At 41.3% G+C, this 72089-nt stretch overlaps 1 protein-coding gene across 1 annotated transcript; it reads left to right on the forward strand.

Moving 5' to 3' along the window:
• The first annotated feature begins 4803 nt into the window (after positions 1-4803).
• r3hdm4 (R3H domain containing 4) lies at positions 4804-37128 on the forward strand. Its single transcript, XM_080722369.1, has 8 exons — positions 4804-4980; positions 25019-25176; positions 25913-26040; positions 32096-32207; positions 33105-33190; positions 33296-33381; positions 33915-33970; positions 34589-37128. Exons 1-8 carry the CDS (start codon positions 4934-4936, stop codon positions 34690-34692), a joined length of 777 nt encoding a protein of 258 aa, XP_080578495.1. The 5' UTR covers positions 4804-4933; the 3' UTR covers positions 34693-37128.
• The last annotated feature ends 34961 nt before the right edge of the window (positions 37129-72089 follow it).

The following is a 72089-nucleotide window of genomic DNA, read 5'->3' on the forward strand; positions in this document are numbered from 1 at the left end:
TTGGGACATCACGATAGTCTACCATGCGAGGATTCTGTAATCAATGAGGGGCCCAATAAGTGCACCTCCTAAGCAGGGCAACCCTCTGCAAGAAACAAATGTGTTGGTTGACTTTTGTGTCTCTGATGTGGGATACCCGGGTTCTAACCTCGCCCACCAGTTAACAACGGGTGGTTTGATCCGGTCTAGGCGGAAACCACAAGCCGAAGAAGCGGCGTTGCTTTGTTTTGGCTCCCTCCGTTTGTTTCCCCAATCCCTATTACAATGCTTGAGTTGTCTAGTGTAGTCTTGCCGGTCGCTACGAGTTGGAATAAAAGATGCATATCCCAAACACATTTTTCAAAAGCAAAACTACGCCGCACCAAGGAGTTTATTAGGTAGGCCCTAAAAGTATGTCCTCGAGCGCAGGGGAATTATTTTGGGTTAAAACTGAATCCGGTTTGATAGTTCTGGCAAATTGTAGTCCTTTGAGTACTACAACATGACGTAAAGTGGTTTCCTCTCCCGTCCGGATCAAACCTCGAAAGGTGAAGTGATCCCAGACTACCCGGGTTCTAATCTCGGGTAGGATATACAATAAATTGTAGTTATTTTTCAGTTTTTTAATGTTCTTTGCTCCAGAAATGAATGAAGAAAATCTGTGTAAAAGGTATAGTGGTGATTTCAATCCTCATACCACTGTTGTATATTTGATGTTTGTACAAAAGAAGCTGCTACTCTTATTATTGTACCACTTCATTGCCTTAAATGCTTCACTTGAAAATCAAATAAACAAAGTAAAAAAAAAAAAAAAAAGTATAGTGGTGGCTGGGATTGGATCTAAGCTTTAGGTACATGTGGTTCTGGAAGCTGAAGTCTTAACTACTGCACCATGGATGTTCAGATAGATGATGAGTTGAGTCCAGGAGGTTCCTCTTGGTCAGAGAGAGGATGACTGGTGGTTTGGAACCTTTACAGACCCGAGGAAGAGCTCTCACTCTGGCGCCTCCTACTGGAATAGCTGGTACACTGCGTCCATTGTCTGGCACAGGCATCCCATCCTCTCTGTTACATTTGACAGGACAATTAATTATTTTATTAAGTTCAATGGCATTAATATGTCTTGTTAAAACATTTGTTTAAAGTTATGATGGAAAAGAATTATGTTCCATGCGTATGAAGGATTGACAAAGTTTTATTTAAAAGGCAAAAAGGCAAAATTTACATTTGAACCGGAAAGTACCCCATATATCCTGATCCTGACTAGCTCTTGGAATTGGCGTCCAGGCTGGACAGAGAGATGTCAGGCAGACGGAACTCAGGAGACCTCTAGTGAGACAGACACCATGAGAGCGTTTGGACAACAGTCCAAGTGGCATTTCACCAGAAAACATTTGTTATGCAGAATCTCAAACGATTCTTTCAAAACAAGCCAGACAATCCATCTATCAGGAGACCACAAGGGGTGGTAAACACATTTTTCCCATAAAAAAGATGTGACATTCACTGCCGACTTGTTTCCCTTTCTCTCCTTTGTAGGTCTACAAATAGTGTTTTATATGTGTTAATGTAGTCCGGCTGCCAACTTGTTTTTTATGGCATAGGTATGATATTTGGTATATAGTTTTTTTTTATTGGCCTAAAATGTTGTCTGTATACATACAGTCATGAATCCACCTGCTGACCGCCTGTCAGCATTGAGCAATTTCTTTTATGGGGGTAAAGGTGTGGGGCCCATTTACATACTATACACTATTCTATAAAGGAAAGAAATACCCCCAAAAATCTAACTAGGGGTTTAGTGATGAGTCATCACAGCCCAAGGAATGTTTTTCATGCAAAACACATGCTTGCAATGGATTCAGAATAATTAAAAACCCCTAGTTTGACCCCTCACATGCTCCTTAAAGCAGATATTTTGGGGGTATTTTTTTCCTTTAGTGTATAGTAAGTGAATGGGCCCAAACTTTTACCCCCTATAAATAAAATTGCTCAATGCTGACAGGTGGTCAGCAGGTGGTTTCACAAATGTATATAGACAACATTTTAGGCCAATAAAAAAAACGATATACCGAATATCATACCTATGCCATAAAAAACAAGTTGGCAGCCACTTAGGCATTGCCACATAGGCATGGATGCCTGGCGGCGGTGCCGGTTCGATTCCCGATCTGGAGGACCTTTGCTGTGTCACTTCCCATCTCTCCCCCCATTTCCTGTCAGTCTACTGTCCTATCAATAAAAGCCCCAAAACAAATCTTTAAAAGAAATAATAAAATAAAGCCTTACACATTTGGAGTAGAATGATCTGTCGGGGGGAGTCATCTCGTGCACCACTAGGCCACTGGTGAATGGTGATCTCTCCGCACAGTGCTTGGATGTCATTCTGGAAGGATCAACATTCACAGCATCTGGGTCGGACCCAACCACGGGTAATGGTATGGGAGGCAGAAGTGTGGATTTGGATGCTGAGGCTCCTACAACAAACTGCATAGGGGCTTGTTTAGTTTGACAAACAGGTGGCAGATTCAGAAGCTTAATAGCTCCTGCAGAATCTTCTGACACATCCAGGCCTGTGTGAGCCTCTTCCCCTTCAGTGTCCGTGGACTGAGCTTGTTCAGAGACCCTGCTGCTACTCCGTTCATCCAAGCTGCTCATGGTCTCTGGTGGGGTTTCCTCCTCGTCTGGACCATCATCAACATCCTCTTCCTCTACTACCTCCTCTTCCTCTCCCAGAGGCTCTACGGCCGAGGCCAGGACAGGCATTAGATTGACACAGATCCTCATCACCTTCCCTGATCTCTCGCATGTGTTGTTTACCGTGCATGTTTTTGCTGTTGTTGTATTTCTTCTGTCTGATGTGGTAATGTTACACTTCTCCTTTGGCCTAATGGATTTTATCCAGTGAAAATACTTCACACCCTTGTCGTCTGAGGATGGGAGTGCGGTGCTGCCGCACCCTGTCTTTTCCCAGTGTTTCGCCCAGGTCAACATGGTTTTGAGGTTAGGGTTAGGCATAGTTTCTGTGAAATTAGATTTAGGGCTAAGGTTCGGTTTAGACATAGTTTTTGCGAGGATAAGGTTAGGTTTTGGCATAGCATTTGTGAGGTTCGGGTTAAGGTTAGGTTTAATTAAGGTTTTTGTGAGGTTAAGGATAGGTTTAGGTATAGTGTTTGTGAGGTTAGGGTTAGGGTTGAGGTTAGTTTTAGGCATAGTGTTTGTTAGGTTAGGGTTAAGGTTAGGTTTAGGTTTAGGTATAGTTTTTGTGAAGTTAAAGTTTAGGGTTTAGGCGCCCTCTGGGCGACACACCAAAGGAAGAGGGAGTCCTCTGGTGCTGCAGGTTGTGGTTCTTCCTGTCTTCCCGTAGGTTTGTCCAGCCTCCCATGCAGTGGCTGCAGCAGAGTCGATAGTCTCTGAAGTTGTCCAAACATCTCTCAAAGACGTACATGCCGCAGGTCTATTTAAAAAATAGAATTAACATAAAAAGATCAACACATTTCTTGCTCAATAGTGTAGGGCTGCATCATGTTCTTTCGGCTTGTTCCCTGGGACTACTGAGAACAATTAGACAAGTATTTGTCTGCTTGCCTGTTGGAGGGGGGTAAGGCCTATTAAACAGTCTGTTGTAGCAACAGACTGACTGCTACAACAGTTTTATGATGCTGAAGATATACAGTGCTGGACAAAGTACTCAAACGTATTGGCATCAAAATATACTTTAATTACCAAAAGTAGCCTAAAATAACTCATTGTGCAGAATGTCCCATTTCACAAGTTATGTCTAAAATGTATGAGATCTTTTTGCATTGCGACACTTTGTGTGCTTATAGATAGGCTATTAAGTAGCCAAAGTTTAAATATGGCTGGAGTGGTTCATGTAGGCTGTCTATCTTGTAATAATAATCAAAATCTACAAAGTAAATAGTGACTAAAGTTTTCAAATAATTGTAGTGGAGTAAAAGTACAATATTTACTCTGAGATGTAGTGGAATAGAAGTAAAAGTAGTAATTTGGAAATAGTCAAGTAAAATAAAAGTACCTCAAAATTGTAGGCCTACCTACAGTACTTTATACAGTTACTTTCCACCACTGTAGGCCTATGTATGTAGGCCTATGCCTTCTGCTGTTGCACATTGATACGACTGCTAAATATACCTGTCAGAAAATTCATTTTCAGGTCAGGATACCAATTTCATCCAATCATATGGACACATTTGGATTTGGAACTATAGTAGGCTATATAACTACAGTATATGACCCCTGTTACAGAGCAAATTCAATGGCGACAATTAGCATACTATATGAGTTTAGAAAAGGGTTATATTTACAGCACTGTTAACTTTATTTCTATCCCACATACTTCATTACTTTATATTCTTCATCATCATCATCATCATCATCATCTTCATCTTGTTGTTTAATTATAACACTAAATTGTATAATTGTGTTGGCATAGTCTCTACACATAATAGGCCTTTTGATTCTTGATCTTGACACAATTAAACCACAACAACCAAACTCACTGTGTCGTGCGTTCCTTTGGTGACATTTTGGCCTTCTGCTCGTGCCCGCCAGCCCGGGGGCCGTGGCCGTGGCCGTGACCTACAGGGCGGAGACTTTCTTATATTTTTAACGTTGAAAGTCTTGATCCCATACTCGGGTGCGGGAGGGACATTTAAGGCAGGCTGTCATTGGCTATTTGGTTGTCAGGGAGATGGTCGTCCAAATGTGCTGCACACACCTACGGCTATGGTTGCCCTGACAACACTCGTCCTCCCAGACTATGGGATCTACTTATTGTTTGCTTTTAGGGAGCAGGGCTAAACCATAGGGCTAAACCCAGTGCTGGGCTGGAAAAAAAACAACATCACTTCTCCTTCATATTACAATAGTTTGTACATTATCATTTTCATGTTTTGAATAGACCAAATATTGCGGCGATTCGGCTCGTAAGATGGTTGTTCTGACTAATGACGGCAATGAAGAACAGGATATTAATATGTGAGTGGAAAATTAACAAGTCTGTGGCCAGCTAGCCGTTAGCTTTTAGCATGTACCTTTAAACTTCCTGCTAGTGTTGTGCTGGGGTTTGTTGTGCAGTGTTAAACTAGTCATTGAAGATCACTTGATAAAGTGCATATTATTGTTGTAGCTTGGGGTTTCCCTTGACAGTCGGACTGGGGTTAGCTGCAAGTGAGCTAATTTAAAGGGGCTTAATGGTTGGAGTGGTTTACACCTAACCTGATAGCAACTGTTTTGGCATGATCACCAAATTAGACTGCAGCTGGTTATGCATAATGTTATCATAATGTGTGGTCCTTTTAGCTTAAATATCTATGCATATTAAGACTGGAGTGAAGCCATCCGACTTTGCAAAACGGGAGGTGAAGTGAGCCGACGATCAAAGTTCGCTGCGCATCATGTAGTGTAATTACCGTAGGAGCTCGCTGGGGTTGTGACGAAAGCAGGCAATGGTCCTGAAAGATACATAACGTATCTTTTGAGTGTTTTATCAACACAAAGCAGCTCTACTGTTTACCCTATAACTCTATGGGTTTACCCAGAGGAAAGTAACTAATTATTTACTCAAGTACTTTTAATTTACCAGAGTATTTTTTTTCTCAGCTTGTAGATCTGCTATTTTCAAACATTAGTAGGCCTATTTTTACTTTTTCTACTTTTACTTTTATTCCAATACTTTTGTACTTTTACTCAAGTACATTTTGATTTTTTACTTGTAACAGAGTATTTCTATATTGCAGTATTTATACTTTTACTCAAGTAATGAATGTGAGTACCACTGGTTTTACCTCATACTATAATCCAACAATAATAGTAGGCCTAATAATAATAATAATAATAATAATTAATTGGCTAATCATTGACAGCAACTTAAAAAAAAAAATCAGTGACCTCATTTTGATTAAATAGTCATGATATTTGAATATTCATGATATTTGACATCTATCTATCTATCTATCTATCTATCTATCTATCTATCTATCTATCTATCTAACCATTACGGCCAAGACCCTTGCAAATTAATGCTGTCCTTTGCCGCAGCGTGATTCACACTTGCAAGGGAATTCCGTCCTTGTCCCTTTTATGCACATATATGAAGTACCCTGGTGTCATAAATATTAAGCCCAAATCTGGGAATGCCCATATATGGACTTATTGTGTCAATCTCATGTGGTCTATGACATCAGACATCTATGATGTGAGACATCAGTCATCTCCATATTTAGGAAAATATGGCCAGATTTTGGCCAACTTAAACAACCAACCAGGCATTGGCTGTCTGTCTGTCTGTCTGTCTGTCTGTCTGTCTGTCTGTCTGTCTGTCTGTCTGTCTGTCTGTCATATATTACTTAGACAATTTCTCTGAAAATAAAATAAAAAAAGACTCCACAATAGGTTTGTTCACAATTCCAATTGGAATCAACTCACATTATCCAACTGTACATGTGATAACAATTTTTTTAAGGTTTTATTGTAGAAAGTGCCTACAGGTAATATAGTAATAATATAGTAATATAGACTTTCTATGGAAAACTTCCTTCATAGGTTTGTTCACCATTCCAATGGGAATCAACTAACAATGTCCCAATATACCTCTGATAATAGTTTTGTAAGGTTTTACAGTGGAAATGTGGAGTAATATAGCTCCAAAGTGGCCTACAAGTACATATTTTAGACGATTTCTCTAGAATTTGAGCATTAACCAAAAAACTTCCTTCATAGGTTTGTTCACCATTCCAATTGGATTCAACTAACAATGTCCCACTGTACCTCTGACAATAGTTTTGTACGGTTTTACAGTAGAAAAGTGGAGAAATATAGCTTCAAAGTGGCCTACAACGCATATATTACTTTGGCTATTTCTCTGGACTTTAACCAAAGCTTTAACCAAAAAACGTCCTTCATAGGTTTGTTCACCATTCCAAATTGTATCAACTAACAATGTCCCACTCTACCTCTGATAATAGTTGTGTAAGGTTTTACAGTAGAAATGTGGAGTAATATAGCTCCAAAGTTGCCTACAACGCACATATTTTAGACACTTTCTCTGGACTTTGTGCATTAACCAAAACACCTCCTTCATAGGTTTGTTCACCATTCCAATTGGAATCAACTAACAATGTCCCACTGTACCTCTGATAATAGTTTTGAATGGTTTTACAGTGGAAATGTGGAGTAATATAGCTCCAAAGTTGCCTACAACGCACATATTTTAGACACTTTCTCTGGACTTTGTGCATTAACCAAAAAACTTCCTTCATAGGTTTGTTCACCATTCCAATTGGAATCAACTAACAATGTCCCACTCTACCTCTGATAATAGTTTTGTAAGGTTTTACAGTAGAAATGTGGAGTAATATAGCTCCAAAGTTGCCTACAACGCACATATTTTAGACACTTTCTCTGGACTTTGTGCATTAACCAAAAAACCTCCTTCATAGGTTTGTTCACCAATCCAATGGGACTCAACTAACAATGTCCCAATGTACCACTGATAATAGTTTTGTAAGGTGTTACAGTAGAAAAGTGGAGAAATATAGCTTCAAAGTTGCCTACAACGCACATATTTTAGACACTTTCTCTGGACTTTGTGCATTAACCTAAAAACTTCCTTCATAGGTTTGTTCACCAATCCAATGGGACTCAACTAACAATGTCCCAATGTACCACTGATAATAGTTTTGTAAGGTTTTACAGTAGAAAAGTGGAGAAATATAGCTTCAAAGTTGCCTACAACGCACATATTTTAGACACTTTCTCTGGACTTTGTGCATTAACCAAAAAACTTCCTTCATAGGTTTGTTCACCATTCCAATTGGTATCAACTAACAATGTCCCACTCTACCTCTGACAATAGTTTTGTAAGGTTTTACAGTAGAAATGTGGATTAATATAGCTCCAAAGTGTTCTACAACGCACATATTTTAGACACTTTCTCTGGACTTTGTGCATTAACCTAAAAACTTCCTTCATAGGTTTGTTCACCATTCCAATTGGAATCAACTAACAATGTCCCACTCTACCTCTGATAATAGTTTTGTAAGGTTTTACAGTAGAAATGTGGATTAATATAGCTCCAAAGTGTTCTACAACGCACATATTTTAGACACTTTCTCTGGACTTTGTGCATTAACCTAAAAACTTCCTTCATAGGTTTGTTCACCATTCCAATTGGAATCAACTAACAATGTCCCACTGTACCTCTGATAATAGTTTTGAATGGTTTTACAGTGGAAATGTGGAGTAATATAGCTCCAAAGTTGCCTACAACGCACATATTTTAGACACTTTCTCTGGACTTTGTGCATTAACCAAAAAACTTCCTTCATAGGTTTGTTCACCATTCCAATTGGAATCAACTAACAATGTCCCACTCTACCTCTGATAATAGTTTTGTAAGGTTTTACAGTAGAAATGTGGAGTAATATAGCTCCAAAGTTGCCTACAACGCACATATTTTAGACACTTTCTCTGGACTTTGTGCATTAACCAAAAAACCTCCTTCATAGGTTTGTTCACCAATCCAATGGGACTCAACTAACAATGTCCCAATGTACCACTGATAATAGTTTTGTAAGGTGTTACAGTAGAAAAGTGGAGAAATATAGCTTCAAAGTTGCCTACAACGCACATATTTTAGACACTTTCTCTGGACTTTGTGCATTAACCTAAAAACTTCCTTCATAGGTTTGTTCACCAATCCAATGGGACTCAACTAACAATGTCCCAATGTACCACTGATAATAGTTTTGTAAGGTTTTACAGTAGAAAAGTGGAGAAATATAGCTTCAAAGTTGCCTACAACGCACATATTTTAGACACTTTCTCTGGACTTTGTGCATTAACCAAAAAACTTCCTTCATAGGTTTGTTCACCATTCCAATTGGTATCAACTAACAATGTCCCACTCTACCTCTGACAATAGTTTTGTAAGGTTTTACAGTAGAAAAGTGGAGAAATATAGCTTCAAAGTGGCCTACGACGCACATATTTTAGACACTTTCTCTGGACTTTGTGCATTAACCTAAAAACTTCCTTCATAGGTTTGTTCACCATTCCAATTGGAATCAACTAACAATGTCCCACTCTACCTCTGATAATAGTTTTGTAAGGTTTTACAGTAGAAATGTGGATTAATATAGCTCCAAAGTGTTCTACAACGCACATATTTTAGACACTTTCTCTGGACTTTGTGCATTAACCTAAAAACTTCCTTCATAGGTTTGTTCACCATTCCAATTGGAATCAACTAACAATGTCCCACTCTACCTCTGATAATAGTTTTGTAAGGTTTTACAGTAGAAATGTGGATTAATATAGCTCCAAAGTGTTCTACAACGCACATATTTTAGACACTTTCTCTGGACTTTGTGCATTAACCTAAAAACTTCCTTCATAGGTTTGTTCACCATTCCAATTGGAATCAACTAACAATGTCCCATTCTACCTCTGATAATAGTTTTGTAAGGTTTTACAGTAGAAATGTGGAGTAATATAGCTCCAAAGTGTTCTACAACGCACATATTTTAGACACTTTCTCTGGACTTTGTGCATTAACCAAAACACTTCCTTCATAGGTTTGTTCACCATTCCAATTGGAATCAACTAACAATGTCCCACCCTACCTCTGATAATAGTTTTGTAAGGTTTTACAGTAGAAATGTGGAGTAATATAGCTCCAAAGTTGCCTACAACGCACATATTTTAGACACTTTCTCTGGACTTTGTGCATTAACCAAAAAACTTCCTTCATAGGTTTGTTCACCATTCCAATTTGTATCAACTAACAATGTCCCACTTTACCTCTGTTAATAGTTTTGTAAGGTTTTACAGTAGAAATGTGGAGAAATATAGCTTCAACGTGTCCTAAGACGCACATATTTTAGACACTTTCTCTGGACTTTGTGCATTAACCTAAAAACTTCCTTCATAGGTTTGTTCACCAATCCAATGGGACTCAACTAACAATGTCCCAATGTACCACTGATAATAGTTTTGTAAGGTTTTACAGTAGAAAAGTGGAGAAATATAGCTTCAAAGTGGCCTACGACGCACATATTTTAGACACTTTCTCTGGACTTTGTGCATTAACCTAAAAACTTCCTTCATAGGTTTGTTCACCAATCCAATGGGACTCAACTAACAATGTCCCAATGTACCACTGATAATAGTTTTGTAAGGTTTTACAGTAGAAAAGTGGAGAAATATAGCTTCAAAGTTGCCTACAACGCACATATTTTAGACACTTTCTCTGGACTTTGTGCATTAACCAAAAAACTTCCTTCATAGGTTTGTTCACCATTCCAATTGGTATCAACTAACAATGTCCCACTCTACCTCTGACAATAGTTTTGTAAGGTTTTACAGTAGAAAAGTGGAGAAATATAGCTTCAAAGTGGCCTACGACGCACATATTTTAGACACTTTCTCTGGACTTTGTGCATTAACCTAAAAACTTCCTTCATAGGTTTGTTCACCATTCCAATTGGAATCAACTAACAATGTCCCACTCTACCTCTGATAATAGTTTTGTAAGGTTTTACAGTAGAAATGTGGATTAATATAGCTCCAAAGTGTTCTACAACGCACATATTTTAGACACTTTCTCTGGACTTTGTGCATTAACCTAAAAACTTCCTTCATAGGTTTGTTCACCATTCCAATTGGAATCAACTAACAATGTCCCACTCTACCTCTGATAATAGTTTTGTAAGGTGTTACAGTAGAAAAGTGGAGAAATATAGCTTCAAAGTTGCCTACAACGCACATATTTTAGACACTTTCTCTGGACTTTGTGCATTAACCTAAAAACTTCCTTCATAGGTTTGTTCACCAATCCAATGGGACTCAACTAACAATGTCCCAATGTACCACTGATAATAGTTTTGTAAGGTTTTACAGTAGAAAAGTGGAGAAATATAGCTTCAAAGTTGCCTACAACGCACATATTTTAGACACTTTCTCTGGACTTTGTGCATTAACCAAAAAACTTCCTTCATAGGTTTGTTCACCATTCCAATTGGTATCAACTAACAATGTCCCACTCTACCTCTGACAATAGTTTTGTAAGGTTTTACAGTAGAAATGTGGATTAATATAGCTCCAAAGTGTTCTACAACGCACATATTTTAGACACTTTCTCTGGACTTTGTGCATTAACCTAAAAACTTCCTTCATAGGTTTGTTCACCATTCCAATTGGAATCAACTAACAATGTCCCACTCTACCTCTGATAATAGTTTTGTAAGGTTTTACAGTAGAAATGTGGATTAATATAGCTCCAAAGTGTTCTACAACGCACATATTTTAGACACTTTCTCTGGACTTTGTGCATTAACCTAAAAACTTCCTTCATAGGTTTGTTCACCATTCCAATTGGAATCAACTAACAATGTCCCACTGTACCTCTGATAATAGTTTTGAATGGTTTTACAGTGGAAATGTGGAGTAATATAGCTCCAAAGTTGCCTACAACGCACATATTTTAGACACTTTCTCTGGACTTTGTGCATTAACCAAAAAACTTCCTTCATAGGTTTGTTCACCATTCCAATTGGAATCAACTAACAATGTCCCACTCTACCTCTGATAATAGTTTTGTAAGGTTTTACAGTAGAAATGTGGAGTAATATAGCTCCAAAGTTGCCTACAACGCACATATTTTAGACACTTTCTCTGGACTTTGTGCATTAACCAAAAAACCTCCTTCATAGGTTTGTTCACCAATCCAATGGGACTCAACTAACAATGTCCCAATGTACCACTGATAATAGTTTTGTAAGGTGTTACAGTAGAAAAGTGGAGAAATATAGCTTCAAAGTTGCCTACAACGCACATATTTTAGACACTTTCTCTGGACTTTGTGCATTAACCTAAAAACTTCCTTCATAGGTTTGTTCACCAATCCAATGGGACTCAACTAACAATGTCCCAATGTACCACTGATAATAGTTTTGTAAGGTTTTACAGTAGAAAAGTGGAGGAATATAGCTTCAAAGTTGCCTACAACGCACATATTTTAGACACTTTCTCTGGACTTTGTGCATTAACCAAAAAACTTCCTTCATAGGTTTGTTCACCATTCCAATTGGTATCAACTAACAATGTCCCACTCTACCTCTGACAATAGTTTTGTAAGGTTTTACAGTAGAAAAGTGGAGAAATATAGCTTCAAAGTGGCCTACGACGCACATATTTTAGACACTTTCTCTGGACTTTGTGCATTAACCTAAAAACTTCCTTCATAGGTTTGTTCACCATTCCAATTGGAATCAACTAACAATGTCCCACTCTACCTCTGATAATAGTTTTGTAAGGTTTTACAGTAGAAATGTGGATTAATATAGCTCCAAAGTGTTCTACAACGCACATATTTTAGACACTTTCTCTGGACTTTGTGCATTAACCTAAAAACTTCCTTCATAGGTTTGTTCACCATTCCAATTGGAATCAACTAACAATGTCCCACTCTACCTCTGATAATAGTTTTGTAAGGTTTTACAGTAGAAATGTGGATTAATATAGCTCCAAAGTGTTCTACAACGCACATATTTTAGACACTTTCTCTGGACTTTGTGCATTAACCTAAAAACTTCCTTCATAGGTTTGTTCACCATTCCAATTGGAATCAACTAACAATGTCCCATTCTACCTCTGATAATAGTTTTGTAAGGTTTTACAGTAGAAATGTGGAGTAATATAGCTCCAAAGTGTTCTACAACGCACATATTTTAGACACTTTCTCTGGACTTTGTGCATTAACCAAAACACTTCCTTCATAGGTTTGTTCACCATTCCAATTGGAATCAACTAACAATGTCCCACCCTACCTCTGATAATAGTTTTGTAAGGTTTTACAGTAGAAATGTGGAGTAATATAGCTCCAAAGTTGCCTACAACGCACATATTTTAGACACTTTCTCTGGACTTTGTGCATTAACCAAAAAACTTCCTTCATAGGTTTGTTCACCATTCCAATTTGTATCAACTAACAATGTCCCACTTTACCTCTGTTAATAGTTTTGTAAGGTTTTACAGTAGAAATGTGGAGAAATATAGCTTCAACGTGTCCTAAGACGCACATATTTTAGACACTTTCTCTGGACTTTGTGCATTAACCTAAAAACTTCCTTCATAGGTTTGTTCACCAATCCAATGGGACTCAACTAACAATGTCCCAATGTACCACTGATAATAGTTTTGTAAGGTTTTACAGTAGAAAAGTGGAGAAATATAGCTTCAAAGTGGCCTACGACGCACATATTTTAGACACTTTCTCTGGACTTTGTGCATTAACCTAAAAACTTCCTTCATAGGTTTGTTCACCAATCCAATGGGACTCAACTAACAATGTCCCAATGTACCACTGATAATAGTTTTGTAAGGTTTTACAGTAGAAAAGTGGAGAAATATAGCTTCAAAGTTGCCTACAACGCACATATTTTAGACACTTTCTCTGGACTTTGTGCATTAACCAAAAAACTTCCTTCATAGGTTTGTTCACCATTCCAATTGGTATCAACTAACAATGTCCCACTCTACCTCTGACAATAGTTTTGTAAGGTTTTACAGTAGAAAAGTGGAGAAATATAGCTTCAAAGTGGCCTACGACGCACATATTTTAGACACTTTCTCTGGACTTTGTGCATTAACCTAAAAACTTCCTTCATAGGTTTGTTCACCATTCCAATTGGAATCAACTAACAATGTCCCACTCTACCTCTGATAATAGTTTTGTAAGGTTTTACAGTAGAAATGTGGATTAATATAGCTCCAAAGTGTTCTACAACGCACATATTTTAGACACTTTCTCTGGACTTTGTGCATTAACCTAAAAACTTCCTTCATAGGTTTGTTCACCATTCCAATTGGAATCAACTAACAATGTCCCACTCTACCTCTGATAATAGTTTTGTAAGGTTTTACAGTAGAAATGTGGATTAATATAGCTCCAAAGTGTTCTACAACGCACATATGTTAGACACTTTCTCTGGACTTTGTGCATTAACCTAAAAACTTCCTTCATAGGTTTGTTCACCATTCCAATTGGAATCAACTAACAATGTCCCAATGTACCACTGATAATAGTTTTGTAAGGTTTTACAGTAGAAAAGTGGAGAAATATAGCTTCAAAGTGGCCTACGACGCACATATTTTAGACACTTTCTCTGGACTTTGTGCATTAACCTAAAAACTTCCTTCATAGGTTTGTTCACCAATCCAATGGGACTCAACTAACAATGTCCCAATGTACCACTGATAATAGTTTTGTAAGGTTTTACAGTAGAAAAGTGGAGAAATATAGCTTCAAAGTTGCCTACAACGCACATATTTTAGACACTTTCTCTGGACTTTGTGCATTAACCAAAAAACTTCCTTCATAGGTTTGTTCACCATTCCAATTGGTATCAACTAACAATGTCCCACTCTACCTCTGACAATAGTTTTGTAAGGTTTTACAGTAGAAAAGTGGAGAAATATAGCTTCAAAGTGGCCTACGACGCACATATTTTAGACACTTTCTCTGGACTTTGTGCATTAACCTAAAAACTTCCTTCATAGGTTTGTTCACCATTCCAATTGGAATCAACTAACAATGTCCCACTCTACCTCTGATAATAGTTTTGTAAGGTTTTACAGTAGAAATGTGGATTAATATAGCTCCAAAGTGTTCTACAACGCACATATTTTAGACACTTTCTCTGGACTTTGTGCATTAACCTAAAAACTTCCTTCATAGGTTTGTTCACCATTCCAATTGGAATCAACTAACAATGTCCCACTCTACCTCTGATAATAGTTTTGTAAGGTTTTACAGTAGAAATGTGGATTAATATAGCTCCAAAGTGTTCTACAACGCACATATGTTAGACACTTTCTCTGGACTTTGTGCATTAACCTAAAAACTTCCTTCATAGGTTTGTTCACCATTCCAATTGGAATCAACTAACAATGTCCCACTCTACCTCTGATAATAGTTTTGTAAGGTTTTACAGTAGAAATGTGGAGTAATATAGCTCCAAAGTGTTCTACAACGCACATATTTTAGACACTTTCTCTGGACTTTGTGCATTAACCAAAACACTTCCTTCATAGGTTTGTTCACCATTCCAATTGGAATCAACTAACAATGTCCCACTCTACCTCTGATAATAGTTTTGTAAGGTTTTACAGTAGAAATGTGGAGTAATATAGCTCCAAAGTTGCCTACAACGCACATATTTTAGACACTTTCTCTGGACTTTGTGCATTAACCAAAAAACTTCCTTCATAGGTTTGTTCACCATTCCAATTTGTATCAACTAACAATGTCCCACTTTACCTCTGTTAATAGTTTTGTAAGGTTTTACAGTAGAAATGTGGAGAAATATAGCTTCAAAGTGGCCTACGACGCACATATTTTAGACACTTTCTCTGGACTTTGTGCATTAACCTAAAAACTTCCTTCATAGGTTTGTTCACCATTCCAATTGGAATCAACTAACAATGTCCCACTCTACCTCTGATAATAGTTTTGTAAGGTTTTACAGTAGAAATGTGGATTAATATAGCTCCAAAGTGTTCTACAACGCACATATTTTAGACACTTTCTCTGGACTTTGTGCATTAACCTAAAAACTTCCTTCATAGGTTTGTTCACCATTCCAATTGGAATCAACTAACAATGTCCCACTCTACCTCTGATAATAGTTTTGTAAGGTTTTACAGTAGAAAAGTGGAGAAATATAGCTTCAAAGTGGCCTACGACGCACATATTTTAGACACTTTCTCTGGACTTTGTGCATTAACCTAAAAACTTCCTTCATAGGTTTGTTCACCAATCCAATGGGACTCAACTAACAATGTCCCAATGTACCACTGATAATAGTTTTGTAAGGTTTTACAGTAGAAATGTGGATTAATATAGCTCCAAAGTGGCCTACAACGCACATATTTTAGACACTTTCTCTGGACTTTGTGCATTAACCAAAAAACTTCCTTCATAGGTTTGTTCACCATTCCAATTGGAATCAACTGACAATGTCCCACTCTACCTCTGATAATAGTTTTGAATGGTTTTACAGTGGAAATGTGGAGTAATATAGCTCCAAAGTTGCCTACAACGCACATATTTTAGACACTTTTCTTTGGACCAAAACACTTCCTTCATAGGTTTGTTCACCATTCCAATTGGAATGGTGAACAAACCTATGAAGGAAGTTTTTTGGTTAATGCACAAAGTCCAGAGAAAGTGTCTAAAATATGTGCGTTGTAGGCCACTTTGAAGCTATATTACTCCACATTTCCACTGTAAAACCTTACACAACTATTATCAGAGGTACAGTGGGACATTGTTAGTTGATTCCAATTGGAATGGTGAACAAACCTATGAAGGAGGTTTTTTGGTTAATGCGCAAAGTCCAGATAAAGTGTCTAAAATATGTGCGTTGTAGGCAACTTTGGAGCTATATTACTCCACATGTCCACTGTAAAACCATTCAAAACTATTATCAGAGGTACAGTGGGACCTTGTTAGTTGATTCCGATTGGAATGGTGAACAAACCTATGAAGGAAGTGTTTTGGTTAAAGCTCAAAGTCCATAGAAAGTCTATATTACTGTATTATTACTATAGTAGTTGTAGGCCACTTTGAAGCTATATTACTCCACATTTCCACTGTAAAACCTTACAAAACTATTGTCAGAGGTACAGTGGGACATTGTTAGTTGATTCCAATTGGAATGGTGAACAAACCTATGAAGGAAGTTTTTTGGTTAATGCACAAAGTCCAGAGAAAGTGTCTAAAATATGTGCGTTGTAGGCCACTTTGGAGCTATATTTCTCCACTTTTCTACTGTAAAACCTTACGAAACCATTATCAGGGGTACATTGGGACATTGTTAGTTGATTCCAATTGGAATGGTGAACAAACCTATGAAGGAAGTGTTTTGGTTAAAGCTCAAAGTCCATAGAAAGTCTATATTACTGTATTATTACTATAGTAGTTGTAGGCCACTTTGAAGCTATATTACTCCACATTTCCACTGTAAAACCTTACAAAACTATTGTCAGAGGTACATTGGGACATTGTTAGTTGATTCCAATTGGAATGGTGAACAAACCTATGAAGGAAGTTTTTTGGTTAATGCACAAATTCCAGAGAAAGTGTCTAAAATATGTGCGTTGTAGGCAACTTTGGAGCTATATTACTCCACATTTCCACTGTAAAACCATTCAAACCTATTATCAGAGGTACAGTGGGACCTTGTTAGTTGATTCCAATTGGAATGGTGAACAAACCTATGAAGGAAGTGTTTTGGTTAAAGCTCAAAGTCCATAGAAAGTCTATATTACTGTATTATTACTATAGTAGTTGTAGGCCACTTTGAAGCTATATTTCTCCACTTTTCTACTGTAAAACCTTACAAAACTATTATCAGAGGTAGAGTGGGACATCGTTAGTTGATACCAATTGGAATGGTGAACAAACCTATGAAGGAAGTTTTTAGGTTAATGCACAAAGTCCAGAGAAAGTGTCTAAAATATGTGCGTTGTAGGCCACTTTGAAGCTATATTACTCCACTTTTCTACTGGAAAACCTTACAAAACTATTATCAGAGGTACAGTGGGACATTGTTAGTTGATTCCAATTGGAATGGTGAACAAACCTATGAAGGAGGTTTTTTGGTTAATGCACAAAGTCCAGAGAAAGTGTCTAAAATATGTGCGTTGTAGGCAACTTTGAAGCTATATTTCTCCACTTTTTTACTGTAAAACCTTACGAAACTATTATCAGTGGTACATTGGGACATTGTTAGTTGATTCCAATTGGAATGGTGAACAAACCTATGAAGGAAGTGTTTTGGTTAAAGCTCAAAGTCCATAGAAAGTCTATATTACTGTATTATTACTATAGTAGTTGTAGCCCACTTTGAAGCTATATTACTCCACATTTCCACTGTAAAACCTTACAAAACTATTGTCAGAGGTACATTGGGACATTGTTAGTTGATTCCAATTGGAATGGTGAACAAACCTATGAAGGAAGTTTTTTGTTTAATGCACAAATTCCAGAGAAAGTGTCTAAAATATGTGCGTTGTAGGCAACTTTGGAGCTATATTACTCCACATTTCCACTGTAAAACCATTCAAAACTATTATCAGAGGTAGAGTGGGACATCGTTAGTTGATACCAATTGGAATGGTGAACAAACCTATGAAGGAAGTTTTTTGGTTAATGCACAAAGTCCAGAGAAAGTGTCTAAAATATGTGCGTTGTAGGCCACTTTGGAGCTATATTTCTCCACTTTTCTAGTGTAAAACCTTACGAAACTATTATCAGTGGTACATTGGGACATTGTTAGTTGATTCCAATTGGAATGGTGAACAAACCTATGAAGGAAGTGTTTTGGTTAAAGCTCAAAGTCCATAGAAAGTCTATATTACTGTATTATTACTATAGAAGTTGTAGGCCACTTTGAAGCTATATTACTCCACATTTCCACTGTAAAACCTTACAAAACTATTGTCAGAGGTACATTGGGACATTGTTAGTTGATTCCAATTGGAATGGTGAACAAACCTATGAAGGAAGTTTTTTGGTTAATGCACAAATTCCAGAGAAAGTGTCTAAAATATGTGCGTTGTAGGCAACGTTGGAGCTATATTACTCCACATTTCCACTGTAAAACCATTCAAAACTATTATCAGAGGTAGAGTGGGACATTGTTAGTTGATACCAATTGGAATGGTGAACAAACCTATGAAGGAAGTTTTTTGGTTAATGCACAAAGTCCAGAGAAAGTGTCTAAAATATGTGCGTTGTAGGCCACTTTGGAGCTATATTTCTCCACTTTTCTACTGTAAAACCTTACGAAACTATTATCAGTGGTACATTGGGACATTGTTAGTTGATTCCAATTGGAATGGTGAACAAACCTATGAAGGAAGTGTTTTGGTTAAAGCTCAAAGTCCATAGAAAGTCTATATTACTGTATTATTACTATAGTAGTTGTAGGCCACTTTGAAGCTATATTACTCCACATTTCCACTGTAAAACCATTCAAACCTATTATCAGAGGTACAGTGGGACCTTGTTAGTTGATTCCAATTGGAATGGTGAACAAACCTATGAAGGAAGTGTTTTGGTTAAAGCTCAAAGTCCATAGAAAGTCTATATTACTGTATTATTACTATAGTAGTTGTAGGCCACTTTGAAGCTATATTTCTCCACTTTTCTACTGTAAAACCTTACAAAACTATTATCAGAGGTAGAGTGGGACATCGTTAGTTGATACCAATTGGAATGGTGAACAAACCTATGAAGGAAGTTTTTAGGTTAATGCACAAATTCCAGAGAAAGTGTCTAAAATATGTGCGTTGTAGGCCATTTTGAAGCTATATTACTCCACCTTTCTACTGTAAAACCTTACAAAACTATTATCAGAGGTAGAGTGGGACATCGTTAGTTGATACCAATTGGAATGGTGAACAAACCTATGAAGGAAGTTTTTAGGTTAATGCACAAAGTCCAGAGAAAGTGTCTAAAATATGTGCGTTTTAGGCAACTTTGAAGCTATATTTCTCCACTTTTCTACTGTAAAACCTTACGAAGCTATTATCAGTGGTACATTGGGACATTGTTAGTTGATTCCAATTGGAATGGTGAACAAACCTATGAAGGAAGTGTTTTGGTTAAAGCTCAAAGTCCATAGAAAGTCTATATTACTGTATTATTACTATAGTAGTTGTAGGCCACTTTGAAGCCATATTACTCCACATTTCCACTGTAAAACCTTACAAAACTATTGTCAGAGGTAGAGTGGGACATTGTTAGTTGATACCAATTGGAATGGTGAACAAACCTATGAAGGAGGTTTTTTGGTTAATGCACAAAGTCCAGAGAAAGTGTCTAAAATATGTGCGTTGTATGCCACTTTGGAGCTATATTACTCCACATTTCTACTGTAAAACCATTCAAAACTATTATCAGAGGTACAGTGGGACATTGTTAGTTGATTCCAATTGGAATGGTGAACAAATCTATGAAGGAAGTTTTTTGGTTAATGCACAAAGTCCAGAGAAAGTGTCTAAAATATGTGTGTCGTAGGCCACTTTGAAGCTATATTCCTCCACTTTTCTATTGTAAAACCTTACAAAACTATTATCAGAGGTAGAGTGGGACATTGTTAGTTGATACCAATTGGAATGGTGAACAAACCTATGAAGGAAGTTTTTTGGTTAATGCACAAAGTCCAGAGAAAGTGTCTAAAATATGTGCGTTGTAGGCCACTTTGAAGCTATATTTCTCCACTTTTCTACTGTAAAACCTTACGAAACTATTATCAGTGGTACATTGGGACATTGTTAGTTGATTCCAATTGGAATGGTGAACAAACCTATGAAGGAAGTGTTTTGGTTAAAGCTCAAAGTCCATAGAAAGTCTATATTACTGTATTATTACTATAGTAGTTGTAGGCCACTTTGAAGCTATATTACTCCACATTTCCAGTGTAAAACCTTACAAAACTATTGTCAGATGCAGAGTGGGACATTGTTAGTTGATACCAATTGGAATGGTGAACAAACCTATGAAGGAGGTTTTTTGGTTAATGCACAAAGTCCAGAGAAAGTGTCTAAAATATGTGCGTTGTAGGCCACTTTGGAGCTATATTACTCCACATTTCTACTGTAAAACCATTCAAAACTATTATCAGAGGTACAGTGGGACATTGTTAGTTGATTCCAATTGGAATGGTGAACAAACCTATGAAGGAAGTTTTTTGGTTAATGCACAAAGTCCAGAGAAAGTGTCTAAAATATGTGCGTTGTAGGCAACTTTGGAGCTATATTACTCCACATTTCCACTGTAAAACCATTCAAACCTATTATCAGAGGTACAGTGGGACATTGTTAGTTGATTCCAATTGGAATGGTGAACAAACCTATGAAGGAAGTTTTTTGGTTAATGCACAAAGTCCAGAGAAAGTGTCTAAAATATGTGCGTTGTAGGCAACTTTGAAGCTATATTTCTCCACTTTTCTACTGTAAAACCTTACGAAACTATTATCAGTGGTACATTGGGACATTGTTAGTTGATTCCAATTGGAATGGTGAACAAACCTATGAAGGAAGTGTTTTGGTTAAAGCTCAAAGTCCATAGAAAGTCTATATTACTGTATTATTACTATAGTAGTTGTAGGCCACTTTGAAGCCATATTACTCCACATTTCCACTGTAAAACCTTACAAAACTATTGTCAGAGGTAGAGTGGGACATTGTTAGTTGATACCAATTGGAATGGTGAACAAACCTATGAAGGAGGTTTTTTGGTTAATGCACAAAGTCCAGAGAAAGTGTCTAAAATATGTGCGTTGTAGGCCATTTTGAAGCTATATTACTCCACTTTTCTACTGTAAAACCTTACAAAACTATTATCAGAGGTAGAGTGGGACATCGTTAGTTGATACCAATTGGAATGGTGAACAAACCTATGAAGGAGGTTTTTTGGTTAATGCACAAAGTCCAGAGAAAGTGTCTAAAATATGTGCGTTGTATGCCACTTTGGAGCTATATTACTCCACATTTCTACTGTAAAACCATTCAAAACTATTATCAGAGGTACAGTGGGACATTGTTAGTTGATTCCAATTGGAATGGTGAACAAATCTATGAAGGAAGTTTTTTGGTTAATGCACAAAGTCCAGAGAAAGTGTCTAAAATATGTGTGTCGTAGGCCACTTTGAAGCTATATTCCTCCACTTTTCTATTGTAAAACCTTACAAAACTATTATCAGAGGTAGAGTGGGACATTGTTAGTTAATACCAATTGGAATGGTGAACAAACCTACGAAGGAAGTTTTTTGGTTAATGCAAAGTCCAGAGAAAGTGTCTAAAATATGTGCGTTGTAGGCAACTTTGGAGCTATATTACTCCACATTTCCACTGTAAAACCTTACAAAACTATTATCAGAGGTAGAGTGGGACATTGTTAGTTGATACCAATTGGAATGGTGAACAAACCTATGAAGGAGGTTTTTTGGTTAATGCACAAAGTCCAGAGAAAGTGTCTAAAATATGTGCGTTGTATGCTACTTTGGAGCTATATTACTCCACATTTCTACTGTAAAACCATTCAAAACTATTTTCAGAGGTACAGTGGGACATTGTTAGTTGATTCCAATTGGAATGGTGAACAAATCTATGAAGGAAGTTTTTTGGTTAATGCACAAAGTCCAGAGAAAGTGTCTAAAATATGTGTGTCGTAGGCCACTTTGAAGCTATATTCCTCCACTTTTCTATTGTAAAACCTTACAAAACTATTATCAGAGGTAGAGTGGGACATTGTTAGTTGATACCAATTGGAATGGTGAACAAACCTATGAAGGAAGTTTTTTGGTTAATGCACAAAGTCCAGAGAAAGTGTCTAAAATATGTGCGTTGTAGGCAACTTTGGAGCTATATTACTCCACATTTCCACTGTAAAACCTTACAAAACTATTATCAGAGGTAGAGTGGGACATTGTTAGTTGATACCAATTGGAATGGTGAACAAACCTATGAAGGAAGTTTTTTGGTTAATGCACAAAGTCCAGAGAAAGTGTCTAAAATATGTGCGTTGTAGGCCACTTTGAAGCTATATTTCTCCACTTTTCTACTGTAAAACCTTACAAAACTATTATCAGAGGTAGAGTGGGACATTGTTAGTTGATTCCCATTGGAATGGTGAACAAACCTATGAAGGAAGTTTTCCATAGAAAGTCTATATTACTATATTATTACTATATTACCTGTAGGCCTAGGCACTTTCTACAATAAAACCTTAAATTTTTTTTATCACATGTACAGTTGGATAATGTGAGTTGATTCCAATTGGAATTGTGAACAAACCTATTGTGGAGTCTTTTTTTATTTTATTTTCAGAGAAATTGTCTAAGTAATATATGACAGACAGACAGACAGACAGACAGACAGACAGACAGACAGACAGACAGACAGACAGACAGACAGACAGACAGACAGACAGACAGACAGACAATGCCTGGTTGGTTGTTTAAGTTGGCCAAAATCTGGCCATATTTTCCTAAATATGGAGATGACTGATGGGCTTAATATTTATGACACCAGGGTACTTCATATATGTGCATAAAAGGACGGAATTCCCTTGCAAGTGTGAATCACGCTGCGGCAAAGGACAGCATTAATTTGCAAGGGTCTTGGCCGTAATGGTTAGATAGATAGATAGATAGATAGATAGATAGATAGATAGATAGATAGATAGATAGATGTCAAATATCATGAATATTCAAATATCATGACTATTCAATCAAAATGAGGTCACTGATTTTTTTTTTTTTTTTTTAAGTTGCTGTCAATGATTAGCCAATTAATTGATGTTGGATTATAGTATGAGGTAAAACCAGTGGTACTCACATTCATTACTTGAGTAAAAGTATAAATACTGCAATATAGAAATACTCTGTTACAAGTAAAAAATCAAAATGTACTTGAGTAAAAGTACAAAAGTATTGGAATAAAAGTAAAAGTAGAAAAAGTAAAAATAGGCCTACTAATGTTTGAAAATAGCAGATCTACAAGCTGAGAAAAAAATTACTCTGGTAAATTAAAAGTACTTGAGTAAATAATTAGTTACTTTCCTCTGGGTAAACCCATAGAGTTATAGGGTAAACCGTATAGCTGCTTTGTGTTGATAAAACACTCAAAAGATACGTTATGTATCTTTCAGGACCATTGCCTGCTTTCGTCACAGCCCCAGCGAGCTCCTACGGTAATTACACTACATGATGCGCAGCGAACTTTGATCGTCGGCTCACTTCACCTCCCGTTTTGCAAAGTCGGATGGCTTCACTCCAGTATATTAAGTCGCAGTTGCAGAAATATGTGATGCTGATGTTTTATCTAGGAATTAGTCATTGCAACAGAGTACACAAGCTTGTTTTTAGCCTTTACACAATAAAATATATTGATTTGCATTGACTTTGCAACGTTTTTTTCTTTTCTTTTTTTTTCTTTTTTTTTTTTTTTTTTGCATGTTAAATGTAAACAGCTCTTTATGTTGTTACCAGCCTGCAGGATGAGGGCTAAATATGGCGTGAGCAGACCCAGCTCAGTAGCCAATCACACTGCAGGGGTTCCGCGTGGGGCGGGGCTTCTATGTAAAGCCCACTGACCCACTTTATATGACACACATGCAGTATGCATGTTCCACTGCTGGAAGTAATTGAGTACATATATTTACTCAAGTACTGTGTTAAAGTACAATTGTGAGGTCTATTTATTTGAGTATTTCCTTTTTATATACACTACTACTAAACTACATCAGAGGCAAATGTTGTACTTTTTACTCCACCACAATTATGTGATGTCATAGGTGAGAATGTTCAAAATGTGTTTGCTGCAAACTCAATGTGTTTCATTGCCATGCCTTGTGAGCTTGCAGAGGTGCTGTTTTTGCACGACACCATTGTACGACAACAAAGTATGAATTAGGGCTTAAGTCATTTATAGAGAAGCCATGCTTTTGACTGAAAGGTTGCAAGTTGAAATTGTCCATAATGTGGGTGGGAGTCAGTCTACCCTCTATCTGTGTAATGATGATTTTCGTGACATGGTAATAATCAGTGGTGGACAGTGGGGAAATCGCGCTCTTTCGACCGACCATCATTTCGAAAGGAGGGTTAGCGACTCACTCCACAGAGGTGAGGGTTAGAGTCGGGTGTCGAAAAGATGACATGTAGTAACAGCGACACGCTCCCGTGGACAGTAACATGATTTTAGTACTGTACTTATTTACATTTTTGACTTCACTACATTTCTGGGAAGGGTGTACTTTTCAAATTCTTTCAAAAGCATGTACTCCTGTACTTTAAAAGTATAACATTGACTGAGCAGCTTGTACGTGAGTAATATTTGAGCAGCAGACAGTATCTATACTTTGACTGGAGCAGTGCTGAGAGTTGAGTGTTTGACCCACCTCTCACTCACTAGTAATAATGAAGCTGTTGTTTCTGCCGTTCAGCCTGATAGAGGAGCGTAAGTGCTCGTCTCTGCCCTGCTCTCCGGCTAAGCGAGTGTCTCCAGCCAAGAGGAAACAGTTCTTCATCAACCAGGCCATCCGCAACTCTGACCTCACCCCCAGAGCCAAGGGCAAGAAGAGCCTCCGCCGCCAGGAGAACAGTAAGACGTCCTTTCTTTTTTGGAACCCATTAAGACCTGGGGTCGAATCTGCAAATACCGTCTAAACAAAAAGAATCTAAAAACTTTCAAGATTTTTCCAAAAATGTTTTTTTTTTTTTAATAGATTATTTTCTTCAAATCGATCGAAATCAGGGGTTTTCAACGTTTTCAGGCCAAGGATCCCTTGGTTGATAGAGAGATGAAGCAGGGACACCTACATAACCTTTTCATAGATTCCGTTTAGTTTCATTGTTTGACAGCACAATCAGTGTATTTTTGATTCATGTTAATTTGTTTTTTCAGATATTTAACCACTTGAACCATCAATACTTAATAAACTTGACCTTTCACTCTGTACTTAGTCTGCTCTTTTTCCCCTCTACATTGAACCTCTTTGCCGAAAATAGCAGATCTACGAGCTTGTAGATCTGCTATTTTTGGCTAAAGTTCTCAGAATATGGACGCGAGGGTTCAAGTGGTTATTATAAAAAAGGAGAAAAAGGTTTCTATTACACAAAGATATGGAGGACCCCCTGTAGTAACTCTGAGGACCCCCTGTTGAAGACCCCTGATCTAAATAATGAATGAATTGTATTTAATTGTGACCTTCCTGTTCATCTTTATTAACATCACATAGAAACGCAAAAAAAGGAAACAATAACCTTGAATTGATTCTGCACTGATAGCATTTTGCCAGCAGGAGGAGTGGACTAAATGCTTGTTTGTCCTTGAACAGCGCGCTTCCTTGCCAACCTGCTGGAGAGAGATGAGTGTTCCACCAGAGAGGAGCTGGAGATGTGCAGCAGCAATCCCGCCCTGCCCTCCATCTTCACCGAGGCCTGTTCCAACGAGAGCTACGCTGAGGCACGACCACCACACTTCTACAACCTCAATGTTTAGACCGTCTGTAGGAACCCATCAAGACCTGAGGCCCATTCTAAAAATGTCTTCTTAGTCCTAAACAGTTTTATGAAAAAAAGTATGTTGCTATGTCAGTGGAGCTCAAACTTCTTTATTATGTCAAGGACCCCCAAAATTATATGTATTTGGCCGTGGACCCTCATCTCAAATTATGTTGTTGCAGGGACTCCCAGAAGCAAACATTTGAGTTCAAAGTTTTCCCTCTAAAGAATTTATATATTTAAAGATTTTCACAAATGTTGATCTGTGATTAGGGTACACAGATGCTTTCCTGGTTTTAATGGGTTAACCACACTAGGTCTAGTTTATGCATTCAAAACTTTTCAAAAATGAATAAAATACAAGCTCTATTTTGCAAAACGATGCATTTATATTGTGAGGTTTGAAATGTTTTGAATGTTTTTAATGTTTTTTTTGTTTTTTTTGTTTTTTTTTAAATGATCACTTATATCTGTTTTTTTTTAATGTTCACTTATATCGACATGGCCAGACTAGGGACACCAGGTCGGAAGTAGTTGAAACCAGGTTACATATTATAAAATCACAGTTTCCTGTTTTTAGCTAACGGGAGCTACACCAATAATAGGATTTCAGGAGACGATCACTTGGGTTAAGATATACTTTATTGACCAGAATGAAGGCAGAAAGCAAGCATCACACAGCATGGCATATTGAGCACCCTACTATAGAGACAGCATAGAATCTAAGCCTATATCTAAGCGCATAGTATTGGCAGCCTACCTTAGCTCTACTATAAGACAGCATAGAATCTATAGCCTAAGTTAGCATGGTTTGGCATGGGGTTCTGCCTCGGGCCATGGCTCGCTGAACCCACGATCCTCATGTTACCATGAGCATCGAGGGCATAATTTAGTTACAGCGAGCCCTGGCCCGATACCCCCCGAGGGGGATCAAAGGCAGAACCTGAAGGTGGCGCTGGGGTGGTGGCGGGGCAGTGCTATGCAACAAGACTGAGTCCCACCATCTGACTTCCCTAAGAACTATGGGTAAGGGGGGGGGCAGGACCTAGTGACCCACCCCCCTCCGCGCGCGCGCTCCCTTGGGACCGCCCCCTGAACTAGCTTTGATCCTTACGAATCGTCGCACTATTTCAGGAGACGATCACTTGGGTTAAGATATACTTTATTGACCAGAATGAAGGCAGAAAGCAAGCATCACACAGCATGGCATATTGAGCACCCTACTATAGAGACAGCATAGAATCTAAGCCTATATCTAAGCGCATAGTATTGGCAGCCTACCTTAGCTCTACTATAAGACAGCATAGAATCTATAGCCTAAGTTAGCATGGTTTGGCATGGGGTTCTGCCTCGGGCCATGGCTCGCTGAACCCACGATCCTCATGTTACCATGAGCATCGAGGGCATAATTTAGTTACAGCGAGCCCTGGCCCGATACCCCCCAAAACTACAAACCCCCAAAGCACGCCAAAATCTCAGAATCCCATGCCAGTGCTAGCCAACTGCGAGGAAGGCAGCTCTGCTGTGACTCTAGCGATTAAGTTATCATTACTGCGGGGCAAACTATGAACTGCCTTTCCTGCTAACGCAAAAATATAATAATTAAGCATATTAGCATCTGGCAGAGCGAATATTACTAAGGCAAAATACTAAGCAATGATATTGGCAGCTTGCCAAAAACGCTATAAGTACTGCTAAAGCAATTTAATAATTAAGAATGTTAGCAGCTGGCAGACCGAACCAACGGTGAGGAAGGTGGTACTGCTGACTATAACGATATACTGCAATCTGACTGAAGCCATACTAAAACACCCTAGAGAAAAGCAGGAGCAGCAACATGGACGTATATATATATAGACAGCAGAACCAGAAGCAGCGATGAAACCTTTAATTCATATAACTACAGCGCCATACAGCTTCACATCCTACCTAACTAACACCCCAGCAACCACCTAGCTTTTGCAAGATTGAAATATTAAAGCGTAATATTTATCGTGGCCCGCAACCTATCAGGGGCGCGTGCCCCGAGTAACGCAACAGAAGCAGCAAATAAAACATGCAACCTATCAGGGGCGCGTGCCCCGAGTAACGCAGCAGAAGCAGCAAAATGAACCCTATGGAACAACCCTGCTAATAGTGCCTGCAGCACTATTAGCATCAGCAGCAGAAGCGTTAACTGAAACGCGTCCAACTCCAGCTTGGAACCATTACGCTTCGGTCAGTCCTGTGTTGTGTGTGCTTGATAGCTTGGCGTGCAGGATCTTGAGTTAGCTGAGGGCACCAGAAGTGCTGGTGGTGTGGCTGCTCCGATCCGGAGAGAATGCAGAGTGAAGAGGGGCGGGCCGCAAATCTGGCAGCTCTCTCCGGGGGTCGTGAGACGAGGACGTCGGGCAGACAGCCCGGTGTTCAGCATGGACATGAAAGGACAGAAAGGAGAGTTAGTTCTGCGACTGACACTGGTGTACCTTCCCTGCTTAAACTGCGAGCTGCAATCTTCAGAGGCCATGTGCTAGTCGCATCTTAAGCCTGGCCTTGGTGACCGCATGTGCTTGCCGCAGAAATAACCATCTTAGCTTTAGCTGACCATAACAATGAAACCACGCCTAAGGTCGCTGACTTTTAGGATCACAGAGAAGATTTTCGCAGCCCACGGAGCGCTCTGCTGCAGAGTCTGCTGCTGCACATATGAGAATCTCCACGAGATACCCGTCTTGACCTTTAAAGGCAAGCTATGCAAGCCTAGAGAGCGGCTAAATCCCAACATTCAGTACAAGTAAGTCGCTGCTATTCAACTATGGATGCCTATTATTAGCAAGCTTAGAGAGCGGCTGAACGCTCACAGAATCGAACAAGCAAATGCGTTGCTATTTACCTGCTAGAGTGTGGCTCCTCAGGGCATCTGGGAAAGCTGCAGCTGGCGAGAGGAATGGAGTTCCCACCGCTGGTGCTGGAACTGCAGCTTCCCATGTTCCCTTGCGACCTGGCGGTGGCGACGACGGTCGCAGCCTGACAGCGCCTCCGGAAGATGGGCCGGCACCACAGGCTTCCAGCACGACGCAGCGCTGGATCATGCTCATGGTAGCAGCAGTAATAGCATTAACTGATGCTGTAGCGGGCGGGCGGGCAGCCGGACGGGAGGGCCGACAGGCAGGTGGGAAGGCAGGCGGGCGGCGGCGGGCTGGCGGTAGGCCACTTCCGTCTGCTGAATATGGCGCGTGCAGGCGGGCAGGCATGCGGGCGGGAGGGCGGGCAGGCGGGCAGGCATGCGGGCGGGCAGGCTGGCAGCTCATGGTAGCGGCAGAAGTAGCGGAAGCTGTAGTAGCAATGCCCTCTCCAGTGCTAACCGACTCCTGACTGGTCTCATGGAATTATGCAGTAGTGGACGAAACTATAAAGATAAACATGTTAGCAGAAAACACTCAGCCGCTGCAGCGCGACGCTGCAATGATGGCATGCTGTAGCAGCCGCTATGCAGCGGCTCCGGCAAGAAGCTGAAAGGACAAACCTGATGTTAGCAGCAACATGTAGCAGCCGTGGCCCGAAGCTATAAAGAAAAACGCGATTTAGTGGAACATGTAGCAGCTTTAGCCATGCTATTCTGATGCCGTGGCGGGGGCATGCCGCAGCTCCGGCCTGGAGCTGTAATGATAAATCTGTTAGCAGAAAACCTCAGCAGCTGCAGCGCCATGCTGCTATGGCGACCTGCTGTAGTAGCAGCTATGCAGCAGCTCCAGCATGAGCTGAAAGGATAGAAATTATGTTAGCATTTAGACATGTAGCAGCCGCAGCAAGAAGCTAAAAAGTAAAACACGATTAGTGGAACATGTAGCCGCTTTAGCATAAAGCTGCCATGATAACCTGATGACGTAGCAGTGGGCCTGCAGCCACTCCGGCTTGGCGCTGAAATAACAAACAGAATGTTAGCAACCAACAAGTATTCGCTTTGGCGTGAGCTGCAGCAACAGACATGTAGCACTTTAGCCTGAGCTGAAAAGAAAGCATGGCGTTAGCAGCCTTTATCCTGGAGCTGCAATGGTGAACATGCTGCAACAGTCCTGTGGCCGCTTTAATGTGATTGTAAAGATAAACAACTCGTCATTTTTCACTAGCAGTAGCCTTAGCTGTAATTATTAGCTCGAGTGCCGCAGCTACGGAAACACCGCAAGGACATACAGTGCGATACGCAGAGACCCAGAACTATAACCTTAGATTGAAACAATACGGCAGCTCGATAGAGGATAGTATCCAATGACTTCAACGCTGCCACACTCGACGCCGCCCTGATGCCAACAGACACGCGGCAGTTTCTGGCCCGAGCTGCAAACATAAACAGATGTTAGCGTTTTCACCAGAGTAGCATCGGCAACCATCATCAGCTGCTATGCCAGCAGGCAGCCGCAGCTTGGGCAAAGCTAGCATTAACCGAGACCAGGCAAGATCCTCATGAACAGCAACGAAGCCTGTATGCTAAGCTTGTACAGTGCGCACAAGCGAAGCATAGACATTGATAATACATGCGCATCCCTGCCCTATGAACTGCGCGTGCACACAAAATAATATAATAACGAAAAAGAATCGTAACGGACCAGATGACCTGGAGGTTAAATGCTAGAGAGAGCCACATTACCCATGTGCCCTTCGCTTCGTGACGTTACCCTCTGCTAGCCTGTATGCTAGGTAGCTGCTGACCACGGACACACGCAACCCCCATGGAATAGGCAGCTTGAAGAGTCATTACGGAACGTTAGCAAACCTCTTTAGCTACATGAGTTCTGAGTTGCAAGCTAGCCGACCATCAACAGACAGCTCGTGGCTGGAATGAACGATGGCTCCTACCGTAGCAGAAGAGAATATTTAGCTGGAGCTACCGAGCATATAGAGAAGACTACGATTCCCTGCATGCACTAGCGAGTTCAACTGGTGACGTCAGGACAGACAGGCACGACTTGCGTTAGCGGAAGCAAAACATTGTTGCACGTAAACTGTGGCACCTATGAGCTTGCGGGTTTCCTCCTCTCAGGAGCCCACGCAGACAGACATCCTTTATAGGCTTCTCAAAGAGGCGATTACTGTATTTAATAATTCATCCCGCGAGGGCTTCTACGCCACGGTAACTGGCAGCAGCCCTACTGTGGTCCAAGAAGCGACAGAAACCATTTATTTACCAGCTAACAGCATCCTTACCGAAATAGCCGGCTAGCAATAGCCACCTAGCTCCTAGCTGACTGTACATTAAACCTGTTGTTCCGCGCTAGCTGATACGGCCCGCGCCGTTGCAAAGCACTGACATATCGACAAACCCAACAGCTGAAATTACTTTAACTCATGGTAGCCCAGTATAGGCCCACCAGGGCACGAAATAAGTTAGCATTTAGCCCGTAGCCACAGCCAACTTCTATGATACTGAGTTTACCTTTAGCAACTTTAGCAAGCCTGTAGCACCTTTGAAATAGCTTTAGCAACAAACAACTGAAAGTACAGAAATCAGCTAGGCACCAGCAACGATAGCAAGCAATCTGAACCTTGAAACAGCAGTTTAGAATTCAGCGATTACCAGAACAACAATCTCAAACTTCCCATACAACCTGGCCAATAACACAGCTTCTTAGTTTGGCAGCTAAGAATATGAATTGAGCGATAGTAAAATAGCAGAAACAGCCAGAAATACTCAGCCCAGTTAGGCACCCTCTCCAAGCGGTGGGCAACAGCACAGCTACCTGCAAGCAACAAGTGTGGCACTTGTGTGTGTACTGCAGCGTGGTAGCAGCAGCAGTGCTATGCAACAAGACTGAGTCCCACCATCTGACTTCCCTAAGAACTATGGGTAAGGGGGGGGGCAGGACCTAGTGACCCACCCCCCTCCGCGCGCGCGCTCCCTTGGGACCGCCCCCTGAACTAGCTTTGATCCTTACGAATCGTCGCACTATTATTGAAATAGGGTGCAAATACCCTTTTTTTTTTTTTTTTCTTCTTTTTTTTTTTAAACGCTCCTGACCCTTGACCTCTTGCCCTGGCAGCTGTGGAACGACTTCATGAACCGCTCAGGAGAGGAGCAGGAGAAGCTGCTGGCTCTGCTGGAGGAAGACGCCAAGAGGAAGAACAACACCGGGGACAAGGAGCCCAGGGCTGGTGAGATAATATACATGTTACCGGATGTTTGGGTAACTCAGGACGTTCTATGTACATTTCTGTTCGGCTTTGAAGTTGCACAGGGCAGATGTGACACATAACCTAAATATACAAAGAAATTAGTGACATAGTTGACAACTTTCTACATAAAAAATAACATTAATAGTGGAAATAGCCGATCTACAAGCTCACAACACGTCGCGATGCGACGCGTTGTGAGCTTGTAGATCTGCTATTTCCACTATTTCTGAAAATGTTTGTAAATGTATGAACATTTTTCAACATTCACGATTATGACGATTATGACAAAATATTTGCGATTATGTCAAATAATTGTGATTAGACGATTATGTAATAATTGTGACAGCCCTAACTGTCAGTATCATCTCACCACATAATTATACACACAACACACCCAGCTTCAACGTAATAGATGTTACAATATCCTTGTTAACGTCCTGTCTCCTAAATATATCGTCGTTGTCGGGTGGAAACCTTGTAGTATGTCCAAAACTGTTTTGTATTTATCATTCTAAAAATGATCTAAACTAGTGAAAATAGCCTATCTACAAGCACACAGCGCCTCGCATCTCGAGGCATTGTGTGCTTGTAGATCTGCTATTTTCAAAACCTTTTTGCGACACTCTTGTATGATGAAGTAGGGCTTTAATTTACCAAAAAAACATACACATTTGAATCTTGGAGATACAAGCTTTCTGCCCAACAGGGACAATATGTATTATAACAATAATAATAATGAAAAAACATATAGTATAAATTCGGGAGCAGCTAGGGGTTCAGTGTCTTGCTCAAGGACGCTTTGACACTAATCCAGTGGGAGCGCCGGCGATTGAAATTCGACGCGTGAAGATCAGTTGACTCTCTCTCTCTCCGCAGTCAATCCCACCTTCAGCGCTCAGGGCTGCTTCCAGAGGATCGATCGCAGGCTGCGGGCGACGCTCAAACGCAAACAGATCCCCATGGTGAGTATCGGCTCACTCTGCTAAGACAGTGTACCATCGTCACCGGTGATGGCCGTCCCTTATAGTGTGACTGACGGGCGGCCTTGTCTCCTCTGTTCCTCTCAGGGGACCCTGGAGGTGCTGGAGGGAGACCTGCTGAGCTTCTTCGTTGCTCAGCCTCGCTCCGTTTACACCACCAACCTCGGTAGCAGGTACTGTAGGTTACTCTCCTAAACATGAAACTTGTGCTGTTTGATGGTTTAAGCAGTAGGTGAGCCTACCAAGCCATTACTGGGGTTCAGATCCGGATCCGTAAGCCAGGCCCCCAGTAGTTACGATCGGCGAGAGTCAGAACGGGGGGGGTGGGGGGGGGGAATGGAAGACAGGATGCTCTTTTATGTTGTGGAGGGACATATAAAAGAGACAGATAAATGGCTGTTTTGTCCTCACTTCTTATTGTCGCTGTTGGGCAAAAACGTCCTACCTGTATCTCCCATGTTTTACATTTTCGTGTTTTTCGTAAATCAATGCCCTACTTGATCATAGTACGGGGTCACGCAAAAGCATCAAAAGTAGCAGATCTGCAAACTCGAAAGGCAGCTCAAAGCGACGCGTTTTGAGCTTGTAGATCAGCTACTTTTGCAAAAAAAAGATCCTGTTTGAATCCTGAAAAGTAATTGTTTTGGACATAATGAAGTTATGTGTGAGATAACTTCATGTGATGTTGTCTGTGTTTGTCCATCAGCTTTGAGAGACTGCTGCTCCATGCCATCTGCCAGTACATGGACCTGGTTTCAGCAAGTTAGTATCTTTCTGGACACATTTCACATATTTGGAGAAGAATATGTTTTATATCTATAATAAATGTATGACAAATATGCTACTTGCATGGCTATTGCTTCAACCAAACAAATCTTCATCTTTATAGGCAAAGCAATGTTCAAACATTTTCAGAAGTAGAGAACTACTGGCATATGGCTCTCAGAATTGTTATTGTCTGTCTGTTGGTTTGATATGCAAAGTGGCCAATACAAATGTAAGTCACAAAGAAATTGAAAACTACAAGCTCACTCACAGTGCATAATATACATAGCTGAGCTTCTCGATTGACTGTTTTGGCTATTTTCGTGCAACAACATTGTGCTACAAAGTCTAAAATAGATGAAGTGATAGAAGTGTAAGCAAGCATATGTAGCAGTATTGGCTCAGAGCCTCTGCCTGAACCTCTGCCAAAAGCCTAATATCTCCCCTGGCCAATGGGGGAATTCCCCTTTAGGCTAGTGGATAAGATGTTGGCTTTCCATGCAGGAGACCCAGGTTTGATCCCCGGGTGTTACACATCCGTGGTGTAAAAGTGCAGCGTGCCAGTCAAACAGTATGTGACAGTAAAGTAACGTTGGTTGGTGTTGTGCCCGTCAGGCTCCGACTGTAAGGGCGCCCGGCAGACTGAGGTGCTGAACAAACAGGAGGAGTTCCTCCCACCCAATCCCCTGCTGTCTGCCTACCTGGAACACATGAGCTGAGAGCAAGACGCCGCCACTCCACTCCCTTCTCTACATCTTACTCCCCCCGCCCCGTCTCTCCCTCTGCTTTTCTGACAGGTACACACAGGTGAAATGCAGCTTCAGTACAGGTCGTGTGTCCCCTCTTCCATTCTGTGTAGTCTGTGTAGTCCCTATCACCACCGTGGCCCTGTCAATGTGCCAACTGGAATTTCACTTTAAAATACCTTGGGTCATTTTCACGTCTAATCCCCCACCCCAGACAGTTTTTAAGTTGCTTTATTCAGTGTTTAGATATCGATTAGTTATTTCATCTTGTATCTCCCTGGTGCAACATTACGTTACAGAAAATATTAGAATTATGAAATAACCTATGGAAAAATTAAGGTTTCCTCATTCATTAAAAGGACAATATCAGTCCCCAGAAGGAGGGAGATGTGTTTTCAAACATAAAAACATTGTAAAATTGCACATTTGGCAATAAAACGAAAATTAAGCAGATAACGGAAAGTTTAATTCTGACTGCGAAAAGGCAGTTTTGATTTGCCTTCAGGAGCTTCGGTCTTGGGTCTTCTTCCTTTGCTGGGAAGTCTTGAAGTCTTACATGGTTAACATGGAGTTAGAAGTTGAATGGGCTTACCTGTATATAGGATGTGTTTGATCAAATGAATATTGGATATCTAAATATTGGATGAAGCAACTTAAAACGTGTCTGCGGTGCACACAAAAGAGTAGAGTAGACATGCAAATGACCCCAAGGGTGTCTTTAAGTGAAATTCTCCTTTTAAGTGGGCTTTCTTTTATGGTAAAAAATAATGCTATAGCAATGCGTTATAGGTGCTAAGATAAAGATGAGACAGGATGAATTGGATCTAGTCCACTGCTGACCTAGTGTATGAACACAACACAGTGTTCTTTTTGTTCCTTGCCCTTTTTCCCATTCAAACACTATTGTGTCACACAGTGTACAGAAAGTGTAAACGCTTCCAAAACTTGAAAACAAAGTTCAGATAGGAAAAAAGAAAGTGCTAAAGATAATGAAATTAGCACCGTTTCCCCTGCAAACAACAAAGCACAATGTGTGTACAGTATATAACTTCAAATCAATAGGATTTGCATAAAGTGACATTGTTGTGACATACATCAAATCAAAAGTCTGTCCTGCACAGACACAAGGTCATTCATATTTGGTCTGTCTTTTATTAAGGATATAAAATAATAAGGTTCTATTGTGCTTAATAATATAACATGTTTGATCATTTACTCACTGTGCAGATATGAGGTTTTTGCTTGAGGATAATGTTGTGGGAATAGTCTATCCTTTTCTCTGCATACAGATTGTCTCAGCTAGCTTTCTTTGATCTTTTATAGACTCAGCATAACTAAACTCTCATTAAGTTTACTGTAAGTATAGATGTTTTGATACCCTGACTAAGTCTTTCATTGGGAAAATCTAATAATAATTCAGATTTCAATATGAACAGAAATGCATACGGTCAAAAAACGGTCAAAACGGTAATGAATTTAGACATACAGACCCGAACTTGAAAGCACTTTTCCGGTTAACAACCCCTGAGCAAGCACTTATAATACCTTATAAATCCATATTGCAACTTTCTAACATATTTATAAATGTATATTTATACATTTGAACTGTCTTAGCTTTTGTGAAACGCTTATTCAGGTTATGTAAAAACAGTCATCTTCATAATTTCGACTACGGTCTGATGAAAACTTGACCTGCCAGTGCTTTTTTTAAATTAACTTAAAAGTCGTATTTTTGTTGTCAACAACCAAAGTTTGTGTGCGTGCAACGTGCGTGCGTGTCACTCACTGTGCATGCGTATGTGTGTGTGTGTGGGTTTCTCAGGCTTTTAGCGTCTCACTCTGAATGTCATATTTTGTAACTTCACATGGTGGCATTTATTTCTTTGTAATTTATGCATTCTTGATAGACAAAGTTGCTGACAATAATCTCTGCCTGCCATATGTTTACCTGTCTGATGAATACATTGTGCTGTAAATACAGGGCTTATAATGATGGATGTATGTCTTCTGCTAATGTTTAAAGCTTTATTATATATCTTTCAGAAGATGGCTGTCTCTTATGTTTTAATCACATAAACCCTAGTCCGTCCCTATTCTGGTGTCGAGCATTCAGCGAAAATAGCTCATCTGCAATCTCGGCAAAGAGATTTGTTGTAAAGGGAAATATTAGCGGACCTAGTATTGAGCCCTGGGTAGGGGGGGACCCTGGTCAACTTGAGTATTTAGGGTTTAAGTGGTTAAAACCTGTGAGTGTACATCACCACCTATTTATATCACACAATAACAACTACAGAGGTACAGTAATGTCGCCTCATATTTATATGACAACGATGTGACACTGTGTTGTGTTTTGCTTTCTTATGAGTGCCGAAGAACATGTCTTGGAACAACACTTTTAATAAATGTCCATTTAACGCCTCCGTGACCTCATCTTTGCAGTTAGATGAATGAACAGCCAGACGTCTTATCTATCATTTATTTATAATGGAAACAACCAGCCTATAGATCTTTTTTGTTTTTCAACTTTCTGATCCAAATCCGTAGCAGTGAACACAGTCGAGTTTGGGGACATGGCTGTTTACTGGCTAGGATGACCCTTCAGTCCACAAGGTAGATGTACTTTATATGTGCTGTCAAAGTGCCCTGGAGCAAGACATTGATCCTGTGTACGTACTCGGTTCATTTCAAGTCATTCTGGTCTAATATGAGAAAAACGTTGGCCAACAGTTACAGTCTGACCATTGTCTTCTAGGCCATTGTCAAAATGGTCTCCACTTAACTGAGCTATTAGGCACAAAATCGTTTCAAGTTTCAAAAATAGGGTTACAAGCCCACAATGTCCCGCGATAATATGCGTTGTGGTGTTTCAGATTCTGCCCAAGATGTTTTTCAGTATTTGTTGTACGAGAAGTACAGGTAGTTGTTATCGCGCGCGTGTGTGTGCGTGTGTGTTAATTCCTCATCAGAGCCTGCTTGCATAGCGAGTCAAAGAGTCCCCTATCTGGTACCAGTTCATTCAATGTATCTGACTCTCCTTAGCATGAGCTATATGTCTCAATGGTAAAGGAGAGTCACAGTGGAGGGATTAAGAAACAGTTGTCATGTGACAGATGCCATACAGTGTGCAATAGTCCACAGGAAATAACTTGGGCAACATGGACAGTTGGACACAGTTGTTGCCGGTGATAAAGATGTTGAAATCACAATAGATATTTGGTCTTCTTCAGCTTTAGGTCCACTACCCCTAAGATACAGTATCACTTTTCCATAAAGTAGTGACTTATTTTCTATAAATTTGAGTCCCTGGACTCGGAGAGTCTCCTCCTGAGTCTCCTATTGACCAATGACCTGGTCATCGAATTATTGGCTCAGGAATGCGACAAAAACAAAAGAATTCTCCATGAACTCAAGGCTTCATGGGGTGTGTAATTGATACGTCATTTTTTTGGGTGAACTATTCCTTTTAAAGCAGTAGTTCTCATACTTTTCTGAATCAGGGCCCACTTGAAAACCGTGTCTACTGTATGTTCCCCGGGTTCTATGTTCCCCGCTAACAACACTAAACCCAACCCTAGAACTAACCCTAACCCTAAGGTAAGTGGGGGAACATACTGTAGAACCTGGGGAACATAGGGATGACCCCAAGTTAAGCGGTCAGATGGATGGGTGGGCTTATTTGAATGATCAATCGATTGTTCTGATCAATGGAACAGACATTTTAATATCCTACATTGATCTGTATCACAATGAAATGTTTCTTTCTACAGCGATGCATTGTGAGCCAGAAGAATCCTAGTTTTAGAATATGTTGCAGGCTTAAATACTGTAGGCACACCCATGGGTTGTTCTGATCTTTACCCACTAGGTGGAGCTCTTATACAAAGAAATGTGGCAGATTTAACCTGAAGGTTCTGGGGACTTTTAGATTACCTGAAGGTTAAAGTGAGTGTAATAAATGATGTGACTTGATGATACAGTATTACAAAGTAGTTACACAGAACATGTTTTCTTTCTGTGCTATAGCCTTACATGCCTTTAATTGCTCTTTTTAGTTGACTTTGGAATGGATGCATGCTTTATAGTCGGCAAACATATGGTGGACTTTTACAGATGTATTGTACATACATTCTTTAGAAGAAGACAGCAGGTATTTATATCTCTTTTTCACTCACACATTCTATGAACTTGATTTTAATTTTTACCCCCACTGGAAGATGTATAGGAATTGCTCTTAGGAAAGTTAACAATCGTGTGAGATTGTTGAAATAATTTTCCATTTTGAGAAACTGTTATAAGCTTATACCAGGTTGCTGTTATACATACAAGGGTGGTCCTAGACAAAAACAAATCTTAATTGATTAATAGTCATACCTTATAAGAATTGATCGACTAATTGATTTGGTGATTTAACCAACCTGTGTGTAAAACAGTGTCTGCTGCATATCACCATGCAGAGACCAGCCTTTTCGGTGTCATTTCACAATGACACCAGAAGCACACTGGTAAAATGAATGGCTATAACCAGAGTTTACAAGAGATGTGCATCAAAAAAGTATATTAATCAACTAATCGATTAATTGATTAATCGACTATGAGGCGACAGCCCTTTAGTACATGTTGTGAATCAGAAGTGAAAACATATAGGCTATTCAGCATAATGTGATGGGTGACGATGGGAAGTGTTTGAAAATACAGTAGCTGATCTATAAGCTCACAACACATCACATTTGCTAGTTTATCTACTATTTTCATTTGTTTTGCATTATACCGTTGTGCGATGTAAGTATAATGCTGAGTGGTTAATCAATTTGCTGACATGTAAAACTAATTTCAATATAAAAAAAAATCTCGATTATTCAATTAATCCAAAAAGGAATCGATATAATAGCAGTTGCTATGCAACATGCTGCAATGTGTTATTGCAATATGATGAAAGCTCTGTTGAAACACTGTGGCTCTGTCAAGACATGTATTTACTTCATTACCCATGGTGGTTTTATGCTGATAATAAAAATAAACGTAATCTGAGCTTTTTATGTGTTTTGGAGTTTGAAACCATTCGTGTCGTAATTCGGAAGGCTTGTATTTTGAACTGTGATGGGCTTAGAAAGTGGTAAAAGATTCTTAGATTCTTTAGCTGGACACTTATTTTCCAAGTATCTTTTATCTAAAACTATCAATGTGTGGAAAATTGTAAAAAGTAATAACTCAATAATTGAAATAAAGTGTTAATTTATCCATTTGTTACTAAGGAAGTATTTGGTAGAAAGCGTTCCTTTGCAACTTTTGCAAGTCATTTTTCACTCGGTGCCAACTGCCAATTGCCTAAACTGTAATCCTGGGCACTTCTCTCCCTCTGCCAACCTGGGGAGAGCCCTGGACTGAGCTCATGCTTTCTTCAAAGCATGAGGAGTGACCAGGCCGCTTGTTATCATCTGACAGTGTCAGTGGGGAGTTTCCCCGGTAGGACATTGTGTGTGGAAGGAACACGTTATTCTAACCAGTTCCTTTCCCCTCCATGAGGCTGACCTACGCAGGTATAGAGACCAGGATTACTGAATGTTTTGTGAGGGTACCTAGCCTAGGGGACATGGGGAGAACATGCAAACTCCACACAGAAAGGCCCTTTCACCAACCCACTTAGGGTATGGGCAATGATGACACAGAGGAGAGAACACACCTCCAGCGCCCCGGCGGGAATTGAACCCGGGACCTTCTAGCTGTGAGGCGTCAGCACTACCGACTGCACCACTGTGTCCCTTTGTGCTTGATCTCTTGACCTGTTCTTTTCAATAACACCCGCTACTTCAATAGCTATTTATTATCGTATCCGGCATCCAACATTGGCTGTTTTCAATCAAGTCTTGCCTTCAGTTTGGGGTTCATTTGGTTAAATGTCAGGATTTAAATTTCACTGTGTAGGCCTATGCTACAAGCTTCCTCAGTAGTGTAGTAACCTTATGGAACCAATATTAAAGCGGTAACTTGTTGTGTTATTGTATCTTTTGTGATTTACATGTAAACTTATATATCAAATTAAATCTGTTTTATGGTCTGCTTCAACTAAACCATGGTGCTCTTAAGAGCAAAGGTGGAGTTAAACCATAAATAGATGCTATGGCTTCAATTAAATCACTGGAAATTGAAGCCTGCATTTGGGTTTCTCCCTCAAATCATTCATTCATCAAAGCACGCACGCGCGCCACACACACGCACGCACGCACGCACGCACACGCACGCACACACTTCGGAGGAACCGCCCACCACAAGGGACCGTCGCTCAAAGTTTACCCACATGGGAAAACGTAGGGGTGAGGACCCATAGATATACTGTATATGTGAGGACCTCCATAAGGTTGAGTTTTTAGATCCCATCACCCGGGTGGATGGACGCGTGGTGGTTGCGGGTGGTTGGCTAGTTGATTGGTTGCCACTTGTCAGGTAATCAGAAGAAAACAGCATTTTCTTCATGTGCATCAGGTTACTATAACGTGGGTAGAGATCACATCAACCACTTTTCTAATTGACTAATCACTTAAAGGACGTGATATCACCATTTTCAACTCTTCATATAATGGACCAATCCCCAATCACACCATTGTAACAGTTACAATGGGTGTGTATGTGATTGGGGATTAGTTTTTTGCATAATCACTGTCTCAGAGGACAATGTGGACAGGAGGAAAAGCAGCATCTGCGTGGAGAATGTATCTGCTTCAAGCATAAAAGCAAGGTCTGCACGGTACTGGTGCACAATCAAAATCAATCACGCCGAAAGCTGCGCAAGAACATTGAACAATGCCATTCTCATTGCATTAGCATAATCCACTCTCATAGGCAGAATGTGTGTGACCGTGCCCTATATGATGTCACCGGTAGGTGTGTTTCTGAACTGTGCACAGCCCTCCTATGAGACAGAGTGAATAGAAAGAAATGGTACCATATCATGCTGCGCATTAGTGGAGTGAGGACCAATTATATTAGCCTATATAAGGATAAGTTGAAAGTGGGTGAAGTTGTCCTTTAAGCCCTGTTTTATATACTTTGTGGTAGCCTACAACAGTGTTGTCTTGATTTGGGGTCTTTATTCAGCAAAAATCAAAGAACTTAACATCTTGTCGCTTGTCAGCAAGCAACACCTTCGTTGCACTACGAGAGTAATAGCCTGCATCAAGGGTTCTGTTTTGGGTTCTGTTTTGTGGGGCCGTGACCATAGACATAAAAAGGTAGACGCCTCCTTCGGCTCTGGGGCGTGCGTCTTGGAGGATAGGCAATTTGTACAAGACTGTATGGATGCAGGCGTGGAGTCACCATTGAAGTCCTGGAAAACATGCGCTGCGATTGGCCAGTAGTCACTTTGAGTGGCAGCGTGCTTTTGGCACTTCCGTACTTCTGCCTATCCAGTTTGACGCGTCGCTCCAATGAACTGCATCGGCGGAAGAGCTATCTAGCTTTTTATATCTGTGGCCGTGACCCCACAAAATAATCATATTTGAACTGCCCCCCTCCCCCCCCCCCCCCAAATAACTTGGGGACCTCCCTGACCTTCCTGACCCCCATTGGGAACCACTTGCCCTACTAGGCCTACGTGATTGGTTCTCAAAGTGGGGTCCAGCCTCCAGGGACCCCCAAGGGTCCTTGGCGGAGTTCCAGGGGGTCCTCAGCTAAATGAGATAATTGACATTGTATTGTATTTTACAATAGGCCTATAAATTGGGGTCTCAGAGATAGGAATAGGCCTACTATTAAATGGCGGTCCGTAGCCTAATGCATGTCAAACTGGGGGTCAGGGTTGAGAATCACCGTAAAAAGCTTCTCTGATGGGGTCCGGGTCCCTGGCTTAACTTTTCAAATGGGGGTCCGCGGGCTAGTAATAAGTGTCAATTTGGGGGAGCTTAACGTGTCCTTGACATGAAAAAGTTTGAGAACCAGCGCGCTTTGGCCGTTCTTCCGGGCGATGGGATCTAGAGACACAGCCAAAACGTGTCAGTCGTTTTCAACTAAGGGGTCGTCGGTCAAAGTGTTGCCTTTGGACAAAACAAAGACCGGTGTGTTTACTTAAAATAATAATAATAATAATAATAATAATAGTAATAAGCCTAATAAACCAATGCCAAGCGTCTGTATTATTAGTATCAACCCAATTGTATAATTATGAAATGATACACAATGATTAAAGGTCGGTTTCTGATATCGTTGATTGACATTCCCTGTTTGATAGGATAGGGGGGTGGTCGAGGTGGCCCCCTCCTCTGAATCAGAGGTTTGGAATTTGCATCTGATCGCTGTTTGTCAACCAATGATTTGACTCTGCGACCGTGAACACGCCTTTACATGAGACACAAGACACACAATGTAACCTCTGGATCAACACGCACGCACACACGCGTACGTACACACACACATACACACACACGCACCGGCGGTAGTAGGCAACACGATTACGCCGCGCCGCACGCCGATGCGGGGAGTATTTATTATAACATTATAGTTTTGATTAAAGAAAACTAAAACGTGTTTTTTTGGATATTAAAGTAAAAGGGGGGAAGAAATCGGGAATGTTTCTTCCGGTTCCCAAGAGTGCAAAAACAAAACGGAAGCTGATTTGGTAAGTTTATTATTTCCCTTGTTTTTTTTAATTTTATTTTAATGTTTATTTATTTACAGTTATTTATGCTACTGGGGAAAAGACTCGCGATTCCATAGCGAAGTTCCACCGTTTTCTCCCTCTGAGTCTGATCACATCTTGCATGATTTACCCGTTGTCTTGTATTGATTTGATGTATCAATACTTTATAGACATGTATAACCTCCTCTGCCTTGTGTGTCACCGACGTTGCACGTTATTTTAAAGAACGCTGAATTATTCAACTTGCTGACTCGTTTTGATCAGCGTCTCTGTGTGGTTTAATGGCCTGCTTTTGTGAACAAATAGCGACATTTATTTAGTGATAAAGCTATAGATGAAGGCAATGTTTGTTTGTGAGGAGCGTTAATGTCTTTTCAATTTGTTCTCTTTCGTATCACCACGGATACGCCAGCAGAACAGAACGCGATCAGACAGACTGTAGCCTACATAGTAGACTGCTACAAGCACAACGTGCCAGCTCATATTGTTCTTTATTATGTAGCCTATGTGTTGTTGACATCGTCGCCATTTGTTTACTTCGACTACTAGAATATTTGATGCTGATTTTACATAATAAGGAGTATAGGAACATTCTGCGGCGTGACTGTTCCAAGATCAGCTATCGCAACTGATAGCCTATTTGCGCAAGACTGATAGATTAGTGTGGTTCTCTTTTTGTATGAATTGGGGGAAAAGGGGACCCCCAATTTAAACAAGTCTAAAAGGCTTTCTTGTTGTCTTTATCCTTTTAGTTGACCTTGTATCAGTGAACTGTACTGTCCTGTAGCCTGTACATCTTTCCTATGCAAACTTCTAATAAAGTAAATTAATCAAATCAATTAATCAATCTTCTCAACATTCTCATCTCATGTCTTGTCAAGGACCCCCAAATATTCATATATAGGCCTATGTATTATTTGGCCGGGTGCGGACCCCCTATCCGCCATATGGGATGATTTGTGAGGGGGGGGGAATACATTATTCGAAATGTATCAAACATTGTCAAGATTTGTCAAACATACTAAGCAGATTTATATAGCTCACTATTTTTTTTAATAGTTTTTGATGCTATATTAACTCATTTGGCTGGGGACCCCCTGGGACCCTTAAGTTTAAATGACTCTTCAGGGGTCCCCAGACCCCACTTTGAGAACCACTGCTACTGATGATTAGCCTACAGTCATTTTGAACAGGCCTGTCATTTATTAATACCATTTCCTTAGAAAAGAACAGTGTGTCGCTTGCGGACACAAACTGTCTCGTAGATCAGTGGTAGCCTATACTCTACATTTTCATGCCAAGGACCCATAAATTGATATGTAGTGTTGAACCCAAATAACCCCCATAAGAGAAGATTTGTCCATATCTTAAATAGCAGACCTACCTATGTACGCAAGCTTTTATATATTTTCGGATTGATAGCTGCAAGTGTTTAAAACCACAGTCTATGTTTTTTTTTTGTTTTTTTTTTTGCTGGGGACCCCCTGGAACCACCTCAACTCAAGGACCCCTGGGGGTCCCGGACCCCTTGAGAACCAGTGAATTGTAGATCAATTTCTTCGACACTACTACAAAGCCAAAGTGCAGTAACTATGTTTTTGGACACACCAACCTATTTGTTTATACCTGAGGTCAAATTCACCTTTGTGATTTTGAGGGATAAATAATAATTACCTAATAACAGATATGATTAGTGTAATATCACTTGTATGCTGATATATATCGTAGTTACTGCACTTTGGCTTTGTAGGGCATAGACAAGCCTAGCGCAGCTAAACTCTATCCACCCATGTTAACACAAGGGAGAAAGATATATCCACGCAGTTCGTGTGATATTGTATGGCTAAACCGGGAAAGCATCTGTCACTTTAGATTTCTGCTTTGGCTATTCAAAAATAGCAGATATACCAGCTCACAGCGTGTCACTTCGTGCTGCGCTGCGAGCTTGTACATCTGCTATTTTATTTCTTTTATGTATCTTGAAATGTGAGAACTGCTGGTTTAGAAGGCATTGGTAGAATCAGCCTCAGGTCTAGAGTATAAATGAGCCTACTGTACATGCTGTATAGTATACAGTATATACAGTAGAGCACCATACAGCTGACAACACAATGAACCATGTGCCGGGCCTGTGTCAGCTGTTTGTTTATTTACTTGAACTGGGAATTCACCTTAATCGCCTTTATTTGGCAAATTGTCATTTGCAAGCACCTTAAGTAGAATGTTGAGATTCAAACTTCATTGTAATTAGCAGGAAGGGAACACTAATAGTTTTAACATAATTGTGCCATGCACATAGAATAGAAAAACACTTGATTGATGATTACTTGGCCAGTGGAATGTACTGTACAGTATTGTAATCCAAATTCACCAGCATCTGGCCATTGGTTTGTGGGTCTTCTTGCCCTGGGCACAGCACAGAAAGGGGTGTGTGTGTGTGTGTGTGTGTGTGTGTGTGTGTGTGTGTGTGTGTGTGTGTGTGTGTGTGTGTGTGTGTGTGTGTGTGTGTGTGTGTGTGTGCGTGCGTGCGTGCGTGCGTGCGTGCGTGCACTCGCATGTGTGTGTGTGTGTGTGTGTGTGTGTGTGTGTGTGTGTGTGAGAGAGAGAGAGAGAGAGAGAGAAATGAATGTATGGTGTCTTTGAGAAACCCAGGAAGCCGTTTTGAAACGATTTTGCCTCACAATTTGCATAATCTGATGCAAAACTCTGTTTCTATCTCACATCACATCATGGAGGCAAAACCTGGCAGTTCGCGCCAAACCTACAACAGCCTTTACTCCAATTCCGTAGAAAAGCAGCTCAGAAACCGGTTTCCCATTGCAAAAAACGTCTGTCATTTACAACATTAGGTAGTTAACAATAGAGGAGGGCCTCAGTGCCAGGCAGTGTAATGTCACCAATTGAAGAGGAAATGATTGTTTTGTAAGTTGGAGGGCCCTGGTTATGAAAGCCATGCCCTGGATGTTAATATCATCTTGACATGAGAACGGCGAGGCCACACACAGCTGTCGGAGAAGGGAAGCCTATTCTGCAGGTTATCGTATGAAATATTTACTTTTCATGCTCATGTCGTACATGTCAAGGTGCAAGTGTAGTTACACAACCCTTTGAGTGTGTATAACCTGATAAAAAAGAGATGGCTGAACGATTGGCTGAGCTTTGTTCCTATCAAAAACCTGCGGTGTAGTCTCACACCACTTAAAGCCCTGTTTTATGCCTCAGCTATTACGAAAATAGCAGATCTATAACCTTGGTAGATCGGCTATTATTTCTCGAAAGATTGTGTGAATCTTGGGGGGTAAAAACCTTGGGCTGTGCCCAAAATAGGGACTCCTGCAGGGTTAATGTGGTTAATGTGCAACTTGCACCCTGCAGTGTGATTAGCAATGAAACACTTAGGAGAGCTTTTCCAGCCTGGACCCGGGCCGCTCAGGCCACTTTAGAGGCTTGCCTAAGAGATCGCTATACGCTAATCTGTTTTGGACAGTGTGGCATATCGTCTCTTGTCGGCTGGAAACCTCATATATCCCAAACTTGCAGAGCTTCCAGATCTGCTGCTTTTGATGGGGGGGGGGGGGGGGGGTTATGCCTTTATTGATAGGACAGTAGACTGACAGGAAATGGGGGGAGAGATGGGGAGTGACACGCGGCAAAGGTCGTCCGGATCGGGAATCCGGTCATGTCATCTTAGGCCATGCCATGTGGTATGCGCCTGGACCAGTAGGCCAGCGGGCGCCCCGATCTGCTGCTTTTGATGTTTTTGTGTGACGCTGCAGTATGATCAAGCAGGGCATTAACCGTTTAATTAATGAAAAACACAAAAAGTCAGAATATGCAGATAAGAGGTTTCTGCCCGACCGCAATGATAATGGTATCCTCTGGACCACTTTGGCTGATGATCCTGACGACTTCCCCCGTTCGAGTAGGGGCAAAAGTGTGACGTGACGGACAAACAGCCGGTGAAGCTTTTCATAGTAACTTCCGACCTGACGGTCACAATTATAAAAAAAACTGAGCAGGCCCCTATAGGCGAAAAGTTGCAAAATAGCCAATCTAAACGCTCAGATCATGATATGTTGCGTTGAGAGCTTGTAGATCTGCTATTTTCACAACTTCTTTTCTTGTGCTGCAAGCGTAACACCAGTAAGACTCCCTAATCGGGAGATAAGCGACCGTAGGTCTCGCTAGAAGAGGGCCATGTGAGAAATGAGGGGTGGGGTCTCCGCGTTGCCTTGGCGGACGAATAGGTACCGGCCCCGGCTCTCCCGGACGCTCCTAGGCCGAGTTAGGGCATTTTATGTGAGCTGCAGTGGAGGGGGTCCTCCACTGGGGGCGCCACCACTTTTGCATCCGTTCTGGAGTAGCAGGAGTGGGTGGTCCCCGGGAATTCCCCGTGAGCAGCCCCGTGGGGGTGGTCATTTGGTCATTTTTGCACATTTGGTATTTTCTTTACACCTGGGGGTCCCCCAGGGACCTGGGGGTCCCTGGAACTCCGGGGGTCCTTGGAGGTTGTAGTTTGGCAGGTAAGGAGTGTGTGTGCAAAATCTGGCATGGATCGGGGCAACGGTTGCGGAGATATGAGCAGGGCAAAAGTGTGACGTCTGACGTGTGACGGACGGACTGACTGACTGACTGACGCACGGACACCTGGTGGAGCTTTCTGTAGTAAGTGCGACCTACGGTCGCAATAATGCTTAAATGCCTAATAGATGATTCAATTAATCAGAAAAAGCATATGGACAGAATAATCGCGAAGTAAATAATGGATAGTTGCAGCGAGCCCTACAGGACTCTTTGACCTGCTGGGAGTGGAGAGACTTGCCTCACAAATAGAGGAGGGGGATGGTCAGGGTACTAAAGTATCGTTCGATTTTCAATAGGAATTCAATTTTAAAAAATCATTTTTCTCTCAATTTTTTAATTTTCCAGCTCCCCATAAAATCAAATATTGGTTCATTTTTCCAATTTTCTAGCTTGCAAAAAAATCAGGAAAATGCTTCAATTTTGCTTCAATTTTTTAAATGTGTGATTCGTCTTTGTCATTATTTGATTTGGAACCGACAAAGGAAAAACATCTTTAAAAAAGGTATTTTTCATTTTTTACCACATTACGAATATCAAAAAATTGACCAATTTTTTCAATTTTCTAGCTTGCAAAAAAATCAGGAAAATGCTTCAATTTTTTTAATGTGTGATTCATATTTGTCATTATTTGATTTGGAACCGACAAAGGAAAAACATCTTTAAAAAAGGTATTTTTCATTTTTTTACCACATTACGAATATCAAAAAATGGACCAATTTTTCAAATGTTCTAGCTTGCAAAGAAATCAGGAAAATGCTTCAATTTTTTAAATGTGTGATTCGTCTTTGTCATTATTTGATTTGGAACCAACAAAGGAAAAACATCTTGAAAAAGTTATTTCTTAATTTCTTACCCCATTACAACAATCAAAAAATGGGCCCATTTTTCCAATTTTCTAGCCCACAAAAAAGTCAGGAAAATGCTTAAAATTTGCTCAATTTTTTGAATGTGTGATTCATATTTTGGCATTATTTGATTTGGAACCGACAAACAAAAAATAGGCCCATTATTCAATTTTCAAGTCCAGGAAAGAAATCGTCATCATGAATGTCACGTGACCACGTGTCAAGTCACATGGTACACAACTTCAAAATAAAAGCTGTAGGCTAGTCTAACATCCAACAAGTAATAGGATCAACATGCAGGCAGGCAGGGGGTCCATGAGGGGTTTACAAGGGGGTCCATGGCTGGTTCCCAAAGTGTGGTTTGGGGACCCCCAGGGTTTCTATGGCTGGTTCACAACAGCCTGGTACACGTACAGCCATGGCTGGTTCCCAAAGTGTGGTTCGGGGACCTCTGGAGGTCCATGACGGATTTCCAAGGGGGTCCATGGCTGGTTCTCAAAGTGTGGTTCGGGGACCTCTGGGGGTCCCTGAGGGGTTTCCAAGGGGGTCCATGGCTGGTTAGCAATAAGTGTGTTTAATTGCGACCGTAGTAGGTCGCAGTTACTTTTACACTCTCTACTATCCAAACCTCCACCAGCCGTCAGCCTGTCCTTCCCTCCGTCACGTCACTCGTCACACGTCACACTTTCCCCCTACTCATATCTCCGCCACCGTTGCCCCGATCCATGCCAAAATTTCCATACAAACTCCTTGCCTGCCAAACTACAACCTCGAAGGACCCCCGGAGCTCCAGGGACCCCCAGGTCCCTGGGGGACCCCCAGGTGTAAAAAATGACCAAATGTGCAAAAAAGACCACCCCAAAGGGGCTGCTCATGGGGAATTCCCGGGGACCACCGACTCCTGGTGCTCCAGAACGGATGCAAAAGTGGTGGCGCCCCCAGTGGAGGACCCCCTCCACTGCAGCTCACATAAAATGCCTTAACTCGGGCTAGGAGCGACCGGGAGAGCCGGGGCCGGTACCTATTCGTCCGCCAAGGCAGCGCGGAGACCCCACCTCTCATTTCTCATATGGCCCAGCGCCACCATGAGGCCGATTCTGCAAAACACATTTTTGGACACTGCTCCTAAAATGTTTGCCCTAAAATCACACAAATCGGTACACAGTATGTCTACACTCATGTCATCAACTTGGATCTGTCCCATATAGCGCCACCTTCAGGCCGATTTTTTAAAACACATTTTTGGACACTGCTCCTACAATCTTTGCCCTAAAATCACGCAAATCGCTACACAGTATGTCTACACTCATCTCATCAACATGGATCTGTCCCATTTAGCGCCACCTTCAGGCCGATTTTTTTAAACACATTTTTGGACACTGCTCCTACAGATTTTGCCCTAAAATCACACAAATCGCACAGTATCTCTACAGTCATGTAATCAAAACGCATCTGTCCCATCCAGCGCCACCATCAGGACGATTTTGGTAAAACAAACTTTTGGCCTTTTTGTGGAGATAAGCGACCAACGGTCGCTTATCTCCCGATTAGGGAGTCTTACTGGTAGTGTAATAGGTGAAATAGTGTAATAGTGCATTCTTATCAAAACCTCCACCAGCTGTCAGTCTGTCAGTCAGTCTGTCAGTCAGACTTTCAGTCACACTTTTGCCCTTCTCATAGTGGTTTTGGCTGCCAAACCACTACCCCATTTCTCCCTCTTCTAGCGCCACCATGAGGCCGCTTCTTGCAAAACACATACTTTTTTGGACACTGCTCCTACAAATTCTGCCCTAAAATCACGTAAAGCGGTACACATTATGTCTACACTCATGTCATCAGCATGGATCTGTCCGAGATAGCGCCACCATCAGGGCATCCTAAAATCACGCTTTGCTGTGATTTTACGCTTTGCGTGATTTTACGGCAAAATCTGTAAAAGCAGAGTCCAAAAATGTCTTTGAAAAATCGCCCTGATGGTGGCGCTATCTTGGACAGTGTCAACCCAGTGTAGACATACTGTGTACCGCTTTGCGTGATTTTAGGGCAAAATTTGTAGGAGCAGTGTCCAAAAATGTGTTTTGCAAGAAGCGGCCTCATGGTGGCGCTAGAAGAGGGAGAAATGGGGGTAGTGGTTTGGCAGCCAAAATCACTATGAGAAGGGAAAAAGTGTGACTGAAAGTCTGACTGACAGACTGACTGACAGACTGACAGCTGGTGGAGGTTTTGATAGTAACTGCAACCTGACGGTCGCAATGACACTATTATATTATTACACTTATTACAATATTACACTATTACCCTTATTGCGCTATTACACTACCAGTAAGACTCCCTAATAGGGTGATTTTAGGGCAGTGTCCAAAAATGTGTTTTCAAAAATCGGCCTGAAGGTGGCGCTATATGGGACAGATCCATGTTGATGACACGAGTGTAGACATACTGTGTACCGATTTGCGTGATTTTAGGACAAAAAATTTAGGAGCTGTGTCCAAAAATTTGTTTTGCAAGAATCGGCCTCATGGTGGCGCTAGAAGAGGGTCATGTGTGAATTGATGGGTGGAGGTTGTGGTTTGGCAGGCAAGGAGTATGTGTGCAAAATTTGGCATGGATCTGGGCAACGGTTGCGGAGATATGAGCAGGGCAAAAGTGTGACGTGTGACAGACAGACAGACAGACTGACTGACGGACGGACGGACGGACGGACGGACGGACGGACGGACTCACAGCTGGTCGAGGTTTTGATAGTAACTGCGACATAACGGTCGCAATAACATTTATGCTATTTCAATATTACAAGTAATGCACTATTACACTATTTCACCTATTACACTACCAGTAAGACTCCCTAATCGGGAGATAAGCGACCGTAGGTCACATGTATACACAAAGAGGGCTGTAACTGCCATTGGTTCCTAGTTGTGTGGGCAATGTGTAGACATACTGTGTACCGATGTGCGTGATTTTAGGGCAAAATCTGTAGGAGCAGTGTCCAAAAATGTGTTTAGCAAGAATCGGCCTCATGGTGGCGCCAGAAGAGGGCCATGTGAGAAATGAGGGGTGGGGTCTCTGCGTTGCCTTGGCGGACGAATAGGTACCGGCCCCGGCTCTCCCGGACGCTCCTAGCCCGAGTTACGGCATTTTATGTGAGCTGCAGTGGAGGGGGTCCTCCACTGGGGGCGCCACCACTTTGGCATCCGTTCTGGAGCAGCAGGAGTCGGTGGTCCCCGGGAATTCCCCGTGAGCAGCCCCGTTGGGGTGGTCATTTGGTCATTTTTGCATATTTGGTCATTTTTTACATCTGGGGGTCCCCCAGGGACCTGGGGGTCCCTGGAGGTCGGGGGTCCATGGAGGTTGTAGTTTGGCAGGCAAGGAGCGTGTGTGCAAAATTTGGCATGGATCGGGCCAACGGTTGCGGAGATATGAGCAGGGCAATAGTGTGAGGTGTGAGGTGTGACAGACAGAGGGACAGACAGACAGACAGACAGACAGACGGACAGTTTGTGCAGGCTGTGATAGTAAGTAGCGACCTACGGTCGCAATTACACTTATTGCTAACCAGCCATGGACCCCTTTGGAAACCCCTCAGGGACCCCCAGAGGTCCCCGAACCACATTTATTGCTAACCAGCCATGGACCCCCTTGGAAATCCGTCATGGACCTCAAGAGGTCCCCGAACTACACTTTGGGAACCAGCCATGGCTGTACGTGTACCAGGCTGTTGTGAACCAGCCATAGAAACCCTGGGGGTCCGCAAACCACACTTTGGGAACCAGCCATGGACCCCCTTGTAAACCCCTCATGGACCCCCTGCCTGCCTGCATGTTGATCCTATTACTTGGATGTTAGACTAGCCTACAGCTTTTATTTTGAAGTTGTGTACCATGTGACTTGACACGTGGTCACGTGACATTCATGATGACGATTTCTTTCCTGGACTTGAAAATTGAATAATGGGCCTATTTTTTGTTTGTCGGTTCCAAATCAAATAATGCCAAAATATGAATCACACATTCAAAAAATTGAGCAAATTTTAAGCATTTTCCTGATTTTTTTGTGGGCTAGAAAATTGGAAAAATGGGCCCATTTTTTGATTGTTGTAATGGGGTAAGAAATTAAGAAATACCTTTTTCAAGATGTTTTTCCTTTGTCGGTTCCAAATCAAATAATGACAAAGACGAATCACACATTTAAAAAATTTAAGCATTTTCCTGATGTTTTTGCAAGCTAGAAAATTGGAAAAATTGGTCCATTTTTTGATATTCGTAATGTGGTAAAAAAATGAAAAATACCTTTTTTAAAGATGTTTTTCCTTTGTCGGTTCCAAATCAAATAATGACAAATATGAATCACACATTTAAAAAATTGAAGCATTTTCCTGATTTTTTTGCAAGCTAGAAAATTTAAAAAATTGGTCAATTTTTTGATATTCGTAATGTGGTAAAAAATGAAAAATACCTTTTTTAAAGATGTTTTTCCTTTGTCGGATCCAAATCAAATAATGACAAAGACGAATCACACATTTAAAAAATTGAAGCAAAATTGAAGCATTTTCCTGATTTTTTTGCAAGCTAGAAAATTGGAAAAATGAACCAATATTTGATTTTATGGGGAGCTGGAAAATTAGAAAATTGAGAGAAAAATGATTTTTTAAAATTGAATTCCTATTGAAAATCGAACGATACTTTAGTACCCTGACCGGGGATGTTGGGCTGTTATTGGCCCATGTTGGATTAGAAACGTATGGTTGGCGATCAAGTTCAGCTCTTAAAGGCCTCCACTGCCGTGTCTGTGTGCATAATGAAAAGCCTGACTTAATGAATAACATGCCTTGTTATGAAACCCCCGTTTTTTTTCCTCCATCCTATGGACACACGGTGGTCCTTGACAGTGGTGGAAGAAGTACTGAGGTGTTTTACTGAAGTAAAAGTAGCAATTCCACAAAGTAGAAATACTCTGATACGAGGAAAAGTCTGGTATTCAAAATGTTCTTGAGTAAAAGTACAACAAAACTATTGGCATCATAACGTACTTGAAGTACAACAAGTAAAAGTACTCGTTACGCAGAATGTCCCATTTAAAAATGTATGCAAATCTTTTGAAAATAGCAGCTCTATAAGCCCACAACATGTCTTTAGCGGCGCGCTGTGAGCTTGTAGATTGGCTATTTTCATAATAGCCTAAGTATATACAGTGCCGAAGTGGTTAATGCATGTTTCCTAATGATCCAAATCTACAAAGTAACTAACTCAAGATTTCGAATAATTGTAGTAGAATGAAAAGAACAACATTTTATGTAGTGGAGTAGAATTGAAGTAGTGTATATTGAAAATCGGAAATACTCAAGCAAATACCTCAGAATTGTACTTAAGTACACACTTAGTTACTTTACACCACTGGTCGTTGATACGTTTGCATGTCAGGCGTGCCGTGTTGATGTTTACACGTCCAGACTAACTGGATGGGTGAGCAGGTAGGGGAGAGGGCTTTTGACTCAAGGACACTTTGACAGGACAGCGCGTAGCATGTCTATTCTATTACATGACAGAGTGTCTGTAAAAAAGTAAAACAAAAGCCACCACGCCATCCAAAGGTCTTCATGAATGTAGTTGTTCTTAAATGGAAGAAATGTGATCCTATACGAAAGCATCTCCGAAGGAAACAACGTGTTTCATTTCCCCATCAAAGACACGGCCACCTGGGAAAAATTAAACATATTCCGGTACAGTTTTGTTTCTGACTGTTTATAGTAGTCTAATGCTTTAGTTTTTCTTCACAGCTACTGTTTTCGGGGCGGGAATATCTCAATGAGACAGTAGAGTGTCAATGTCACAGACAGCACACATTTTAAGTCCCTTTCTGTGTGTGTGCGTGTGTTCGTGCGTGTGGCGTGTGCATGCATACCTGACATGGCCAAAAAAAAAAGCCACTTGTTTTAATTGTATTTTCTATTACGCCAAAAGCAGAAGCTCGAACACGAGAGCTGTTTGTGGTCGTTGTTTTGCTGACTAATAAGCGAACGCCGGTTTGTTTGTTGTTTGTGTGAATTCACACTTGGGCGTGTTTATTTTAGCCAGAGATGTTCTGCATGAATGGATGGAAGATCCCCTTCCCTTCCCTTAACGCCCCATGAAATGAGACACGGCGTCTGGGTTTTTTAAAGTAGGTTTACAAGCACAAATACACCAATTCAAGCCTGCTCATGTTCCTGTCATCGCAGAGAGCCTAATCCCAAGCCCCGGGATATTTGGACGCTGTGCGACTGACTACTAGGACTGTAACTTGTGCAGTCTTCTGCCAGGCCGTTCAGGCATGACTGAAACATTTGCAGTCTCACACACGCACGCACGCACGCACGCACGCACGCACGCACGCATGCACGCACGCACGCGCGCACACACACACACACACACACACACACACACACACAGAAGTGTTTGGCCTATGAGCTTAGTTACTCATTGTGATCATGCGTGTATACAGTATGTGTGTGTGTGTGAGTGTGTGTGTGTGTGTGTGTGTGTGTGTGTGTGTGTGTGTGTGTGTGTGTGTGTGTGTGTGTGTGTGTGTGTGAGTGTGAGTTTGTGGGTGTGAGTGTGAGTGTGAGTGTGTGTGTGTGTGTGTGTGTGTGTGTGTAATCTCTCTGTGCGTGTGTGTGTGTGTGTGTGTGTGTGCGTGCGCGCGTGCGTGCGCGCGTGCGTGCGTGCGTGCGTGCGTGCGTGTGAGACTGACAGATGGACTCACGCAAGGTATGCAGTAGTAGTAGTAATATAATAAAGTGTAAAAAACCTAATACGTACGTGTGCAAAAACAGCATCAGTACACAGACTCATCGGTATAGTCAGTATGATCATAGACCAAGATATAATACAGTTTAAAATGAACCTTTCTTTATATCTGTTGCAGCCTAAAAAGAAACTTAGAGAATAAAGAATATACAGAATATAAATGCATGACTAAATTGGCATTGGAAGGGTGAATAAGTAAGCGACATATACAGTCATGTAAATATCGGCCATTATTATGCGGTGGGTGGTAATCCAAGACATATTTGTGCAAGGATTTGGTGCAAAGATATCACAGACGAGCTTGTGTGTTACGGTAATCTTTTTTTATACGTTGTTATGAGAAGTTTTGTGTTTTCAAAGCCATGTTCAAGTGGTCTTCAGTTCACAGGTAGGTCGGCAGTGGGCATTATGCCAAGTGCCGGCACGGGCACAATACTAACTGCCTGCAGTGCCTGTCAGTTGAATTTATCACACGTCCTTTTTCTATTGTGTTGCTGAGCAATGCAGAAATCACTCACACCCCTCAAAATGTCAGCACAAAAATAAAAAAACAGTAAACGCATGTGGTGTCAGTGTGTTTACACTATTGCCTGAACCATACTTTCCCATGTTTGCTCGCCTAAAATAGCTGATCTACCAGCCCACAACGCGCCGCGCTGCGGTACATTGTGAGCTTGTAGATCGTCTATATTAGGCGCGTGGCGCCGGCACGCGCGGCTACTGTAAGTTCAACAAACGGGGCCTTTAAGATTCCCCTCCTCACTCAGCGCAGCGGAGCTAGGGAACAAGGCGTGGGTTGGCCCGTTTTCAGCTGTTCTTTTGCCAGAATCCACATTTCTCAACAGGGCTGTCTGGCACGTGGGCTATTTACAGTGTTTCTCCTGCCAAAAAAAAAATCCACCAGAGTTACTTCACTCACTGTGGGACTGGAGCCATGAGGGAATCCCAGGCAGTGACGTAGGCACACACACACAGAGAGAGAGAGAGAGAGAGAAGGCAGCTCCAGTAGGGATCTCTCACGGTGCAGAGATGCTGTGGCGTTCCCATGCCTCCTAACATGAATGTTAAATGTACACTGTCAAGTTTTTAAGATATTTCCCTCTTAGCTCGCCAGTCTCGAGTCAAATCCATGTGCATTGCGGAGTGGCGCCTTCTTCTAGCTGCTGTCCTTGACCCGTCTGGCTTCTCGTATGTCCCGTCCCCCAATGGAAAATTAAAATACTGTAACATAGCCGGGGGACGGGGGTCAAACGATCACCCTCGTGTTTTTTATTTCCCTTAATTATAACATGATATGACATGCAGCGGATCCCATTCTGATGGGACAGCTTTGGCGCAGGCCTGTCAGCGACCAGTGCCAGGGAGTGTTGGGGGGGGGGGGGGGGGGGGGGTCGTGGGGTTGGGGGGTGAACGGGGTCCTGAGAGCTATCCTTGTATCGGTCTGCCCAGATACCGTGCTCACGGCAGCGCGTGTACCATCGAAAGGTTTATTTGCGTTTTGATATTTGCTGCCGTCGACGAACAGGGAGGGGGGGGGGGGAGGTGGAGCCGCTTTGGAATGGATGTGGAAATTGGCAGCCTTCCCAAGCAATGAAATCATAAGCGCCCATGGCTCCCCCCTCCCCCCTCCTCCTCTCCACCCCACACACCCTGCTGCTTGAATCTGAAACGTATACGATCCGCACACAGCAGCAGCACTGGTTGCGTGTGTCAGTGTTTTTCATTGGCAAAACACATGTCCCCCGTTCCGCGTTCCCGTTTTCAATACCGGTGCATGGTGCTTTGTATGGAACTTTTAACGTTGTGTTCTGGGTGTCTCCATGCTGATTAGAGCGCTTTGTCCCCACAGATTACATCCCCATGCCTTTATGTTCTCACTCGTCCTGACAGACAAAAGACTTTGATTGCAAAAGATTACAATGCAACGACATTCGTTTTGCCTCCCCCGCCGTCGCGCGCGCACACACAGCAACAAGTTAATCCAGTTTGGGGCATTCATGCAGGGCCGTGGCAAGGAAGGATCTGCCTCAAGGCGCTGAAACAACCCCTCCCTTCCCCCCACCCTGGTCGTCCTCCTGACTCATCCACACAGAGACCAGTGGTGGAAGAGGGACTCACACGTTTTTACTCAAGTAAACGTGTCAATACTCTGTTACAAGTAGGAGTGCCGTATTCAAAATATCGGCATCAAAATACACAAGAGTAAAAGTGCTCATTGTGCAGAATGTTTCACACAAGTTTTCACATGTATAAAATGTGTGAAAAGAATCTTTGCTAATGGCCGATCTACAAGTTCACCACGTGTTGCAAAGCGCCAAAGTGTAGGCTAATATACGTCTGAAGTGGATTCATAATAATAATCAAAATATACAAAGTAACTTGTAAGTAGTAACTAAAGTTTTCATATAATTGTAGTGGAGTAGAAGTAAAAGTATTGAAAATTGTAAATACTGAAGAAAGTAAAAAAATACCTCATAATTGTACTCGAATATCGTCGTTGTCGGGTGGAAACCTTGTATGTCCAAAATCGTTTGTTTTGTATTCATCATTTTTAAAATGATTTAAACTAGTGAAAACAGCTGGTGCGAGGCGTTGTGTGCTTGTAGACCTGCCGTTTTCACAACTTTTGAGCGACGGCCTTGTATGAAGCAGGGCTTTACTTTGAAAAAATGTACACATTTGAAACTTGGAGATACGAGGTTTCTGCCCGACAGTGACGATATACATGTACTTAATTACCACTGCCAGAAACCCCTCCCTGACGACATCCAGTCGGCCCACAAATCTGTCATCGCCGTGCGCCATCATTGTTTGCCTTCCCTCGGCGCGTCCGTTCGGGTTTGATAGTACAAGGCCAATATCCGCCTCGCGGATGTGCAAAAAGGCGCCTGAGAGCAAATAAGGCCTATCAACTGGTTTCATTTATATGTCATATTATATCTGTATGTGACTTCTCACCTGTTAATGTCGTCAGAAACCGCTATGCCGTAGCTTTAACCTTCCCTCTTCCACCACTTCAGACCCTGTGCTTATAGTTGACCAGACCAAGTCCCCTTGGTTTCTTTCCTAGCTATTTTCTAGGGATAGGACGATATGTAAAATGTCATATCACGATTATTGTGACCAAATAAAATGCGATTTATAATATTATCGCGATAATCAAAATATCCCCTACATCCATTATCCTGGGGTGGAACATTTGCCAAGAAATTGCTTGTAGAGCTTGTTGATTGGCTATTTTTTGGAAAAGTAGAGAGTGAAAAAAAATCAAGTACGTATATAAGTACCGTACGTTTTACCAATAGAGGGTTTAAATGGTACTGGTCTGGATACGCAGCTTGGCAAATAAAAGGTGAATTGATCCCAGTGCATGACGGAGGATAATTTCACAATAAAATAAAATCCAAGATACGATTATCACGAGTGTTTTTTTTATCACGATAAACGATAATATCGCTTATCGTCCCATCCCTACTATTTTCACAGAATGTCCCCCACCCACAGTATGGACACTAGGCTCCGTCGTGTGATCAGCTCTTCCGTGTTGTAAATGTTTGTTGGCCCGCGCGACCCTCTGCTGTTGGTCACGTTTCACATTCTGTCACTTTAATTCCCTCAAATTCAGCAGTTTGTCAATGTAGAGCCGAATAGATGTAGATTTCATCGGGCTGTGGAACCGCTCGATGGCCGGGGCCAATTACAGCCGTTTTAATCTGATAGGCCTGTCCCCTTTCTATTGGTTGATTTGGGGCATTTAATCTCATTCTCCCTCCTGCGTTCAATGCGGGTGGCTCTGGGTGGGCCCGGCGGATCAATGTTTGTACCTAAACGTCCTGCTGGATTCATCAGTCTCCAGCAGACTGTTGAGACCTCCTAGCAGCAGATGTCCACAGCTCAGCCATCCAGCCCGACAACAAGACCGTTTCTCCTCACACCCGCAGACAGTGAAATATGTTGATGTACCAGTGTTGTTCAATTATCTTTAATAGGCTATAGATCAAGGAGTCACAGCGGCGCTTGTCTTGAGGCGTATGCTAGTGGCAGCGTGATATTTCTAGGCCGTTTGGCTTTCAATTTAAGACAAATTTGTGTCGGTTTAAAAATGGCCTTCCACTCATGAGTCCAGATCTTTGTCTGCTCAGTGTGTTGTTTGTTTAAACTCGGTCACAGTCAAATACTCTTGCTTGATTAAAAAATAAATAAATAAAATACACTAATTTCATTTCAGAAAGTGGATCAACTCCCCCCCGTCCCCCCCTTTTGGGCTAGATTAATTTATGGCATAGCTGCGGCTAATCAGATTTGTCGGGCCGTGTCGCTCAGGCTCGGCGTGAGAGGTCGGTGGGAAGTGCGTGACCGGCCCCCGCGACACTTCCTCAATGATCCTGTTGTTGGTGTAATGGGGCTGAATGGAGCCTGTGTTGTTGCCCTGGGAGGTATAATGCTGGCAGGAATGTTGAGGGACTGCTGCTACACATTCAGGACCCACCGCTCCATGACCGACTTATTTTTTTCCTTTTTTTAAAATTTTTATCATCGTGTTGAGCCACTACTATCGTCGCTGTCGGGCAGAAACCTCGTATCTCCAAGTTTCAAATGTGTGAGTTAATTCGGAATTTAAAGCCCTGCTTCATCATAAAAGGCCCTCACACAAAAGTAGTGAAAACAGCAGATCTACAAGCACACAACGCCTCGCGGTGCGAGGCATTGTGTGCTTGTCGATCGGCTGTTTTCACTAGTTTAAATCATTTTTAAGATGATAACTACAAAACGAACGGTCTTGGACATACAAGGTTTCCACCCGACAACGACGCTATGCTTCCTCTGCGCTGCTACTACTGGCCTCCACTCCGGTGCAGTTGCACTGTGATTTATGGCGTAGCAAATGGCGATGGCGTTTTTTACAGCGCTGCACATTCAATAGCAGCCTGGGTAAAGAGGAGAGAGGCTGATGACACAGCAGCCGTGCATGCCTGCAGCACATGCTTTGTTTTTTGGGGGCATGGTTTCTCCTGGCTGGTTAACCTGTGACCTGTTTTTTGGGGGGGAAATTGCAAGTCCCAACTTCACTGCAAGACCCTGAGGACCGAGGGGTGGGGGGAGGGTTAAGGGAGACCTTGAGAGATCTTAATTGAGACCATGGCCATGACTGTGCTGGTCTGTCTGGGTGGTGCAGGCCAGGGGTAAAAAGACGGGTCTGCCTTCCACCATGGGGGAGTGGGGTTTGAATGCTCCACAGTGCCTGACGAGGGCTGGCCGATCAAATTCAAATCAATAGGCTATTATTTCAAACTTTTGCCTTGATTACGATCAACAAATGATTTATAAAAGGTAAAAAAAAAAGACATGAAAAGTGAAAGATCTACAAGTCGTGAGCTTGTAGATGAGCTGTTTTGGCTATTTTGCATGCCAAATGTTGTACAATGAAGTATGAACAGGGTCAAAATGGTAAATAAGATCGATCATGAAAAGATCTGTTCTTAAGTTGATGTATAGTAAATACTGATGAGAAGATTGAAGTAGACCTAGACTAAAATAACACTCATATTGTTAACAGTAAATCCCTTAAAACATAGGAGAAATGAGGGAAAACGGTCAAGACCGAGTACTGTGTCCGGTTTGAAGTCCTACAGCACTGCTCTATGAACTGACAGATTGTTGTTTTTGACAGTTGTCTGTAGGGTTCACCTGGCATTGGGTTTCACCGATGACGACTAAAGAGTATTTTCTCAGACTTCTGAATCGTCATCTTAAATACCCCAGTTAAAAAACACATTATGTAACCCTTCACTTCATTCCAAACAGCCAAATAGCAAATAATGCATCTCATATTGAACACACCCATATGGACGCAGGCTAGATATCCCTCATAATACCGTATATCGTCACTGTCGGGCAGAAACCTTGTATCTCCAAGTTTCATATGTGTGTGTTTTTTCATAAAGTAAAGCCCTGCTTCATCATACAAAGATGTTGCACAAATGTGCTTGTAGATCAACTATTTTCACTAGTTTAAATCATTTTTAAAATGATAAACACAAAACAAACCGTTTTGGACGTTTCTACTCGAAAACAACGATATGCTGTGTACACACTACTACTTATTAGAGGTGCCTCCGCTCTGTCTATTTATCAAAGTAATCCATCTATTATGTTGACATTAGGGATTAGGAAAATGAGGCGCTCCAAAACAAAGATCACACCCAAGTTAACCCAATTTAAAATGTAAATCAGCAGTTTTACGCTTTGACAAGACACAGAGTATATTCAATTCACTAGGAATGGTCTAATAGTACCAGACAGACATGTAGATGACAATATCAACCTTCAGTATCCTTCAGTATCAGCCTATAAACGTATATACGTATAAAATATACCATGCAGTAATGGAAATAAGTGCAGGTTCAGTGCTTTTCATTCCATGAAGCACTTAAAACCCTATATACGTAGTCCCCCAGGGCTGTTATCGCCAGGCAGTTTTTCTTCCAAATTATTATTTTTCTTTTTTATTAACGCGAGAACAATGGCTTCCATTATAGACAACATTCCAGGAATAGAAAGCCTGCCCTTTCTATTAGCGTGGATTCCCCATCGATGATGTCACTGGTAGGTGGCTCTCTGAAACGGTCCACAGAGACAGAAATGGTGCCATGTGAGCATTAGTGAGGAGGACCAATTATATGAAGATAGGTTGAAAATGGGTGAAGTCGTCCTCCAAGGTTGGCAATATATATAAGAGACTTCTCTCTATTATATGACTGAATCCCACAAGAGCTATCATCCCTGTCTCCCCTGTGCTTTTCTACACATTTAATAAATAATTGAATGAGTGTACCTCCATCCTCCGAAACATACAGTCCACACCAACGCTGCGGTAAATCTACTTTCAGTCTGTTGTCGTATAGGACCTTCGGCCTTCGTAAGACAAAAGCTAAACAGAAACGCACTTCTTATATATCGTCGTTGTCGGGTGGAAACCTTGTATGTCCAAAACCGTTTGTTTTGTATTTATCATTTTAAAAATGAGTTAAACTAGTGAAAACAGCCGATCTACAAGCACACAACGCCTCGCACCACGAGGCGTTGTGTGCTTGTAGATCTGCTGTTTTCACTGCTTTTGTGCAACAGCCTTGTATGGTGAAGCAGGGCTTTACTTCGCGAAAAAAATTACACATTTGAAACTTGGAGATACGAGGTTTCTGCCCGACAGTGACGATATGTTGTGTGTGTCACATTGTTGTGTGTGTTTGTGTGTGTGTGCGCATGCGTTTGTGTGTGTGTGTGTTTGTGTATGTGTGTGTGTGTGTGTGTGTGTGTGTGTGTGTGTGTGTGTGTGTGTGTGTGTGTGTGTGTGTGTGTGTGTATGTGTGTGTGTGCGTGCGTGTGTGTGTCTGCGAATGTGTGTGTGTGTTACTATAATACTGTGAGGGCCAAATATCCCCACAAGTATACGTATAGTAGAATTTGAGAAATAAACATTGTGATTTTCTTCGTCAAAAAAAAGGGGGGTGGTAGTTTTAGGTAGTTTTATGCCTCATTTATACTTTGTTGCCTTTCCAGTGTCGCACACCAAAAATAGCTGATCTACAAGCGTACGCATCGCTGTCGTGCTGCGACATGTTGTGTGCTTGAAAATCAGCTATCATTTTCAGTAAACGGTAAAAATGGCATTCATACAATTGCTGTTCTAAAATGTTGACGTCCTCACAAGTGTAGTAAACGTGTGTGTGTGTGTGTGTGTGTGTGTGTGTGTGTGTGTGTGTGTGTGTGTGTGTGTGTGTGTGTGTGTGTGTGTGTGTGTGTGTGTGTGTGTGTGTCTTTAAGATGATGTGTTGTGTTGTACGCACCTGTAACCTGATGTGGGTGTGTGTTGTGTGTTGTTGTGCAACCCCCATGGGGGCTAGACAGACATGTACAGTACAGTAGTCAGTGTACTGTACAGTGTGTAAGCCCTGGATAACAATAATGATCTGGCATCAGTGATGACATCATCAGCAGAACAATTATGTGAACTACTCATGAGTATAGGTCTAGGTCAGGATCCTTAACAATCCCCTCTATTTTGAAAGGATTCCGCGGCCAAATGCATATCATTTTGAGGGTCCTTGACATGAAAAGGTTTGAGAACCACTGATTTAGAAGAAGGATTTAGAAGACATTTATAGAATCGGGTTTAAAAATATTCAAAGACTGCTCTGTGAGCTTGTATATCTGCTATTTTTCAATAGTTAAAGCATAAAATAATGGTTAAAGGGGTTCAGAATCTAAAGTAACACAGATTTGTGTTCAGGCCTAAATGTTACGTATCCCCTCTTTAAGTATAGGATATATCCTTATTCCATTTTTTATATTAATTACATAATTAGTACTAAAAAATCACACCCGTGTGAAGTGGAGCTGTGTGTGTGTGTGTGTGTGTGTGTGTGTGTGTGTGTGTGTGTGTGTGTGTGTGTGTGTGTGTGTGTGTGTAGATCATGTGTACCGATTTTTGTGACATTTGAAGAAAATATGTAGGAAAAGGAGCAAAAAGTGTGTTTTGGAGAAAATTCAAGATGGCGGAAAATCTATCCTGGCGCAAATGGGCGTGGCCTATATGGGGAGATGCGTCTTGACCCAAGGAATCGAGGGAAAAAAGAATTTTAATTTTCCGATCCACGGTTCAAGAGTTACGGGGCAAAACGTAAAGTGGGCCGTTATAGCGCCACCATGAGGCCGAGTGATGTAATTATTTTTCGATTCATTCTTAAAATCATTATGAATCTCCTCTCCGAGGTTTGAAACTGTAGCTCCTATGGTTTACGAGAGAAAAATACTTGAAAGTGATTTCTTGCATTGTCCCATTATAAGTCAATGGGGACAATTAAGCGTCGTTTTTTGCCGATTACGTCGGCATGGTAAGGCGGATCGGAACGAAAGGTAATAGAACACCATTCCCGGCCGAGCCGCACATTTTTGATGTATATATTGCGCGAGTGGCGTAAATGGTGCGGCACTAGTTACGCGCCGAAGTCAGGCTACATACACACACACACACACACAGACACACACACAGACACACACACAGACCCACACAGCCACGTATAGGGAGCCTGTGTTCCACACAGCTCCAAAAACCTTGAGTCTTATCCTACCAACTAAGACCAAGCCGAGTATGCATTGTATTGTGTTTTTTCATAGTAATAACTGATACATTACAGCTAGGGGTGTAACAATACTATATCGATATGCAAATAGCAACATATCATACCATTTGGCTTTGTATTGTATCGTTTTACAATGCAAATAATCTGTATTGAATCATTTTGCAATGCAAATAATCGATTGTATGGATACTAAGTACTTCTGCCTTGTATTTAGCAATTTGAAATGAAAAAGAGGGGTTTAATTACTTCTCCATTCCATATAGCTACTCTTGGACTATCGATAAATGTGTGTAATCTCTGAGTTCATGTCAAGGTGCGGGTTTGTCCATATGTGTTGAAATATAATGTCCATGTATTGGCTAGAGAATCACAGTGTTTAGTTTTCCATAATAATAAAAAATGCCCCTTAAAAAAACCTGCACTATTGGCACGTTTCACACAGACTTAATTTCTTTGCTAAATAGTTACTATATCGATTTTAAATCATTGAATCGTATCGTATCGGCATGAATGAACCAATATCGTCCATGTATCTATCTCCAACCATATCGTGCTATTGTATCGCTATTATTAAATGTATTGTTACAGCCCTAATTACAGCACATTAAAAACATAGCAGGCTACTAGGTTAGTAATCAACACAGCTGCAGCTAATGCAATTAACAATGGGTCTGTTAGATTTAGGTGTGCCCAGAGCCCCATGGGGTGTGCATGCATAGACAGTAGCCAACAGGTGTGTCAATGCACCTCAATGTTAACACGCCCACTATTAATCTTATTAGCGGCAGCTGTGTTGCTTGCGTCTTATGCAGTCTGCCATGTTTTTTTACCCTGCTGTAGTTTTGAACCTGAACCACAAAACTACAAAATCACCCAAGGGTTTCATCCCCAAACCCAACTGTGTTTTCCCCCGCTTTAAACAACTGATTAACCAATAAAGAAATCATCATTGGTGTAAAGTTAAGTAACTAATTACATTTACTTAAATAATGTACTTAAGTACATTTTCGAGGTATTTCTACTTTACTTGAGTATTTCAGATTTCCAATACTTTTACTTCTACTCCACTACATCTCGGATCCAAATATTGTACTTTTACTCCACTCCATTTATTTGAAAACTTTAGTTACTAGTTACTTTGCAGATATATACAGTACTTTATAATATTATAAAACATAGAACCACTTTAGCCCTATTTTATACCCATAGGAAATTTGAAAATAGCCGATCTACAAGCTCACAATGTGTCACATCGCGACGTGTTGTGAGCTTGTAGATCTGCTATTTATTTATATCGGCGAATGTCCCCCCCAGCAAGTGGTTAAGGAATGTGCTCCAGGTTGTAGATGTAAATGAGAGACAAGGGAGGACCTGAAAATGTACGGGTACACATTTTGTGTATCATTATTTTATGCTTTAACTATTGAAAAATAGCAGATATACAAGCTACAAGCTTGTAGATCTGCTATTTTTGAAAAATCGTGAAAATTTGAATTTTGACCCGATTCTATGTGTCTTTTGAATCCTTCCAAGATTTTTTTAAGAACCTATGTTTCTATGTCAGCAATCTGGCCAGACATCGTCAAAGAAAAGGTCCTTTTCACTTAACTGGAGCTCAGTTAGTCTGTTCTTGAGAGACTACTATGTCAGTAGTTCTCAAACCTTTTCATGTGAAGGACCCCCTAAATGATATGTATTTGGCCACGGACCCCCATCTCAAAATATTTAGTTCCAGGGACCACCCAGAAGCAAAATTTGAGTTACAAACGTTCGCTTTGAAAATACATATATTCAAAGATGTGCACACATTTTCACGACTTTTTCAAAAATAGCAGATCTACAAGCTCGCAGCGCGGCACTCGGTGCCGCGCTGTGAGCTTGTATATCTGCTATTTTTCACTGGTTAAAGCATTCAATAATTCTAGGCCTAAATGGGTTAAAATCAGAGACCATAGTAGTTCCATACGTCTTTCTGCAGCCATGTGTGGGTCGGCCCCTGTTGATTTTGCATGACATATAGTGTACAGCGGCACTGCGTGCCATGTGCTTCCTGAATGCATATCACTTAGAAACTGAAAGCAAGCATGTCTTCAGTGAATGTACATCATGTGATTGTACCTATAGCCTGCAGTGGTTCTCAGCCTGTGGGTCGGGACCCCCAGGTGGGTCCCCAAATTATTTTGGGGGGGTCCCCAGATGATTAACTTAATGTGCAACATTGTTTTCTCTCTCAACAGAAAACAGACCAACATAAAGTTTAAGTGTATATAGACTATAGAGGGTATCTGCACATTTCTAAAGTGGCAATTTAAGTTCTTTTTAATACCTCTAAAATGACAAATGAAACATTGGCCAAATTGTCAAATAGAGGCAGAAATTGTGAAAATAGCCGATCTACATGCTCACTGTGAGCATGTATATCTGCTATTTTCACAATAGAACTGTGATATACAAAATGAAATGCCTCAACTCTTAGTGCTCGTCAGGGTGGGGGGGTCCCCAGTTCAAATATGACTATTTTGGGGGTCCCTGCCTGAAAAGGTTGAGAACCACTGGCCTATAGCTTCCCCAAAAGGACCACCATGGAAACAAGCCTCCAGGCTTTCTTGTGTTTTTATCCCTTTGAATACATTTTTAATAAAGTGCTCAATCAATCAATCAATCAAGCCTTCCTAATCTGGGGCTAACATGTGGCACAAACAGCAGATCTTTTTTTATTGGCACACACCAATAAACGAACACTTACGTATTTCGGCTCTGATAAGGTTCTGACAAGGCTCTTAGCTGAAAGGCGTAAGCGTTGGTTTATTGCCTCTGTGCCAATAGAAAAGTGGAAATGTGAGTACTTTGTCCTCCATTGATTAGACATTTGGGATGTGCTACCTTTCTGGGATTCTCTCAATTCCTCTTTTGGTCTGTTGCATGTTGTTCACTGGCCTTTTGCACTGCGTTCAATACATGTATCACCATGTTGTGTGCATGGTGCATGCATCCACCCTATACTGCACGACTGTATGTGCGGGTGCTTGCATCCGCCCACCTTACTACACCATGGGCTAATTCCTTTACATTGAATCTACTTGCACATTATACAGGATGCTGAATGCTTTGATGTACAGAGTAAACTACATGTTGTAATTGGAGGTGTGTGTGTGTGTGTGTGTGTGTGTGTGTGTGTGTGTGTGTGTGTGTGTGTGTGTGTGTGTGTGTGTGTGTGTGTGTGTGTGTGTGTGTGTGTGTGTGTGCGCGCGCGTGTGTGTGCGCGTGCGTGTGGATGTAGCCCTATGGATCTCTTTATCTCGGTGGAATTGGACCCTTAGCATGTGTCCTTATCACTCTGTACTGTTTGCTCAGACCCCCCCTCCCCCCAGACCCCCCTTCACCACGTTGACCCACCCGCCTATAAAGACAATATTAACCCTTTATAATCCAGCTATAGGCTTCTTCTTGTCATCTGTAAATCCGCCCATGTGCCGCTGTCGTCAGCTTTTAAACGCTTTCAACCTGGCGCCCCTATTAAAAAATAAATGAATCCCGACATTTTTAGAAATATCAAAGATAACAGATCTACAAGCTAGCTCACAACGTGTTGCACCGTAATGGCTGCCCTGTGAGCCTCTAGACTATTTGTCACATGACACTGTTAAGTATAAAACAAGTCTTGTAGCTTGTAGATCGGGGCTGTTTTTGTTGTAGAGAGGACCAAGGAAGGACAGACCCCTTGATAGGGCTGTCACGATATGACATTTTACATGACTATTAATTGGCACTCAAATAATTGGCGATTAACGATTTAATTGTGTATTTGTCGTTGATAATTACATTTCTGTTTGGCTTTTAGGCTTTGAAGTTGCATATGGTAGATAATATGACACATAGCCTAAATATACAAATACATTACTGACATATTTGACAACTTACTACTTAAAAATAACATTGATAGTGGAAATAGCCGATCTACAAGCTTGTAGATATGCTATTTCCACTATTTCTAAAAATTTTCAACATTCACGATTATGACAAAATAATTGCGATAATGTCAAATAATCACGATTAGACGATTATGTCATAATTGTGACAGCCCTACCCCTTGAGGATCCCGGTCAACAAAGTGTATCGTCTCTGTTGGGTGGAAACCCCATATGTAACTAGGGTGTTGATTTACAAAAAAAATATATAAAATATCGACATACTGTAAGAGGTTCCTGCCGACAGTAACCATACGTTAAGTTAAGAAGAACACATGGGAAAAACATAAGTCTTTCAGTCCGTGCAGCGCTGGGTGCGGGGTAAGAGTGGTGGTGTTAGATATAGGTCAGGGCAATGATAAGTGCTCCACACTACTCTGTACACAGGATCAATAGCCATCATACAGACTGGAGTCACCTCTGACTGAAGGCTGCTGTGGTAACTCACACCTGAAGCAGGCAGCACAACACTGGGCCCCCAGCCCTGTGATATAACATGGTATCACAGTATAGTGTGAAGCACTGACAGTATGGCTGTATCAGGGTATACTGTATATATATTCCTTTTTTCTTTAACCCATTTAGGCCTAGAATTATTGAATGCTTTAACCAGTGAAAAATAGCAGATACCGGTATACAAGCTCACAGCGCGACACTCGGTGCCGCATGTTCAAATAAAATAAATACTGTTTTCTAGAGATGCTCTGATGGCGATGTTTGGGGCCGATAACTATCACCGATCAACTGGAATCAGTATCTGCCGATACCGATATTCCCGATCACAGCGTCAAATCCATAAATTCTTCTATTTATTGTGTTACTGTATCAGCATTTATATATTTAACGATTCTTCTTACAAAACATTGACATTGTATATTAAGTATAAACATTAGGAGATTGCAGGCTGAGGTCCTTTAGTATCCAATTCAACTTGTAGGAGTTGAAGCTGAGGTTACATTCAGTCCCACAGATAAATATTGTGAAAATAGCTGAATTAGCTTGTAGATCGTCAAAGTCGATAGAGGCATTATCGGCCGAACGCGATCACTCACCGATCAATCGGCACATCTCTACTATTTTCTTAGTCTCTCTGTCCACCAACCTTGAACAAAGGACAAAGAAGTGGCCATAACAATTTACCCCGTACGGCAGGGTTCCCCAATTAGTTTTCCCCAAGGGCCGAATCATGTCTAGGGTACCAAGCCGAGGGCCACAACATTGCAGGGGGCGACGGTGGCGTTCCCGCTACTCCAGCGACAGTTCAGATATCGTTGTTGTCGGGTGAAAATCTTGTATGTCCAAAACCGTTCGTTTTGCATTTATCATTTAAAAAATGATTTAAACTAGTGAAAACAGCCGATCTACAAGCACACAACGCCTCGCGATGCGAGGCGTTGTGTGCTTGTAGATCTGCTGTTTTCACTACTTTTGTGCGACGGCCTTGTATGATGAAGCAGGGCTTTACTTTGCGAAAGAACATACACATTTGGAGATACAAGGTTTCCACCCGACAACAACGATACACTAGTGTTGTTGCTGCTCTTATACCACCATTATTACTGGGGTTGGTGGGGGCCAGACAGTAGCACCCCGTGGGCCACAAATGGCCCGCGGGCCGCCTATTGGGGAACCCTGCCGTACGGAAAGTAAAAAACACAAAAAGTTAAAATATGGAGATAAGAGGTTTCCTCTATGACGAAACAGATGAATGAACACTGGGGATTTTTTTACTGTGCACAGTGTGAGACGCCCCGCGGGGAGACATCCAATATTGATTCATTGCATTCTTTCAGAGAGGGAGGAGACGGCTGGACGCACGGAGCCACAACAGTTGCCGGAGCCAGAATAGTAGCCATATAACTGGGATTAAAATGGTCTTATCAGAGTCTATCTGCTTTTATTGGCTAGCAGGGAGGCGTGGTCTCTCCTCCGCCGCTCCGTTTATAGTGGCCATAAAAAACTACAATGAGCTTTAGTTATACCACCAGAATGGGGGGGGGGGGACACACATAAATAGGGATGGGACGATAAGCGATATTATCGTTTATCGTGATAAAAAGAAAAAAGAATTATCATGATATCGTCCTCCGTCATGCACTGGGATAAATTCACCTTTTATTTGCCGAGCTGCATTTCCGATACCACTTAAACCCTCTATAAAAGGTACTTATAATATACGTAACGTACAAATGAACGATCGTAATCTAAATTCTAAAATAGCCACTGCACTGCAATACTGTGATAGTGATTTGATCTTTTTTATATATATATATCAAGGAACCAAGTTTGATATTTTGCATGATTAGAGGGTAGACCCCCCATTTGATAACAGCTGCACTGTAGAGTCTTTAGCTCTGGGATTGTAAAAATGTATGGGTTCCAATGTGTTCCATTTGTACACTCTCGGAGTTACAGATCCGGAAGGGTTCATTCGGACCCCACGTTGAGAACCAGTCCGGTGCTGAAACAGACGGTGCATGAACGGACATGAATTTCCGTGGAGTTGACCCAGGGGTTGGTCTAAAACAGGTTCCCAAACGTTTTAGCTCAAGACACAAAAGAAAAGTTTCGAGTGAAACTAAACGAGTGAAAATAGCAGATCTACAAGTAATAAATAAAGTAGTGGAGGAAAGCTAAATTAAGGGATATGTACTCGCGACCAATTTTTTTTGTCCGCGACCCACAAATGGGTCCTGGCCCAGTGTTTGGGAAACCAGTGGTACTCTAAAACATGCATGTACGGTACATTATGTACTGTACCACACCCTATAAAACCAAAGCAACATAAATAACTAGAGATGTTACCGATCAATCGGCAATGGATCGGATCGGGCCGATCAAAGCGTGATCGGCGATGATCGGTGGTTTAGATCAAAAGGTAAATTCACCGATCCGATCGGATCGGTGCATCCGATCAACCAGCCGTTCAGTATGCCCACTTGAGGCCATTTTGGGGTATTGATTTCCACAGTGCTGAAGGAATAATTAGTTACTGCTATGATAATAAATACATAGTAATGCTGGTAAATAACTATAAGGCAAATATATAAATGAATTCATGAGTGAATGAATGAATTAAAGTTAAAACATTAACATTTAGAAAATATAAATAATAACTTGATCGGATCGGTGATTGATCGGTATCGGGTGATCAAACTTTTGTGATCGGTGCTCGCTGATCGGTTCCAAAAAACCTGATCGGACCATCCCTATAAATAACTCATCATAAATCATTATGTAAACGATGGTGATGATTGGGGGTGGGGGGCAATCAAAATGGTTCCTCTTCGACTCCAACACTAAGAAGCTACACTTCCCTACGAATGTGATCCATATCTGTCATTTCCAACACACACACAGCAGCAGATGAACATGATGAGCTGCTGTTTCATATCCTGCTCTCGCAGAGCGGGGAA

Source organism: Nannobrachium achirus, assembly GCF_963921795.1.
Source record: "Nannobrachium achirus genome assembly, chromosome: 1".
NCBI classification, from domain to species: domain Eukaryota; kingdom Metazoa; phylum Chordata; class Actinopteri; order Myctophiformes; family Myctophidae; genus Nannobrachium; species Nannobrachium achirus.

Bases quoted from the DNA above. Each gene is read 5' to 3' on its own strand.
- r3hdm4 (XM_080722369.1), top strand. From the start codon at position 4,934: ATGGTTGTTCTGACTAATGACGGCAATGAAGAACAGGATATTAATAT. The intron at 4,981-25,018 runs GTGAGTGGAAAA...TCTGCCGTTCAG, and splicing joins GAAGAACAGGATATTAATAT to CCTGATAGAGGAGCGTAAGT. The intron at 33,971-34,588 runs GTTAGTATCTTT...TGTGCCCGTCAG, and splicing joins CATGGACCTGGTTTCAGCAA to GCTCCGACTGTAAGGGCGCC.